Below are 72,089 nucleotides of genomic sequence, written 5' to 3' on the forward strand. Positions count from 1 at the left end.
CAAAATTTCCTTTGCAAAACAAGACAGTTGTTTGTATATTTTGCCTTCTTTTACGAATCGCTGCAATTGTTAAATAGGTAACACAGTTGTTAAGTGAATCTGGCGTCCCCATTGACTTTGCTCGTCGGAAGGTCACAAAAGGTGATGCCAGATCCCAGGACAGGACACTGAAACCGTCATAAATATGAACTAGATGTCAAGAATCCAAATATTGATCACATGTGGGGATGCGGCAACGATCATTAGTGTGAAAATTGGTCATAAGTCACTTTTTTCAGTGCTGTTGTAACTTAGAATGGTCACTAAATAAATAGTTGTAAATCAAGGACTATCTGTAATAGAATAGTCTCCCTTTAGACATCAGTTTAGCCTAACCATGGTGGTATCCTAAGAAGCAGTAAACACTGAATAATCTCAGAGGCTTTAGAGAGCAAAATATTATTTAGACATAGCAGTATAATGACATTTTTATTTTTATTGTTCATATTACTTATTTATTTGTTTGTTTGTCTGTTTATTTATCAAATTTATTTATCAGATTTATTTTCTTAATATAGGATAAAAGATACTACAACAGAGTATTTATTGTTTTATTAGGTGGTATTTACTGTGTATACGTCATATTAAGGATGTTTTATTGTTTATATTTTGGGATTATATTATTGTGTATTTCTTCACCAGATGGGTCAGTCACCATTTTTGGAGGGCAAGAATGAGCAAAAGCTTCACTCATCCAGGAATGTTTTCTTGCTGTGGTTTCAAAGTATTTTTCTCTCCTTACGTTACCTTGACTGCTTTTGTGAGTTTTAACTGTTCCACTTTATAGTTAGACATCACTTAATGTCCATTTGTTCATTGACCATTGAAAGTTATAATAGCTCTATGCAAATGGTAGTTAAATAGGCCATTACAGTACCCTCACAGTTACATGATCAGTTACAGCCATTACAGTACCCTCACAGTTACATGATCAAAATTCTGGAGCTTGGCAGCCCATCTACCTTTATGAGCACAGAGTGTGCTTCAACACCATCCCCATCTCTGTCCGAGTGGCCACCTTGCACTCTGCCTTGTGCTGCCCCTGCTGCCTCTAATCTTCATTGCCTTCTTACATAAGGTATGACCAATGAGGCAGTTTTAGGCACTCTTTATCAGCAGTGGGAGAAAGAAGATGGCAAAGGTCCATGGGGCAGCAGGAATCACCAGTGGATGCCTCGCAAAAGGCCAGCAGCTGCCTAGGCAAATGCACCTTGACAGCATCGGGGGGGGGAGATATGGCGAAAGCAGCTGAGGGTAGTGGGGCAGTAGGGATAGATGTGGTGTCAAAGTGTAGGCCAGCTGAGAGGCCAAAAATGGAGATAGGCAGTTATATCAGCTTGCCCAGTTAGATCTGGTAGTGAGGGCATGTTGCAAGTCCCACAAGCTAGAGACTTACATTTGGTGAATCCCAGGAGAGGTGGCCTTTCTACAGTGGAATCCACCTTATGGAGCATCCTTCCTCTCAAAATGAGATCAGCTCCAACCCTTTTGATATTCTAAGAGGCCCTGGTTGTGGTATCAGGTCTGGGTGTCCCACAGTCCTGCAATCTTGCTGAACAATGCCTTCGTTGTCAAGGTGGCCATTTTTATCCCTCTCATCTCCTATGGCTTATACTTCATGTTTTTATGTTCTTTATTAATATGGATTTTTACATTTTATATTTATGGCTTTTTAAATAGCTGTCTCATCTCTTTGTTGTACACTGCCCGGATTCACCTTTGAGATGGGCATCTGTATAAAGCTCAGTAATAACAAATAAATAATAAATGCATACTAAATGCATTCCCTGAATCTATGGAAAACCCACATGGAGATCATCATCATGTGTCTCATGCAAAAATATTAAAAGTTTCAAAATAAAGTTCTTACCAACTATGGATCTGTGTAGGACTTCTCAAACCTTCTGCGGTCATGGCCCACTAAATGAATGTTCAATGAAATGTGAACACAGACTTAATAACCACACACATTTTTATTTTTCAGAGCCCCGGAATTCACAATGGGGGGAGGGGGCAGATAAGAGTATTACTGTATAATTGCTTCTGCAAATGCCTTCCCAACTTTCTTATTTGTAAAGGCTTTTTAAAAGTAAAATTTGCACTTAAGTAATATCCAACATTAGGTGAATTATTTTAGGTACCCCGTGCCATGTGGACCCACAGATGGTAAATATATTTGAATATTGTTCACGGTTTCAGTTTTCTGAGCAATTGTATTTATTTTGCTATTCATATTTTAACTAACATACTTCAATGAACCAGTTTTCAACTATGGATGCAATTTCACATAGTAAATGTAATCAAGTTAGTCCTGCTTGTGACAGCTAATGGAGGCTACAGAGAACCCTGCAGACTACCAATGGTACATGGGCGATACAAGGGCTGAATAAAAACTAATAGTTCCACCTCCATGGCTTTAGTTTAATACAGATATTTTAATAAATATCAAAATAACGCCAAAATAATCTTTGAAATGAAAGCATTCATTACCTGAGGTCATTGACTTATGATCACAATTGGAACCAGAACTTCTGTTACTAATCAGGGCAGTTGTTAAGTGAGTCACACCCAATTTTACAATCTTTTTTTTTGCCAAGAGTGTTAAACAAATCTCAGCAAGTGTTAAGCGAGTCACATGATTGTTAAGGTTGTAAATGGCAATCCCATGATCCTAGATGCTGCAACCGTCATAAACACATCCCAGTTTCCAAACATCCAAATTTTGGTCATGTGACCATGGGGATGCTACAAAGGTTATAGATACGAGGACCGATCATAATTCACTTTTTTTCAGTGCTGTTGCAACTTTGAATGGTTGCGGTATAAATAAATTTATAAATTGAGGAGTACTATATTTACTTTTCCACATAATGATCACAGTTCATTACCCACTTTTTCCTGTAATGGACAAATGTCTTAAAGCTCTCACAAAAGAACTTCATTCCTTGTCCCTTCAACTAGATCTTGACAGTCTTTTTCATTTCTTCATTTGAGTTAATAGCAATAGCAATAGCAATAGCAGTTAGACTTATATACCGCTTCATAGGGCTTTCAGCCCTCTCTAAGCGGTTTACAGAGTCAGCATATTGCCCCCAACAATCAGGGTCCACATTTTACCCACCTCGGAAGGATGGAAGGCTGAGTCAACCTTGAGCCGGTGAGATTTGAACAGCCGAACTGCAGAACTGCAGTCAGCTGAAGTATCCTGCAGTGCTGCATTTAACCACTGCACCACCTTGGCGCTTTTAAATAAATGCCCATGAAGGTATTCCTTCAGTTTAGGGGAAATCGCATTCCACATGTAAAGTGAATGTGGTAAGACAATGAGATCCAACTTTGCCGTTGCTTCATAGATGATTGATGAAGTGTGAAGTCTAATACTGTTCTGTACCATCAACATTTCCTTCTTGTACTTCCAAACTCTTCTCAATAATTGTGTCAAAGTTTTGAGTATCCCAGTGTAGTCCTCTGAGTTGAAAGTGGTACGACATTCATAAGAATAATAGCAATAGCACTTAGACTTATATACCGCTTTACCATACTTTTACATCCCTCTCTAAGCAGTTTACAGAGTCAGCATATTGCCACCAACAATCTGGGTCCTCATTTTACCCACCTCTGAAGGATAGAAGGCTGAATCAACCTTCAGCCTGGTGAGATTCGATCTGCCAAATTGCAGGCAACTGGCAGTCAGAAGAAGTAGCCTGCAATACTGCTCTCTAATCACTGCGCCACCGCAGCTCATACCATCAATGTTCCAAAAAACTAACCATGACTTTGCCTGCCAAAGCCTACTTTTTGAATAAGCCTTGTGATGATATTCCATGGAGTGAGGCATAATGATGAGCTTATGTTTGGTCAGACAACAAACAAATTCCTTACCCTTGTTTTTGTAGCATAACAACCATTCTTGAAGCTTTCATTTCTGCCATTATCAGGCAGGAAACTGATCATGCACAAACCTTCCATTATTGAAGAACATCAATAACGTGATCCACTCATTTTTGTGAAATGCAATTGTCAACAATTTGTCTCCGAGTGATCCACCAATTGTGTTCATTGATTTATCAAGCTCTCTCTTGTGAAACCTTTTTACTGTCACAAGTTGTCCATTTCATTCTTGGACACATAAATAAACTATCCTGTTATTTAGATTTTTTGTGGCCCAGCAGCACACAGTACAAATGTTAACAAAACTGTCACTATACACTACCTGCTTTTGTCTATTAATTTAAATGGAAAGGATTCCTGGACTCAAAAATGCATGCACTTTGCTTAAAGTGCATTGATGAATATTTACTGAAGGTTTCCATTTTATGAAAAACAGCCACATAATATTTTCTGACAGGAAGATCTCACCAATTGAAGTGAAGGTTGGGAAAGAATGTATGTGAATTCTAGTGTGTCAGTACTGCCATCTGTAGGTGACTTGCAACATTGAAAGTATTACTTGTCATTCAATACTCACGGGGTAGTTTGAGAATCACTGTTTTGACTTATTGTAAGGCAGGACAATCTTAACCCTTAGCCCTAAAGTTAGCTTTGCGAATAATTAAAACAAATAGCTTAGAGTAAGTAACCATGAGCATCTACATTTTTGCTTAAGAGTTCTTATCTCATGAATATACTGTACAACACGTTTTACAAAAATCTGGAGAGTCATGAGGCAGTAAACCAGCCACCCCACTTGATGTCCTTTATATGAATTTGGACTAGAATGGATTATTGCAATGCGCTCTACATGGGGCTACCCCTGAAAAGCGTTCGGAGACTACAGCTAGTCCAGAATGCAGCCGCGTGAGCGATATTGGGTGTACCGAGATATACCCATATTACACCTATCCTCCACGAGCTGCACTGGCTGCCAATTAGTCTCCGAATGCAATTCAAGGTGTTGGTCATTACCTTTAAAGCCCTACATGGCTCAGGACCAGCATATTTGCGAGACCACCTACTGCCGCATACCTCCCAACAGCCGATAAGATCCCACAGGGTGACGGATCCTTAGGATGCCGTCAGCCGGACAGTGTCGGCTGGCGGGGCCTCGGAGGAGAGCCTTCTCTGTGGCTGCTCCGACACTGTGGAATCAGCTACCCCCAGAGGTCCGGACCTCACCCACCCTCATGGCCTTCAGGCTGTTCCGGCAGACCTGGGGCTGTTGACCTTACTATGTAGGGTCCAGCCCCAATCAGAACGTATGCATGTTGGAGTATTTTTAAATTTTTTATTTTTATTTTTATTTTGTTTGCCTTCTTTCTTGTTCTGTGTAAGCAGCCCGGAGTCCTCCGGGATTGGGCGGCCTATAAATCTAATAAATTAAATTAATTAAATTAAATTAAAATTCACAGGATTCCCCAGCTGGTTTGACCAGAGAGCTAGTAAATCTTAAGCCTATAGCCCAATACACTAGGGGAAAGGGGGAAGTAACATAGCACATGTATGGTAGATGTGGTAAGACAGTAAGATCCAACTTTAGTGCCAGATTAAGATAAGCTGATCAACAACAATAATAAAAAGCTTAATTTACTGCTCATATTGCTCCTACCAACATGTACTATATAACAAAAAGTCACTATACCAGTGTTGGCGAACCTTTTTGGTACTAAGTGCCAAAATGTGTGTGTGCGTGCGCGCATGCACGTGCGCCAGAAACAAGAAGAGCAGCCACCCAGTACACATGCGTGCACCGGGAAGATGATCTTCCAGTTTCTGGCAGGCGCATGCACACTGGCCACCTGGTCTTCCTGTTTCTGGCATGCATGTTTGTGCAAAGACCAGCTGTCAGTGCACATGTGCGGGCCGGAAACTGAAAGATCATCTTCCCGATGCCTGCATGTGCATTGGGAAGTTGGTCTTCCAGTTTCCAGCACTCCCGCGCCTGTGAAGACCCACTGGACAGTGCGCTGGAACCCGGAAGAGCAATGGGCGATGGTTTGTGTGCCCAGAGAGATGGCTCTGTGTGCCACTTCCAGCATATATGGCATAGGTTTGCCATCATGGGCCTATACAAATCAAATATATGAACAGACAAGTTGTTTAATAATAACTACTGAAATAAATCTCAAAATGTTTTTGGCAATAATATTCATACTAGCTTGCTGAAGGAGATCTGAAAAATGCTTGGCTGACATTGCCTGATATTGTGTGCCTTACACACAACTGGAGCTGCATGTAGGCAAATACTGATATAATCATTCTACAGAATAAAGAGAGGGAGAAACAAGCAATTGAATTGCTGGAACTGGAATTTCTTCTAATAACAAATTCACGGCCACCAATATTTCCTACTCCATGTTATGCTTTTCACAATAATGTCATACAGGCATAATCCTAGGTGTCAAGCTGTAGCATGGAAGTCCCCTATTTTCACTCCCAATATCCAAGTTCAAAATAAAGTGGGGGGAAATTAGCTTTTACTGGAGCGTCTGAATCTTTGGCAGACAGACACAGATCCTCCAGCCAGAAGCCTACAGAGATAATGTGGCTTCTCTCCACCTCTCAGTAAATAGCCAGTAATTAATTATAGAACAACAATGAATGCCAAGAACTTCGATTTCCCTAGTGTAAGTTTAAATGAAATCCAGTTTCACCCAATAGCCAAATGGGAACTATCAACAGAACAATGAACAAAATCCATAATGTGTATTTTCAGAAATGTCATTGTACCAAATAGCAGAAAAAGATGATATGAATTCTGATTTCTGTTTTGCAGTAAATGCATAAGGGTTCGATACAAAGACCTCATTGTTTCTATCAAATCTTCCTTTTTTAGTATTTAGTATTTTAGCATTCCTAAATACAATGAAGATAAAAGGAGTTGTATAATATTTACCTGTTTGGAGGCAATCATGTTCTACTGGGTCGACATCAGTAATAGCTCTTAGCAAGACCACCCGGAGGAGAGCCTTCTCAGTTGCTGCTCCGACGCTATGGAACAATCTCCCCGTGGAGATTCGTACCCTGACCACAGTCCAGGCCTTCCGTACAGCCCTCAAGATCTGGCTAGCCCGTCAGGCCTGGGGATAAATTTTCTTGCCCCTCCCGAATGCTGAGTGAATGTTGTGTTTTAGTACTTTTTAGTTATTTCACATTTTTTTCTGTATTTTGTCTTTCACTCCCCTTCCCTTACTATTGTAAGCCGCCCTGAGTCCCCTCAGGGAAAAGGGCGGCCTATAAATGCTAAATAAAATCTAAAAAATCTAAAATAGCACTTAGACTTATATACTGCTTCACAGTGCTTTTATATCCCTCTCTAAGCGGTTAACAAAGTCAGCCTATTGCCCCCAACAATCTGGATCCTCATTTTACCCAACCTCAGAAGGATGGAAGCTGAGTCAGCCTTAAGCCTGGTGAGACCCAAACTGCCAAACTGCTGGCAGCGGGTGATCAGCAAAAGTAGCCTGCAGTACTGCATTCTAACCACTGCGCCACCGCGGCTCATCCTGTGTTCAATGTGACAATTCTTTTAAATAATAGGATATGAATTCCTAAAGGAAATCGAAAAACTGTTCCACATCCATCTTGTTTCTTAGTTCTACTTTTTAATTAATACAATAGAAAAATGGATTTGTAAAGCAGCATAGTCCCTGTGCGTATATTCTGCATGGAGTGTCCTGGAAGGGACCTTGAAGGTCTTCCAATTCATCCCCCTGCTCAAGCAGGAGACTTTACACCATTCCGGACAGTCCATTTTCTTTTCCAGTGATGGAGCACCCACAACCTCCGGAGAAGTATGGCCGTACCATTAGCCGTACCATTAGCAGCCGGGAGCAGCGGCCACCATACCAGTATGGTGGTTCGTTTGGCCCACCCGCCCGCCCGCATTCCATACCTGTTTATAACATGACTGGCAAATTGCGCACACATGCACAGCGCACGTGCACAAATAGGACGCCTGGTCCCGTGTGCAGCGTACTGGGAGCAGCGGGAAGCGGAACCACCACTGTTCCAGAAGTTATCCATTCCACTGATCAATTATGCAATTTATTAATCAAAAAATTAATAATTTATTTATTAAGCAATTGATAAATAAATAATTGATTGTTTCTACTGATTTATTGCAAGAAATTTGTTTCACTGTCTTAGGGAGAAATATGCAAGACAAATGTAACAAATTCCTGACAAATTCCTCAAACCCAACCATTGATATATGATTTTGCTTCTTGGCAAACTGCCAACAGGTCCACTTGAATCCTGGGTGGCAGGAACAGAGGGTTCACACACATCAAGTACAGGACAGATGCTCATCCTTTGTAGCTTTCTATTCTCATATGTTGAAGCATGTCTGTTCTGTTAAGCCTCTTCTAGCTCAGCCAGAAGCTATTCAAAAACCTGCTAATTTCAGCTGTCCTCAAATGACTTACTGGTGTGGATTCTTCTTGTCAGCAGCTTGATTAGAGGTCCCAGCAGTTGCTGATTTCACTGATATAGGTATAATTTTTGTTTTGAAAATGGAGAGCTCCAAGCACTGTATTCCCCCCCCCCCCCAGTTCCTATTTTAAAACTAAGATGATGGAAAAGGAGGCAAGGGTAAAAGAATGGGGAAGAATATGTCTGCGTGAGGTTCTTTAAAAATCCCTCCTGGATAAACATTGTTAAGGCTGTTTTGAAGACTGTACAAAATGCTGGTTCTTCCTTTAGGTCTTGTAGATAAAGCTGGATGCGCTGGATGAAGGTATTAATGCTCCTAGAAATGTATGGATACACACTGATCTGAAATTGTACTCTGAACAGATTACATAAAGTACATCCTAGACAAGCTGAAGCATTTAAATTTAAGCTGCTCCAGGCCCCTTGACTCTAAAGGAATAAAAACAGACTTATCTTCAGACACTCCTTTATTGTGTATAAACTCCCAGGTCTCTCTACGGTTCATCCCATATTTATATTCAGCTCAGAGGGCTCCTAAAGAAAAACTGATTTACTGCCAAGGAAAAAAAAATAAAAAGCTGCAACTTTACTCACTGAAGAGATTTTGGCTAATACCATTGGCCCTCTCAGACAATTTATAGTTTCTTTCTTTACTCATAGGATTTCTAGGAAGCTGCTAACTTCAGGCTATTTCACACAGAAGCATTTTCCCTACACTTCCCATCTCGATCCCCAGCTGTTGCCCTCAGAACAAAGTGAGGACACTCCGATTGCCAGCAGTCAATCAGCTCTCTCCTCCACCCAATTCTTTTTCGGTTGTCTCATCTTCATCTTTTAGTTCTCCCACTACACTTCTGGGGGAAAAAATCATTTCTAGCTCTCCAGGTACCTTCCCTAATCCACATTTTAGTACATTTTCTTTGAGAAATTGTATATTGGTGAGTTATTGTCTTGGCATATTGCTGGGCTTGCCTTGGCAAGTCCAAGACAACTATGCAAGGCATAGTTTCGATCCTGCCTCCCATTTAATATATTGCTGTGATAGCGAACCAGTGGCATGCATGCCCAAAGTGGCACGCAGAGCCATGTCACTTAGCACATGCAGCATTGCCCATTCCTCTTTCAGGTTTCTGGCATGAATGCGCCCATGATGATCAGGTGGCCTTTGCACGTGTGACAGTGCTGGAAACCGAAGAGCTGGTCTTCTGTTTTCTTGCGTGCCAGGTAGCTGATCATCATGCATGCATGCACGCCAGAATCTGGAAGACCAGCTGGTTGGTGCACATGTACGTCCCGGAAACCGGAAGTGCACATGCTACAAACCGGAAGTTCATTTCCCGGCACGCACATGCCCCCTGGGCAGCTCCTCTTCTGGGTTGCATCCCCAATGAGGGCACATGTGCCCTTTTTGGCACAGTGATGCCAAAAAGGTTCACCATCACTGATATGTTGGCTTATTTCTCTGGTGGCTTTGTAGGAGGGGAAACTCCTTGAATGTCATGCCATTTCTCATTATTAGAGTAGCTGTGAATTGTCAACATGTGTCTGCTTTTGGAGCTGTGCTTTATTGGTCTCACTACCTTTCTTCTTCCATGATCAACCCAAAAAACCTCATTAAGAGAGAAGAGCAGCCTGAATTTTGCATTAAAGGATTGTGAGAACATAAAATGCACATATAGTAATCCAACAATTATTGAATATTTGAACCATTCTCTCCAGGGCCTACCAGAAGCTCATGTAGTTCTACATCCTACTTGTAGCTGTCATCCTTAGCAAAAAGTATTGCTGCCGTCAATGTCAGGCAGGAACAATTCTCTGACTATAAGTTAGTAGCCAATATAACTGCTTCTTCTGCAAGTCTTATGTCATGTGCCCGTGTCTTAGACAATGACTCTGAAGAAGAGCCTCCAAAAGGATCTATGGAATATCAGCCTCAGGAGACACAAAGCCAGGAATCACACTGAGGCTGATCAAACACAGGCATCCCCTGAACAGCTGGAGCAGTCAGATGATGATGATGCACACTACCCTGGGTGAGTAGTGTGAAGAGTAGAGCAAAGACCAGCCAGGAAGCGCACTAATATCTAATTAAAGGCAATAGGCTGCAGACTGATTTAAGAAGCACCCCTGACCCATGAGCCCTTGTTGGAATAAACCATCTGATCTCCAAGTCTTGCATGATGTTCATGTGGATTTTGCTCATGAAATTCTGACTTCTGGACTGGCTAACAGCATTGACCTTGAGTTGATTTTGACAATTCTTCTGCACATACTGTTAAAAACAAAACCACCCAGGCAAGTTTCTCTCAGAAATTCTGTTTTGGTTTGTATTACTTGTCTGCTGTTATCTTCTTGACTTTTAATAAAGTGCTAATTTCCATAGCAACTGTGAGAGTGAATGTGTATTGGAAACCAGAGGATATCTTGAGCCCTTCATCATTCATTCTGATTGGATAAGCCTGAGTTCAATTATTAGAGACCAGGTATACCTTACCGGTGATCATTTTATAGAGCTTTTATAATCCTCTATCATGTATACCTTTCTGGTTTCTTCTATGAAATAAAAAGTAGCAAATGTGACTTTTTCTTATTGCTCCAAACCCCTTATCCTTCTTTATCCTCTCCTATACCTTTGAGACCCTAGAACAACACATAATATTTCTTTAGGTCTGTAAAGAGTCCATAGAATAATAGCAGATTTATCTTTGATCTTTCTTGTAGCTCTTCTTTGGCTCTTTCATCAGCTCTTGCACACAAGATTGATATTTGAACTGAGACCTCCACTACAACTTCAAGGATTTTTCCCCCAGTTATTCATGACCAATCCATTCATCAAAATGTGATGTTAGAATTCAATGCCTTAGTATCTAAGTACAGTTTCTGTTATAAAAGAGTTGAAATGAAACCATAGTTTAAAAAGAAAATGATAGATTTATTCTATAAAATCATAAAGCTATAAATCAGTTACAGGTAATTCCATCCTAATTTGCCATCAATGCCTTGTTTCCCTCTATAAGCTTTTTTTTTTAATGGACTCTATCCTACTTGAGGTGTGATAGATGGTTCCTGTAGAGGACTTTGCCTTCATCCTTCTTTGACTCGCTGATTTATGGAATTTTATTGACAGCAGCTCTAGCGGAAACCATTTCTCCTCACCCTCTCCATCAAAGATAACATGTCATAGACACTGATACTGAACACAGACAGTTCAGAGGGGTTGATGGAGGAAATTAGGCATCAGTAAACCATGAAATACGTGTGACTGGCTTGTCTACGGTAGAGCAGCTTAGGAGGCGCTGCAGTGTCATTTTATAAGAATACAGATCACTGCTCACTTGAGAGACATAAGAGCATTTTCTGCTCTTAACTACCATTCATGGAGGATTAACATATTTTTGTCAGTCAGAATTACACTGGCTCCTTGTCCATGTAGCACATGGAGGCCGTTGACTGTTATGCATGAGATGTACAATCCATACCCATGTTAGAAAGAAGTGACTTTCAGCTCCACAGATCAAAATTGTATTATTCATGAAGCCCTCCATTGACTCTAGTAAAGGGAGTCAATCCCAGAGAATCAGACAAAATCTTATCATAATCTAGCCATGCAATCCATGAGATATTCTATAAAGTGACCAATCAAGAACCTTACCAGGAAACAAATGGCTTGATTTTGAAGCATTTAAGAGGAGCCGCCTGGCAAAATAGGCGGCAAATTTAATAATAATAATAATTAATAATAATTTCATCACTTAGCCTAACTTCCCAGCAATATCTCAAATATTTCCTTGTGTTGACCAAACTATTTGAGCCATACAGCATGATTTTGATTGCAGTATTTAAATCAAATTTAATTTAACCAAATCACATTTTATTGAAATTTTGATTCACTGCCTAAAGTTCCAACTCTGATATTTCTATTTTGTTTTATCTTTATAGCCTCACTTTTTTTTGGTTTGGACTTTATTTATTTATTTTGGGCACTTTTCTTTTTTAATCTGAGCACTACTGTGTTTGTAATATTATCTCAGTTCTGTGCCTGGCCTGGGAATTGCTTAATCTCCAAGGTCTTTCTCCTGATTCCTGGCTAGTTTTGTCCTGGAGCTTTACTCTGTTTTAAGTGACAAGGTCCTTTTTATTGCTTGCCTGAAGGAATCTCTTTATATCATAAAAAAACAACAATCCTACAATGCAAAAAGGTACATTCAGCAATATCATTTAGGGATTCTCTAGAATTTTGCTAGTTTTACATTTATAACCCAAAGGAAAGAGACATGTAACAGTGTCACATGATGTCCTTGTTTCTCTTATAAGAGATGCAGGGAAAAGTTATTAGGACTTCTTATCCTTTCATTCTCCCTCTCTAAACCCATTCATTCTACCCCTCTGGACTATCATTTGTGCCACCGAAACTTTCCTGTGACATATAACAACCTTTGCTTTACTATTTCCCCTGCAAATAGTTTCATAAGGGTGGGGGTGTCACTCTCTGTATTAGTACATTAAAATGGTCCTGACAATCTTGAAATATCCAGTGAGTGCATGTCTGTTTTTGACAATATACCTATATAATCCAAATACATTATAGCAGTAGATTGGAATGATACATAATTGTTCACCATTTCACTGAAGCTATTTTCAATTCTGTAGAAGTAGAGGTTATAAATCTGTGGCTTTATTTTGACTATGTTTCTATTTAAAATGTAGATTTTATAATACTGGAGAAAAAGTGAAGCCGACTGTCCTGTGATAGCTTTTTATTGACATCTCCTGGTTAGGATATGTGTTTGGAGAATGTGTCTATCTGCATGGATTTATTTGTCAGGTGTTCTTTAGTCATTATTTCTTTGGAAGATTGCCTAGGGAAGTTTCATGTAAAGGTTAGGTTAATTAAAATAAAAGCTTTTAAGTAAGAGAGCTTAGCTTTCTACCTTCTTCCTTTTGCAAAATTGTACCACTTATATCAGCCCGTTCACCGGACTTTCAGCTGTATTCCATCCATTTAGGCTAGTCTGAGTGACATGGACAGCAGAAAATGTTCAATATCTGGGTTAGAACATTACTCCTGTAGCTGGTGCTTGATACTTCTTATTCTTCCTCACCTAATAGAGTGTACGAAAGAAATGGTGTAAAAGAACTTAGAGCCCTGTCCATCCACAGGATAATTCTTTAAAAACAAAACAGAATTCGGCCACATTGATATGAGAGTAAAAGGTAAAGGTTTCCCTGTCCAGTCCTATACGGCGCGGTATTCATTTCTGTTTCTCAGCCAAGGCAGCCAGTGTTGTTTGAAGACATTTTCCATGGTCAGGTGGCCAGGTGGCCAGCATAGCTATACCCCAAAGGCACATGGAACTTTGTTACCTTCCCACCAAAGTGGTACCTATTAATCTGCTCGCGTTTGCATGCTTTCGAACTGTTAGGTAGACAGGCTCACTCTATTGCACCATGCTCAGATCTCAAACCCAGACACTCAGCTTTCCAGATGACAAGCTCAGCTGCTTTTTAACCACTGAGCCAGAGGTGGGTTGCTCCCGATTCAGCCCAGTTCAGCTGAGCCAGTAGTAGTATTTTTGCCTGGGTCGCAGAACCGGCAGCGGCTCAGGCTGGTCACATCCCTGAACTGGTTCTCTGGTGTCTTCTGCCATTGGCAACATGTTTCTGTGCATGCGCAGAACAAATTTTAATTTTAATCAAATGTGCATGTGCAAGGAATGCGCGGCCGGCGCATGTGTGTAAAGTTAGTACCAGTTCAGGAACGGACCCCTGCACTGAGCCATATGAGGCTCATATTATAGTCATATTAGGTGTGTGAGTAGACTTTAGCAAAAGAGTGAGGGGGGAGGGAAGAAAGGTGGGAGAGGGAGGGAGATCAAGTTACAAATGGGCCAGATCTGGATGTGGGCCTAAAGAGAAATGACTTCCTAAAAATGGAAAAGTCTATGCCTTTAGACGCAGCACAGAATGTTTCTCAACTACTTTATTCACATGAATGGCTATGGCTACTATTGAAAAAGATGTTTAAAAAATCAAATTCTTCATGTTTCCCTATATTGCTACTCTGGGTAATGTAATGGTTGGCCTCTAACCATTAAAAAAACCCTGCTCTACTAATCTATTTCAGTAACTTAGATGAGGAAAAAGTTAGACCCTGCCAGAACTGAAAAAGCTAAGAGATATGGTTGGTATGTAATTAGGAAAGTTCTAACAAAAAATGTAGAGTATAGGATGTTTTTAAAAAGTATAGTGAACAAGTCATTTCCATGTTGTTACCTGGAAATTTTATATTATTTTTATCCATGAAGCAACCAGACTTGTTAGTTAATATTTTGTAGGAGCCAAAAGTATTTTGAAGATTAACAAAAAATTAATGGAGTGCATCTCTATTCTGGTTTAGTTCTGGGTATTTACACATATTAAACACAGTTCCCAACCTCTACTCAAATTGGCTAGTTGCGTATTTCAAGCTGTATGAGATTTATATCATGTATAAGAGCCAAGGTGGCGCAGTGGTTAAATGCAGCACTGCAGGCTACTGCTAGATCAGCAGGTCAGCGGTTCAAATCTCACCGGCTCAGGGTTGACTCAGCCTTCCATCCTTCCGAGGTGGGTAAAATGAGGACCCAGATTGTTGGGGGCAATATGCTGACTCTCTGTAAACCGCTTAGAGAGGCCTGAAAGGCCTATGAAGCGGTATATAAGTCTACTGCTATTGCTATTGCTATTACTGCTATTTTTTTTTCACAGAACTTCATTCTTCATTAAACTGTCAAATTAGAAAATTAGGAAATCTGTCAGATTTAACTACAGTTAAGATTGATGGTGATATTTTAGATCAACATTCTGGATTCTTTCATTTCAATCTTTTCAATAATTCCTCCCTTCTGATCCTGAGAGAAATCATTACAAGTAGAAGATGAAGTATTTAACACAGAACACTGCTCATTAAACTTTTTCCCCCCAAGTAAAGTATAATCAGAAGAAATTTGACATGTTGGTAGACGTGAAAATGTTTGTACAGGTAATTCCGCTGTGTTAATTACTGTGGCGGGAGATCCCCTGCATTCAGAATTATTGGCAGTAAAACAAGTCTATTTCTGCACATACCTCTTCTCATTGCTTTTCAAATTGCTCTCATGGCAGGAGAAACATTTCCAGAATTTTCCTGTACATCTTCCAGTTGGCTTCCATTGACAAGGTCCCTGGAATGCTGTTGCTCCTTTGTACCTGCTGTGTCTGAAGTTAACAATTAATTAGCTGGCAATGGTAAAAGTGTACAGTATAATCTCTTTGGGGTTTTCCACTGAAGCAATTGGTAAGGTGCAGAATTTGGGGTACAAATGAAGGAAAACTTAGGCATTGATATACCATTTCTCAAGCTTTCTTCCCAGCGGCCTTTTTTGCCTTTCAAAAGATAGATCGCATTTCTCAAAAGTTGGGAAATTCCAGGACTTAATGTTATAGCTCCATCTGGTTGTTGTCAGGCTATTCGTTGCTTTTTAGCAATAAGGCATTCCAAAACCAGATGTTTTTAACAGGCAACATAAACCTGTGACATTATCAATTGTTGCTCCTGAAATGAGTTTGAAGTATATATAGGTAGCCTTCAGCTTACAACCATATTGGAGCCAACTCAATTTTAGGAATTTTTTGCAATGGTAAAAAAATAACAACACTGGGCCCTATCTACCAAAATGAAATTCAATGTAGAGAAAAGTAAACTCCTACTCTTAAAGAAGAAAAACCCAAAGTACACATACAAACTGGGTGAGACCAGGCTTAACAGCAGTCACCATGATAAGGATCTTGGAGTCTTAGTGGACAACCAGCTAAATATGAGCCAGTAGTGTGCAGCAGCAGCCAAAAAATCCAATGCAGTCCTAAATTGCATTAACAGGGGGATACAATAAAGATCAAATGAGGTACTAATACCACTCTATAAAGCCCTAGTACGGCCACACCTAGAGTACAGCATCCAGTTTTGTTCACCACATGTTGAGGCTCTAGAAAAAGTGCAGAGAAGAGCAACCAGGATGATTAGGGGACTGGAGACTAAAACATATGAAGAACAGTTACAGGAACTGGGCATGGCTAGTCTAGTGAAGAGAAGGACCAAGGGAGACATGATAGCAGTGTTCCAATATTTGAAGGGCTGGCACAGAGAGGAGGGGGGTCAAGCCATTTTCCAAAGGACCTGAAGGCCAGACAAGGAATAATGGCTGGAAACTGACCAAAGAGAAATTCAAGCCAGAAATAAGGAGGAACTTTCTGACAGTGAGAACAATCAACCTGTGGAGCAGAAGTTGCCTTTGGAAGTTGTGGGGGCTTCATCACTTGAGACTTTCAAGAAGAGATTGGACTGCCATTTGTCAGAAATGGTGTAGGGCAGCAATGGCGAAACTTTTTTGGCTCGCGTGCCATAAGGGGGGGAGCGCAGGGTGGTCGTGCGTGGGCATGCTGCATCCATAATGCAACATGCGATACCCCCCCAGTGCGCATGCACGCATGAGAGGCGCTCCCATTTTTTGCATGCTTTTTTCGCCCCCTCCCTAGGGGGCAGAGGCTTTATAGAAGCCTGTGGAGGACGAAAACAGCCCCCCCCGGAGGCCCTCCGGAGGCTTCAGGGACCTTCAGGTGGCTTCCCTGAAGCCTCTGGAGGACTAAAAAGGACCCTACGTGCAAACCATAAGTCACTTCCGGTTTGCCCTTAGGGGCGGTTTAAGCACTCCGGAGGCTTCAGGGAAACCTCCTGAAGGTTTCTGAAGCCTCCGGAGGGCTTAAACCGACCCTACGAGCAAACCGGAAGCCCTTTCCCAAACTTCCGGTTTGCCCATAGGGCCGTTTTTTTGTGCTCTGGAGGCTTCAGGGAAGCTTCTGAAGTCTCCGGAGGGCCTGGGGGTGTGGGGACCTCTTTTCGCCCTCCCCAGGCTCCTATAAAGCCTCTGGAGCCTGGGGAGGGTGAAAAATCACTTTTAAAAAGGCTGAACTCAGCTAGCCAGGGCAACGCCTCATGTGCCCTGACAAATGGCTCCGCGTGCCACCTGTGTCACGCATGCCATAGGTTCGCCATACCAGGTGTAGGGTCTCCTGATTGAGTGGGGGTTTGGACTAGATAACCTGTTGTGGCCCAGCAGGAGCCATTGGAGCTGCAAACAGACTCCAACAGCGAGTGGCCTTATGAGTCGGCTCTGGAAGAGGTGGAGGACCCTGGACAGGGTTCCGACTCCAAGCAGGGCACAGAGAGGCTGGTTGGCCACCAAGAGGCGCCTGAGACATGGAGCAGCGGTGAGAGCCGAAGGGAGTGTGCTCATGACATCAGGCCTTGGAGTAGTGACGAGGAGACAAGGGAGGTGGTTCTGGATGTCGGGCAACGCCGGGCAGATCAACGGAGAAAACAGCTACGCAGTTACAAAAGATAATTGGACTCAGCTGGTTGTAATTAGGCTCCTCTCAAGATTATGTTTAAGGAGGGACTCAGGGAGGAGTATGATTTGCAGGATTCAACTTCATTCATAACGCTGGAGATGCTGTTATCTGTCTATGTCGAAGTCTGCTGCCAAGGTTCTTATCTATTTGTTTATGCTTGGGCTTTCAGACACCAAAGTTTATGTTTCCTGTTAATTAAAGTGCTGTAAATTCCAGTTAAGCTTGTCTCGGCATTTGTTACTGGATGGAGGAGGGGGTCAGAACAATAACCTATAAGGCCCTTCCAACTCTGTTAATTTGAATTAATTAAGCAAACACGGCAGTTGTTAAATGAATGTGTGGTCATTAAGTGAATACATTGTCCACAATGGCCATTTTATTTCCTGAAAATTGATGTCAACATTGATTTTGGGGGGAAAAACCACTGTCATATAACTGTGGGACATCACAATATGCCAATACTGCCAATATACAATATGTGGTCGAGTTATTGGGTGTTCAAAATGTGGTTACATGCCTAAGGGGAGACTCTTGGAACGTTGAATCAAAGTTATAAGTACCATTTGGGAGGTCCATCATAACTTTGATGGAAGTTATAGGGCACTTCCCCATACAAAAAAATCCCCCAACAAACAAACGAGGGGATGACATGAAAACTATTAAAGGAGACCAAAAGAGGAACTTATAGGGAGCTACTGCCTTCTCAGGACCTCTGTAGAATATACACTTTGCATATCATGGAACTGGTTGATTGGAGAGTGTTAGTTTATCTCACCCCGTACTCTGCCAAACTAACAAGAACTGGCTTTGTTTGGGATTAAATCAAGTGTTTTCTGTGGAAGTTGATAATTCTGCACCAGATATGACCACGCAATTCACAACACACAATATAACAAGATCATTTTATACAAACAAGGCCCACCGATATGTGCGTGTGTGCATGTGTATACAGAGCCATGGGGGCAGTGGTTAAATGCAGTATTGCAGTCTAATTCTGCCCACTGCAAACAGTTTGATTCTCACTGGCTCCAGGTTGTCTTCCATCCTTCTGAGGTTGATAAAATGAAGACACAGATTGTTGGGGGCAATATACTGACTTCATAAACCATTTAGAGGGCTGTAAAGCACTGTGAGGTATAATTTAAGTCTAAGTAATATTGATATATACAAGTGTACAGTATACAGGGTAGAGGGGTGGTTGAACAGCATAATTTTCTATCTCAAGCATGAGACCAAATCTTTGTTTCAGATGAGTCTTTTCAAGAAAAGAAAAATAGAAATAACAGAAGTAGGAATAAAATAAGAAAGTAGGAAAACCAGGCAGTTGGGGAAGACTAGAACCTAAAATTAGAAAAGATATGGCTTTATTTCAGAATTATAACATCTACAAATTATTTCTTTAGACGAACTATGTAATTACTGCTGTAGCAGCTCTTTTAATCAGGATGCCTCAGGGACAGCCCTCCTTGTTAAGGGGAATTTACATTTAAAAAGGCATTGTGTTAAATATAACACTGTCCTCTGGGGATCTATACAACCCCGTTCAAATAACTGAAAAATCCTATCTCATTGAGAAGCACAAATAAGAGGAAAGCACAAACAGAAAGAAAGCCAGGGAAGAACAGCTACTGGCATGAAATCTTATGAGAACTCAAGTATTGTGGAATTAACAAAAGAGGAAGAATCCTAAGCATATTTGTTTAGATGTGAAAGTTGGCAAGATGTATTCCCAATGGCTCATTCCAGCTTATTTTCTGAATCAAATCCAACATGCCTCAAACTATTCGTTGCTGGGCAACCCAAAAGGGAAGAAGCTAACATGCTTCTGCTTCTGCGGTTTCCCATAAATATTGACCACTGTGGAACAGAGCATTGGACTAGACTGGCTTCTGGATTGATCTAACAGTCCATACAACATACACAATTTAAGGGCAGTTCAGATATGAATCCAGCCTACAATCAACCTAGGAGGAAACACAGTAGAAATGCCGATCCTTGCTATTATAAAAAAAAATACAGGTAGTCCTTGAGTTACAATCACAATTGAGCCCAGCATTTATGTTGCTAAGTGAAACATTTGTTAAGTGAGTTTTGCCCCATTTTACAACCTTCCTTGAAACAGTTAAGTGAATCATTGTAATTAGGTAACATGGTGAGGTAAATCTGGCTTCCCCATTGACTTTGCTTGTCATAAGGTTGCAAAAGCTGATCACATGATCCAGGACATTGCAACCATCATAAATATGAGTCAATGGCCAAGCATCTGAATTTTGATCACCTGACCATGGTCGTGTGAAAAATGGTCACAAATCACTTTTTTTCAGTGCCATTGTAACTCTGAACAGTCACTAAATGAACAGTTGTGAGTCAAGGACTACCTGTATATTAAGGCCAAGTGTACAAGATGCCAAACGGCAAAATAATCCTGTGGTTTAAGCTGTTGCAGATATCATTCTCTAGAAGGAATTCTATTTTTATCCAGTTAAGTAGCCCAGGAAGATACTTTGCCTGATGGTATTAGAAACCACTTAAGATGCTTCCTTCAAATGTACATGATACAATAACTTATCATTATTAGGGCAACTGTGATCGCTTTACTGTTAGGAAGATGGGCTGGTATGATTCTGCATAAAAATTGTTGGCACAACTAATATGAAGGTGCTATCGCTGCTGAAACACTTCATGCAGAGAAAAATTGAATGAGCCAAAATACGGAATGATTTTCAACATTGTCTTGAATCACCCTTCTCCCATGACTCAGCAGGAAAGCAAAACAGACATTAAATATGTGGGTCACCCCAGGGGCTCTGTGCATTCTGAATAGGATCAAGTTTCTGAAAGTTCCTTTACCTTGACAGTCGACAAAATAACTACTGGATCACTCTGCCACATGATGAGGAAGCGACCATTCTATATTTTCCTGAGCTAAATAACATAAAGAGGAAGCTGACAGTGGTATGTCTAAAAATACCTTGTGAATGTTCTAAATGAACTATATTTCAATCCATTTATCAACAGCTTTCTCAATGGGACAAATTATCACTAATGTTTTTTGCCATTCTATTTATACCTTCTTCAGCTCCAACTTTTATTAGTAGATGTAGATATACTATACAGCACTAAGTTCTTGAAAGAATCATGAATATGTATCTATGTACGTTGAGGTCTGGGAAGTGTAGATATAATGAAACGTAATAATTGACTATACACATGAATTTATAAAACTTTTAATAAGGTTCGGTAAATGCACAAGTTTAATTCATAAATACAGATGAACTAGTACAAAATTAAAAAGAAAAAACTTGATTCATAAATGTACTGAATTCCAACAGTCACCTTCTTATACGATTAAATGTGAGTTGATATCAGTGCAGTCAGAACAATTTTCAAAATACTAATACTAATCCAGTAATTCTGCTTAGATGGGAATGAACGTTCCCTCTAGCACATCGGCGTCCTCTGCTGAGGAACTAAATAAATCTTTGGTTTTGTAATAAAAAATAAAAATGTATTGCAACCTCCAATAAATTAGTATGGGGAGGAAATCACGCAAACTAATTTGAAAACTTCACATTCATGCTTTAAAACATAACTGACTTCTCTCTATGCTGAAAAGTGTACTTAAGGCGTTATAATTTATAACTAAACAAAATTGTACTGATTATGTTAACCATAAAGGTACTATTCAATTGATATTGACCTTAAAGGATAAAAAAAGTATCTGTTGTTATCATAATGAGGATGATGTGGGGGAGGTATATTATTATAAGTGTGTGAAGAAGAAGAAATGTGAAGATTTGTATTTTAAGTGAGAACGTAGTAGAAAGCATTATCTGTTTTTCAGAGATACATAAAATATATAGTGAGATAAGAAAAAAAAAATCAAACAACATAAGAAATAAAAGTTGTAGGGTTTCCGGACAAAAACTTATTCATTCTTTTATGTTAAGATTTTTGAAATAGCCATAAAACAGACATCAACTAACAATTGACTGCTTCACACTTGACTGTAGTCTCTGCACTAACAGCACAACTGTAGCAACTCAACTGCTGCTACTATCATAGAAATCACAGTAGATACATAATCACAAACAGTGCTTCTATCTAAGCATTGCCTGGCTTAGAATTTCAAGAATGGGGGTGTATGATTAAGGGGTGTGAATCAAGTCAATCTTTCTTAAGGGCTTTTCCCCCCAGACTTTGTCAAAATAGAACTGTATTCTCAGTTTATAGGCTTTGTTCAGTGATTATTAAAACATCTTTACAGCATCAGCATTAGCAAGTGCAAAGGCTGAGGGGTGCTAAGAAGCAAGCCGGATAGAAGAGGTGCAGTGAAAGCTCAATTTGTTTAATGGAGATTGGGTAGAATTGGCATGATTCAATTTGTCATTGTGGATTAGAACAGTGTACATTGGGTGGGTGGGGGGAAGAAAACTACAACTAGATGTGAACATGATAGGAATGTCTAAAAACAAATTCAGAAAACATGGTTCCCTAAGCTATGATTTATTTAGATTCAGATCTAAAGGGGGGGGGGGGAAGCAGCATATCATGCTTGTGCACATTTGCAGTTTAAGCAGATACTGAGAATTTGCTGTAGTCTTCTACCTTAAAAAGAAAGGAATACTAAAAGAAACTGATTTATTGAGCTGAGAAATCAAAATAGTATCAGCTACTGAGGCAGCAGTTCTTGCTTTTCAGTACCAGCGGCTCAAGAGGAATACGAAGGTCTAAAAAAATACACTAAGGGTTGTGGTGCTTTTGTAAATGTTTTGTCCATCTTTCTGTTGCGGTGTTCTTAGAAAAATCTTCCAAGTTCTGTCCTAGTTAATGTCTCCCACGTCTACCTTCAAAAGCATGATGTTCTTTATGGGCTGAAAGGCAAGACAGCTCGTGAGTCTTAAACAGATTTTGTTGATACAGTTTGTAAATACTGCGCTCGACTTACATCGCGTGCAGAGACCACTTACGTTTATAGAAAACTGCTTTAAAAGATGTCTGGGGAAGAAGCTCATGGATCTTTTCTAAAACTGAAGCTTCATTTGCTAATGATGCATTTACATTCCAGACTTGAACAACATCTTCCCGGTCACGAACACTGACACTAATGCCAATTACTTCATCATCTGTTGGGGAAAAAACACAATATTATTTTGCTTTTGAAAAGACTTTGCCCAGGCCTTTGGCAAGGATGACTGAAGCCTCCTTTGGGCTAAGGAGATCTGTTCTTTTTCATTCCTATCCAGTTTTGTCATCTTTGCCAACTTTGACTTTATTTTTATTTACTTTGGTACTGTTTTCAATGCTTTTGACCAGAGTTGTTGGGAGTCAGGTGATAGAAATATGTTCAACTTAATACAGAACTCTTACCCTACAAATAGACACACGAAATGAGCTTATTAAATAAAGTGTAACAATCACAATGAAAATACATGTTTACGTTGTTTGACATGCAATGCTAAAGATTCCACCTCGTTATTTCTATACTGAGCTTCAGAGGGTGCAGTATTGTGTAAGAGAATCAGTTATACCAGATGTAACACCAAGGGTGAAATCCAGCAGGTTCTGATAGGTTCTGGAGAGCCAATAGTGGAAATTTTGAGTAGTTCGGAGAAACCGGCAAATGCCACTTCTGGCTGGCCCCAGAGTGGGGTGGGAATGGAGATATTGCAGTATCCTTCCCCTGCCATACCCACCAAACTATGCCCACCAAACCACACCACGCCCACCAAGCTATGCCTACAGAACTGGTAGTAAAAAAAAAAAAGAATTTCACCACTGTGTAACACTAACTAGAAGGGAAGGGAGGACTTAGTCAAGGAACAGAAAGCAGCCATGAACGTTAGGAAAAAAGTAACTATAGCACATGAGGTCTTGATTTTAAGGAAAAGTAAAGTCCAAATAGTCAGCTGTGTATTTCGGATTCCAAGGAAGGATGAATCCATGGCAGGAGAAGGTAATAATAAAAGGCGCTGAAGACTGATGGAAGTTCCTAAAAAGATACTTAAAAGCAAAATGCCTAATGACAGGAAGAAAATGGATGGCAACAGAAGTTAATGTAGCTGCATAAATATATATAGAACATGGAAAGAGGCGCAGGTCATAAAAAAGTGCATACATATATCCTTCAGGTGTAGAAATTATCAGCAAAGCTAAAACTCAAAAATAATTGCATCTCATGGTACTGAAGGAACAAACAGAGGCATAGAATCAAGATCAATGAAGTACTAGTACCACTTTATAAAACCCTAGGAAGACCACACCTGGAATACTGCAACGAATTTTGGTCACCATATTATAAGAAAGATGTTGAGAGCTTAGAAAAAGTTCAGAGAAGAGCAACTGAGATGATCAAAGGTCTGGAGACTAAAACACATGAAGAACAGCTGCAGGAATTGGGTTTGGTTAGTCTAAAGAAAATAAGAATTAGGGGTGACATGATAGAGGTATTCCAGTATTTGAGGGGCTGCCACAAAGAAGAGGGGGCCAAATTATTCTCCAAACCAGAGGGCAGGACAAGAAACAGTGGTTGGAAACTAACCAAAGAGAGAAGCAGCCTGGAATTAAGGAGAAACTTCCTAACAGTGAGGACAATTAACTAGTGGAATAGCTTGCCTTCAGAAATTGTGGGTATCACTGGAGGCTTTTAAGAAGAAACTAGTCAGCCACTTATCTGAAATAATATAGATTCTCCTGCTTGAGCCAGGGGTCTGGACTAGAAGACCTCCAAGGTCCCTTCCAGCTTTATTTTATTTTTTTCCATTCTAAAGTATCTGGCCAAATCTTTTTGAAGAAATCATATGAACTAACATAGTGTAGATGACAACAGGATGTTGTCCTCATTTTCAAAAAGGGGAAAAAATAATCCAGTGAACTACAGACTTACAGTACCAGGTAAGATTCTATTACATATCATAAAGACATTAATCTGTAAACATCTTGCAAAAATGTATGACAATTACAAGACATCAACCCAGCTTTGTCAAGAACAAGCATTATCCTTATTCCACAAAATATGGAATGATGGAGAAGGAACATATATTGATTTTAGTAAAGTAATCTGATGAGGTCTCCCTGATTTACCTTTTAAATTTAGTATGGGATGGATGACAAGACATGACAATTAAACAGATACGTAACTGTCTCAAAAATTTACACAATACTAATCAAAATCTCCTTATTACAATAAAGGGAAATAACTGAGTGGCTACTTCAGGTATGTGTCCTGTACGCTGTATTTTTATTAACAATTTTTATAAAGAGGTATAGCGAACATTTATCAAATTTGCAGATGAATATGTGGGGTAAGGAATATATTAGAAGAAAAAAAAACCAAAAAGATCTTGATAACTTAGAGAAAATAACAGGATGGATTTTAATGAAGATACATGTAAATCTTTTCACTTTAGGAAACAAAAATCAAATGCTGGAAACAAAATAAACAAGCTGCAGACTTGATGGTACTTTGCAAAAAGGGCTCTAAGTACGAGTCAATTGCACACTGAATATTCTGTTTGATTGCAAGCAGAATATAAATCAGTGGTATACTGTGGCTGCAAAAGGGCAAATGTAATGTTACACTGTATCGTTTCCAAATCAAATAATTGTTCTGTGATATTCTGTGTTGGACAAACCCCATTTCAACACACTGTCCACTTTGGGCATTGCACATTAAGAAGGATTCAGAGAAACTGAAACAGATGAAAAGATTATTTCAGAGAGAATGGTTGTGGATAAAAACAAAGCCCCATACATTTAAACTGAAAGAACATGGTATGTTTAGTCAAGAGAACCCTGAGGGGATAACATACGAGGGTATAAAAATAGAGTAAAACGATAGATAAATAGTTGAAAGGATGTCACACAAGTGAAGGTTTTCCCAATGGTAAGAGCAGTTTGACAGTGGAATCAATGACCCAGTCAAGAAGGTGGGTTCCATTCACTGCCTATTTTCAGGCAGAGATGAGACAGTCCCATCTGTTGGGGATATTGTTAATTTAGATTCCTTCACTGATTATGTATTTGACTCTATGATCTAAAATTTCTCTTTCTTTGTTTTGACCTCGTCAAGAGGAACTGCTCTCTTTCTAAGCTACACACCAGGATGCAAGTCAACCTTTCCATTTTGCTTGGGAATAGTGCTAGCAGATAAAGCATAGCATTATCTTTTCTAAAATCCTATTTTGTTTTCTCTTCCTTTTGCGTAGGTGTGGGCGATAGCCTTGTTTCCACCTTGCACCCATAAAAACCAGGCAGATTTTGTAAGCTAATCCTTACAAAAAAGGATTACAAAAACCGCTATCAGGCATGTCAAACATATACACGTATAACTGAATGAAACTACGGTTTCTCTTGGCTTCACCCTTAGATAAAGTTTGAGAAAAATCAGTAGAGGTACCTTTTAGTACCAGCTGACTCAGGCCAAAAACCAATCCACTCTGAATGTGAAAGTCCTAGCAAATGTTGGCCAGCTAAATTAAAATGGTCAGCGAGCTTAGGAACGAGATGCTCACAAATTAAAGCAAACATCAAATAATAAAAACATATTCTTACTTGTCCCACAATGGTCTGTAAACTGTTCTCCAATTGTAGCTAACAGTAACTCTTTCCAAACTGCAGACTAGCAAAAAAAAAAAGAAAGAAAGAAATTAAGATGCTGATTCTGTCACAGTAACAATGACATTCCCAGTTTGACCCGCAAAGTATTTTTTGCAATAACCACCATATTATTTTAGCTGTGCATATTATTATAACTTTGCATTCGTAATTGTTCACAGAAAAAATATTCATGGATTGGGAGCTGATGAATTGAACAGGTAATGTAACAAATGTCCTTTTAATCGTTTTTTAATAAAAACACTGCACATTCCTAACTGAGGGCGCAAAGAAAGAGGATTCTTTCTTCTAGAAACTGATTTTGGTTAGATTATTGCTCCTGCGTCAGTTTTTCTGTTCATTCTGCATGGAATCTTATTAATTTGTCTACTTATAATAAACCCCATAAATGGCAAATGACGACTACACTTCCATTTACCATTAATACATCACCTTTTGTCTGTCCATTTAGTACAGTTCTGGTGACTGCTCACAGGGTTTGGAACAGGGGTAAAACCCTCCCGATTTGGCTGAACTGGTAGGGACGATTGTCGTTGGTTCCACGAACCGGTAGTATTAAAAAAAAAAAGCTTCTGAGGATCACACGGATTAGAAGTGAGCTGCGGGATCATCGGAAGCTTTTTTCCCGCTTTTTAAAGCATTTCCCCCCTGCTTATTCACCCAAACCAGCAGGGAAAAAGTGCTTTAAAAAGTGTGGATGTGGGGGGACGGGACTGTGTACCGCGCAATCGTCGGAAGCTTTCCCACCCGCTTTTAAAACATTTTTTTTTCCTCTGGTTTGGGTGAATAGGCAGAAAAAACTGCTTTAAAACAGAAAAGAAGTTGGCTATGCCCATCCGGTCACATGACACCCCCCCCCCCATCAAGCTACGCCACAGAACCAGTGGCAAAAAAAAAAAAAAAGATTTCACCACTGGTTTGGAATTCCTCTGCCCTAGAGGCTCAAAGTCTAAGTCTAGATATCTTGGCTATTAATGGCCAGACACACACACACAAAAAAGAGTAGCAGCATAGGTTATATCACTGAAAAACAAAACTTTTTAATTTAATAATAATTCCAGTTCTATGCACTGAACTAAGCCAAAACTAAGAGAATCTGATTGTGATATGCAAAGTTAAGTGTTACAACCCTTAAGATAAGGCAAGCAAATAAGTATTCTCTTGATCAGTGTTGGCTTGCTGAAAAATCTTCCTCCTAAACCTGTGATGGCAAACAGGTGGCATGCAGAGCCCTCTCTGTGGGCATGCGAGCTGTCGCCCCAGCTCAGCTGCATGCACATGCGTGCCGGCCAGCTGGTTTTCTGCTGCTCATGCACTGGGTGGGTGGGGTGCTTGCAGGAGACGTGCATGCATACACAGGGTCTCGCACATGCACAGGGTTGTGTACGCATGCACGGGGATGCATGCGGGGTTGTGGTCGTGCGCACATTGCATTATGAGCGCGCATATGTGCTTTTGGCACGCTATGACAAAGAGGTTAGCCATCACTGCCCTGCACAAAGCATATGGAAGATGTGCAAAAAAAGAGAAAAGGATGGGATTTCCTGCTTATGAACAGGGGTTTGTTTTTTACTTTTGTGACATTAAATAATGTATGTTCCAAGTTATATAACTCATACAACTGGAAATATGATATGAGTTTCCCTACATTAATATACCTCAACATAAAATTACATGCACACGGAAACAACATACCGTACTCTCTTTGGGGACCTTCATTTTCCATACTCCTCCTTTGGCATTGCTTTCCTCCTCCCTGATTTGTGAAAAAACACAAGATCCACTATACAATTTTACAATACTGTTGTGTTTAGTTTTTAATTTATTGTATTGTTATTGCACCTCATGCAACGAAATTAAATGCCATCTTCAATGTACATTATAACTATAAAAAAAAACCATGAAGACACATCCTTCATATTCTATACAACTGAATTGAAAACCTGATATTGCTTTAATATTGCACTATATCATAGAATTCAATATAGTTACTGCCCTGGGATACAAGCTGCTTTTCAGCCTATTTGCCCTTGTTTTCATTATCCTGTACTGTCTGCCAGAAGGTAAAAGTTCAAAAACAAGAGTGCCCAGGATGAGATGGATCTTTAAGAACATTTTGAACTTTCTTAAGGCAGCAGGACCTATAAAGCTCTTCCAAGGAGGTGAGAGGGCAACCAATGATCCTCTGGGCAATGATGTTAACCCTCTGGAGTGATGTCCTATCTGCCACTATGCAATTGGCAAACCATGCACAGGTGCAGTAAGTTAAAATACTCTTTATGATGCAGTGGTGGAATGTCATCAGCAGTTTTTCATTCAGTTGTTCTTTCCTGAGAAGTCTCAGGTAGTATAATCTCTACTGGGCCCTTTTGACCAGTGCTGCAGTGTGGATGCAGGGCTATGTTTATTCCATAGAAACATCATGAAGAAAAGAGAATTTAGTAACACATAGAAGTCGGGAACTTAGAATGTCATTTCATTTAAAATTTCTCTTTCTCCTGAGTTTTGTGGCACTGATTAAGAAGAAACACTTTCCTTTTCGGAAAAAGAGAAGGAGACCAAGTAGAATGAATGAATGATCATCAATAAACTTTAGGTTTAAAATTCCTGTCGAGTTCTTTATTTTGTCTCAAGACTAACAAACCAAATTAGCAAACTAATTTCCTCCACTACATATGTCTTATATAATTTGCTAATATGACCATTTACATGCAGAATCTTCTCAGTGGTGATTAATATGCTTACCAATACTGCCCTGCATAAAATAATCCTCAATATGAAATAATATGAAAGCTTGTAGTATCTCTAGATTTAAAATGTATTTCTCAATATTAGACTGAATGGATGAGTGGCAAACCAATTGGTGCAATAAGTGCCAAAGAAGTTAAAACTCTGCTTTACAATCAAGGTTTGGAACGTGATGTATACAGATTTCAACCAGTTATCGATAAGTGCAGTTGATTAATGTATTTACTATTTTCACTATCTTTTGTGCGTTGTCAAAGAGATTTATGAACTACTCAAGGCTATTTCCCCGGACCTTGTCAAAGAAAGAATGAATGGTAGGATTTATCAGCAGAAGAATTTGAATAGATGACCAGCACTGTGAGTATGTATCAAAATCCAACATTCCCCAACCTTTCAGATGCACTAAGATTGTAAATCCAAAACACTTTAGTGGCTGCCAATTTGTTTCCAGGCAAAATATGAAATTCTCTTCGTGATCTTAGGTGGCCTAACTAAACAATCTGAAATAACCAGCAACATTTCTACATTCAAATAGCTATACAATTTGAGATGAACACTTTTTGAATGGTGTGGGAGTAGGAATAGATTTCCAGAGAAAGAAAGAAAAAATGCAGACTACAGGAACCAGGAGCACTACTCAGGTCACCCTGAGGACACAGATAAAGCTACAAGTGCTTCAACTACCCTCTAAAAGGATTCAAATGACCAGATGTCTGCAAGGAATATAAATCCTTTCATTCCCCACTATCTTGTCAGAGCTGAAGAAGCTTCTTGGATGAGAAGCAAAACATCTTCAAAAGGAAAAAAAAACAAGAAAGTCCAGTTGCTTCCTGAAAAAAAGCACCTTTGGAACAACTATGACCTGAATGACTGAGAATCTCTACAGCCTTTCACCAACATTTCTATTTACAATCGGGGAACACTTTGGGGAAGGTTGTTTTTAAAATAAAACAGTGTACAACAGGATAAAATTTTACTATTTTACTTGTTTTACTATAACTCAGTAAATGTCACTATTACTCTGCCTGCTTGCTGCCAAAATTTAAAATGATGGGAGGGGGCTGAGATGAGGGGCACTATATCAAAGCTATACAAGCTACTCATCTCTGATTTAGAATGCAGATGACATAGAAATACATTTGTAAATGAAAGCTGCTGATACAAGGTGGACTTCAGGGAAGAACAGTAAACTATTACATGAAAAAATGGGTCAACTAGTTCATCACTGCAAATTCAAAAGTCTCTCTGAGTAAGTAAACTAATATTTTAGTTTAGTAGACCTTGGGCTTTTCAACAGCATTGTTGCAAGCATTAATTAGTAAAGTTCTACCCAAATTTTTGCAAAGTGTGTTTTAGTTCAAATATATGCAATAGACAAACATTGTATTGCATAACATGAACTTTTAACTAGAACAATCCATGACGTTTTGAAAGACAAACACAAATCATCTTAATGCAATGTACCATATTAGACATAGTAAAAAAAAGTCTCTAATATTCTTCTGTTCTTTTGCTTCCCAATAATTTTTATCTTGCTTCCCTCCCCCCAACTATGAAATACAACAGATTCTCAAAACACAGCAATCATTTGAATACGTACCACAGTGGTCGTCTCTCTCCACGCATTAAATGATAACTACATCTCATAGGCAGGTTTGTCACAGGAGGAATATTATTATAAACGCTCCAGAAGATCTAGATGGATAATAATTTTTATTAATTTATGAATACCAGCAAACAATATGAAATTACCATTTGTTTAGGAAAATTCAGCTGCATTGAATAGTATTTTCAGCTAAAATAGAAACTGCCTGAAATTTTCTTCAATCACTGGCAGTTAATGCAGTGACAACAAGTAAAAGGGTCACAGTCTCCTTTGGGTTTAAGAAATCTTCCTTCCTAAAATCTAAGACCATCGTCATAATTTTGTATTCCACTATATAATTCTCATGCTTAACACATGTTTTTTTACCTGTACAGTTTCTACCGTGTAGATCTTCTTCAAATTTGATGCACATTCAGCTGCTGTGGTACCGGGAAGGGACCTTAAATGTAAAAGAAAACAATTGTATAACAAAATGTACTCAAAACACATCAGAGAATTAAAAACAGTGATCATAAAATCGACGTTACACACATAACAGCAGTTTATCCTAGATGCTAATGCTATAAACATGTAATCCTTTTAAAAATCTTCAATGGTACTTAATATTATAACTTGATGCAGTCATTGGACGATTTGTAGCAACGTGGAAGCATCGGTGTGACATTCAAAATAACATGCATTTCTTCTTTTCTATTGCATACTGAACATGAATGTTCATGGCCAATGTTTGTTTGCAGTAACAGACCATAAAAGGGTAATTAGGTAAAGCTAGTTCCTACTAAGATTTAGGTTCTGTGAATGTTTCCCATATTGAGTTTAGTTTTATGCACTGTGGTTATTGCAGGAGGAAGGTTTGTAGTTGGGTGTGACCCGCGAAATTATCAGTAGCTAAAAACATGTTACTGGGTTTAGTTGGAGTGATACATGCAGTCTTTCCTGGATAGGGTAGATCAGGAATTAATGGTTATTGCACTAATGCAGTGTTTCTCAACCTCAGCAACTTTAAGATGTCTGGACTTCAACTCCCAGAATTCCCCAGCTGGCATCTTAAAGTTGAAAAACAATGCACTAATGCATTAATAAATTGAGGACTGAATTATTTTAACATATTTTACATGGGGGTTACATCTAAGAAGCCATTGCAAAACGCCATTACTAAGTTGCTCAAGGAGCTTTTATCAAACACAATGTTTCTATGTTGAAGAGTGAACATCAATCAGATACCAAGCCAGGTGCAAGGCTTTGGGTCATGTTATTGGAGAATTTACATATATACCTATATGCTCTTTGCATTCTAGAAATGTCTTGCTGGCAAAACCATGATTACCTATGATGTGGAAATTGGTTTATTGATAATCCACCCACATGAAACAAATTTCTTGTGAAGATTAGATGGGTACATATTGCAAAATATTTCTACTTTAAAATGAAAATTTGATTGATGAGCCAAGCACTTTTAAGTTTTTCTATATCTAGCTTTTTGCTCTCTGCTCTAATTATTACTTGATAATGGTATTGCTTTATCATATTATATGTTTATATTCTATTGTATAGGACAGTCACAGTTTTTCATAGACAATAATTTCATTGTTTTCATAATGAAAAACAATGTATAACTTCTATAAATAAATTCACAGATACATACAACCATAATGATGATGAAAATCACACAGTGGAAAAACAGGGATATTCACATGCTTTGTGTAATAAAGATGTGCAAAGTCACAATCTTTCACTCTATTAGCCTATTTAAATCACAAATTATTCCAAGCTACTTAAGCAGTTTAAGCTGCAATTGTACACCCACCTAACGTGGATTAAATTCCAAAAATACAATTGCATTTATAAGTAAGAATGCATAAATCCATATTATAACTATATACAACCCCATTCAGATATTAAATAACGACAAGTTGGGAAAAACATTTCACTGTTACAGTAATAATATACCTTCTCCATAATTTAATTTTAATTCTAATATTTAGTTTCAGTTTTTATTTTAACACGGTGATGTATTTCTATATCCTGCATTTTCACAGGGATTAAATGGATATTAAATTCATCACACTCATGTTTTGACAAATCCTTTTATTCAACTCCTATTTTTACCACTAGATGGCAATCCACTATGAATTTACTGTTACAAGTTAAATAATGATCACTTAAATCTTACTTCAACAAAAACCTAATTTCACTGGAATTACTTCAGTACATGCAAGTACTGTAAAGCATCAAAACCTGGCACAGGTATAACAGAGAATGAATGCTTAACCATAAATGTAAGTATTATACATTATGCTGTATTCCACAATTAATCTACCAGCAGCCATTAATTCTAATGCCAATGTAGGTACCCAATATGCACTAGCAATTTGGTTCGGTGAAAATGTAACTGACAAATATTATAATAAAGTGGAGAAACATGCCAAGCATGAAGCCAGGGCAATAAAGTGACAGAATGTTGGATTTGATTTAGGAGTATCTGCAGTCATACTTTTATTATTTGTTCTATCAATGATAATGTTGTTTTATTATGCATTTTGTTGTGTGAATAAAGGAGCCACATATCAATGTTACCCTACACCGTATTCTAAATATTCTATATTAATGGGGAATGACAACAACTCATCCTTGCAGCTTTGAAAATATACACATTGTTAAACTAAAGGAGATTTAATCTAAAGCAGAAAAACAAACTGAATGTATGTTTAGAACTATTGACTGATAACAGTTGCACAAACCTTACAAAACAGATAATGGCTAAGCATACTGAACAAGTAGAAGGATTCCATGCACCCCTTCTTCACTGTTTGCTGTTACAAGGTTTAATCACTGCAGTTCCATTTGTTTTAAAAAAGCAAACCTTAATGTTGAAAGGTTTGTGTTTATTTTACTAAGCCAAGGTGGCGCAGTGGTTAAATGCAGCACTGCAGGCTACTGCTAGATCAGCAGGTCAGCGGTTCAAATCTCACCGGCTCAGGGTTGACTCAGCCTTCCATCCTTCCGAGGTGGGTAAAATGAGGACCCAGATTGTTGGGGGCAATATGCTGACTCTCTGTAAACCGCTTAGAGAGGCCTGAAAGGCCTATGAAGCGGTATATAAGTCTACTGCTATTGCTATTGCTATTACTATATAGAGAATAGACAATATTAAACCCACTGCCCAGCTGTCAGTGTGACAGTTGCATTCCTTAAAGCAGCAACATTTTTTCTAAACTTATGCAATAGCCCAAGATCTCAAATACTTGTAATGTGCACACTCTTAATACAGACATAATAGCAAAGAAAAGCATCAAATTGTTTCTTTTAATTACTATTTTCAAAGCGTCAGATCTATCAATGTTGGTTTAATGAAGTTAGGGTTGTTTTTATACCTACTTAAACTGAAATAGCTTTTTGATTCTTGGTTGGTTATTTTTTTCCAATTTAAAGATAGTCTTCTGAAAAATTTCAATCTCTTTTGTGTTTATTATTTTGAACATTTTGTACTATCCACAAATAAGGCCACCTCAGTGCTTACTTCACCTATCAATCAAGATAACTGATAAATAAGTTACACCACCCACAAAAAGATCATTGAGACTCCACTTCTTACTACCATTTATTCATTTCTATTTTTAACCAATGTATGTGCTATTAATAACAGAATAACAGAGTTTCAAGGTACCTTGGAGGTCTTCTAGTCCAACCCGCTGCTCAGAGATTGGTCGTCCAATCTCTTTTTAAAAACTTCCAGTGTTGGATCATTCACAACTTGTGGAGGCAAGTTGTTCCACTGATTAAATTGTTCTGTCATGAAATTTCTCCTTAGTTCTAGGTTGCGTCTCTCCTTGATTAATTTTCACCCATTGCTTCTTGTCTTGCCTTCAGGTGCTTTGGAGAATAGCCTGACCTCCTCTTCTCAATAGCCCTGAGATATTGGAACACTGCTATCACATCTCCCCTAGTCCTTCTTTTCATTAAACTAGACATACCCAGTTCCTGCAACTGTTGTTCATATGTTTTAGCCACCAGTCCCCTAATCATTTATTGCTCTTCTCTGCACTCTTTCTAGAGTCTCCACATCTTTTTTACATCATGGCGACCAAAAATGGATGCAGTATTCCAAGTGTGATCTTACCAAGGTGGTACCAAGGTGATATGGTGGTATTAAGTGGTATTAACATTTCATGTGATCTTGATTCTATATCTCTGTTAATGCAGCCTAGAACTGTGTTGGCTTTTTTGTCAGCTGCAGCACACTGCTGGGTTCATATTTAAGTGATTATCCACTAGGACTCCAAGATCCCTCTCAGTTACTGCTATTGAGTCAGGTACCACCTGTTCTATACCTATACATTTGGGTTTTCTTGCCTAAATGTAGAACCTTACTTTTTTCACCATTGGATTTCATTTTGTTATGACAATCTGCCTCCAACCTGGTCCTTCAGATCTTACAATGGTATCCATTGCTGCTAATAATTCTATCCAGGCTTTTCCAAAGGATGAGGTCTTTCACTAATGTATCCAAAACATGATAATTTCAACCTGGCCACTGTCTCAAATGATAACTGTGGATTGATTTGTTCGATCATCTATTTATTTATTTTCTTGGGTATGTGTGGCAGTCCCAGGATTTCCAAAACTAAAAATTCAACAGTATCAATATGGTGGTTTTTTAAAAATAACTTTCGCTTCAATAAAGATTCAGAAAAAATACCATGGCTTGCATAAGTATGATCTTTGTAGATATAGTATAGTCCCACATCTCAATGTTTTTTCCAAGATCTTCAATGCTATTTTACGACTGCTAATTCCCTTGCTGTTGATAGGCAACTCTAAAAGGCAAAAGCTTTTTAACTAGTTATATATATGGACAGGCTTTTTACTCCATAGCTGTTATTTGCTCCAGAGTTTTGAACTTTGCCAAAGGTTTTGTTTTTAGTTTGTTTGTTTGTCCATTCATTCATTCATTCATTCATTCGGCTGTCTATTTAATATATGACATTGGGTGGTCGACAATAATAAAGATAAACAAAACAAAAATAAATCAGATTTTAAAAAGCCAGAATGATTGTGCCTAAATAATAACAATTTGACATAAAAGGCACAAGATGGTCTTACCCAACATCCTGATCCAATACCCAGAGGAAGAGTTAAGCCTTTAATGGTCTATGCAAAGTCAAGAGGATAGATACTATACAAAATATACTGCAGTATATAATATACTACTGTATTATTCAATATTAGTTTACAGGCTTATTTCCATTTCTATTGGCATTTTCAGAAACTCAGGAAGATGAATATGGTACATATTTGCTTTGCTAATTTGCTACATTCCCTTCCATAAGTTTTACTCATCAAAATCCCTTTTTCCTCTTTATTATTTTTTCCATTAATTTGTCCAGAACCAAAGTTACACTGATGGACCTAAATTTCCAGATCTTCCTGAGGCCTCTTTTTGAAAACTAGGCCTCAGGTTGATTTGAAAAACTAATTACCTACTTTTGCCGAGATCTTCATTTTCATATTTATTTATTTTTAAGGAATTCTGCAGAACTGCCACCAGAACCTTGTGGTTTGTTCTCGTCTCTCAAGGTGTCTTAAAATTTGTTGCCGCAACTTCTCCTTGACGAAGTAAATACAGGAAATCCTCGACTTACAACCATTCATTCAGTGACTGTTCAAAGCTACAATGTCACTGAAAAATAGTTCCTTGACCGTTTTTTATACTTACAATCTTTGCAGCATCCCAATGATCACGTGATCAAAATTTGGATGCTTCGCAATTGGCATGTATTTATGCACTGTGCCGGGTCATGTGATCACCGTTTGCAATCTTCCCTGCTGGCTTCCGACAGGTAAAGTCAATGGGAGAAGTCATATTTGCTAACAATCATGATTCACTTAACTGTCTGAGTAATGCACCCATTGAAAGCATAACTCCGAGGCAGGTAGATTCCTGATAGGATATGTCATATTGGCACAGCCGGTGAAAACCAACTCTGACAATTCCCTCATTTTTCACCTAATTAAAATAATCAAACTCCCTTCTCCCAGGTGTCCCCTGTCACATTGTCCAATAAAGATGGTAGGCAGGCTCTTGTCCTTCTTCAAGGGCCACTTGTTTCAATGACCTTGGTTCCTAAAGGAAAGCATTTTGTTTTGACTCGAACCAGGTTATCTACTTCCCCCCTCCCTTCCCCCTCTTAGGTCTTCATGGCAACCATGAACAGCACAAAATGGCTTTAGCCAGGTTGGCTTCAGAGCTGAAAAACTGTGGCAAAAAATTGTAAAATGGGGTGCACCTCACTTAACAACTGCCTTGTTTAGCAACGGGAATTTTTGGTTCAGTTATAGTCATAAATCAAGGATTAATCTATACTTTCAGGTATGTGTTCTATGTTTTCTAAAGTTAAAGTAGCGAAAGACACAATGCATTTTCTCTGTAATCTCCATAACCTTCTTGGATATCCCCTTCATACAGCCCAACTGCTTCTCTTATCAGTTTTCGTCTTTGAATTTATTTAAATAATTTATTTATTTTATTTTTCATGTATTTTTTCCTTAATAAAGTTACTAATTTATATTTCTTATTATGATTTTATAATTTTTTGGTCAAAGTAGGTGCTACTCTTTCTTTCGATTTAAGAGCAGATTCCTATTGTCCTGAAAGTTTTGTACTTTTAATAGCTTCTTGGACATTGCTAGAGAGCCATGCTGGCCACTTCCTGGACTTGGTTGATCCTTTCTGATGTTGTGGAATACATTCTGTGTTTTTTGTGATTTTTAGATGCTGTCCAAACATTGTAAATATTTTTACAATTTATTTGGTTATTTCCTTTTAGTCTCTTTTGTTAATCCTGTCAAATTAGAGAAATTTCCTCTTTTGTAACTAAATATGATTGTGTGGATCTAAACAATAATTTCCCACTTGCATTATGCCATAGACAAGGGTTTCAAATTGGTGGCCCATGGGCCGGATGAGTCACACACAAGCCATGTCCACCCTGGCACCACAAAGTCAAAAAACATGATACGTCGCAATACATCATTTGACATGATCGAGTTTGACACTCATTCCATAAACAATAGTGAATCATTTTTAAAGCAAGGGGTTAAACAATAATTCTCTAGTATTTTCCATTGTAGTGGACTGTCATTTAACAGGAATTTCCTGTTAAATACACCTGGCATGTATTACTGAAACCTGGCTGGGCCCGGAGGGAGGAGTCCCCCTCACTGAGATGTGCCCAGAGGGTTTTCAGGTGCTTCATCAGCTGCGACCCCAGAGAAGAGGTGGGGGAGTGGCCATTGTTATCCGAAGGTCTCTAGTTCCTCGTAGGATCCCTGCTCCGGAGCTTGTCGGGTGTGAGTCCTTACTGGTGAAGTTGGACCTTGAGGGTCAAGTGGGCTTGTTGTTAATGTACCTGCCTCCCAACAGTGTTGCAACAGCTCTCCCCTCGCTCCTCAAGTCAGTAGCCGAACTGGCAGTTGAGTTCCCCAGGCTTATGGTGCTGGGGGATTTCAATTTGCCTTCGCTCAGCGAGCACTCTGATGGAGCGCAGGAGTTCATGGCTTCCATGACAGCCATGGGCTTGACCCAAGTAATCCGGGGCCCGACTCATTCAGCAGGTCACCACGCTCGACCTCGTATTTCTCTCGGAGCAGTGGAGTTGTGATCTTGGTTTGAGGGGCATTGAGATCTTGCCCCTTTCATGGTCGGACCACTTCCTGCTGAGGCCTGACTTTCGGAGACCAATCCCCCACTGTAGGGAGGAGGAACCGATTAGGTGGTTCCACCCCAGGCGCCTTATGGACCCTCCGGGCTTTCAGACAGTGCTTGGTGTTATACCTGATACTCTCGTCCACAGTCCGGTGGAGGCCTTGGTCGCTGCTTGGAACTCAGCGGCGTCGGAGGCTCTTAACTGGATTGCGCCTTTATGGCCTGTCCGAGGTAGCGGATCCAGGAGGGCTCCTTGGTTCACTGAGGAACTCCAGGAGATGAAACGCCAAGAGACTCCTAGAGCGCCGCTGGAGGTCCAGTAAGTCCGAATCAGACCGAGCACTGTTGAAAACCTGCATCAGAGCCTACCTCCTGGCAATTCGGACAACAAAAAACACATACTTTGGCGCTCTGATTGCTTCCACTGAGTCGCGCCTTGTTCAGAATAACCCGCTCCCTCTTGACAAGGTAGAGCTGAGGAATTTGTCCAATTTCTCGTGGATAAAGTTGCTCAGCTTCAGACAGACCTGGACTCCAATTGCTCAGAGCCAGCCGAGGTACTGGGGGAGGATCTTGAGCGGAATTTATGGATTGATTTTCAACTTGTCACACCTGAGGAAGTGGACAAGGCCATGGGAGCTGTGAGTGCCTCCACTTGCGTGCTGGACCCGTGCCCCTCCTGGCTGGTTGCTAACAGCAGGGAGGTGACATGGGGTTGGATCCAGACGATAGTTACCGCCTCTCTTCGGGAGGGTACCTTCCCGCCCCTCCTAAAGGCGGCGGTGGTGAGACCCCTCCTGAAGAAGCCGTCTTTGGATCCAGCCATTCTAAGTAACTACCGTCCAGTCTCCAACCTCCCCTTTGTTGGGAAGTTTGTTGAGAAAGTGGTGGCCTCTCAGCTCCGGCAGTCCTTGGATGAAACCGATTATCTAGATTCCTTTCAGTCGGGATTCAGGCCTGGCTACAGCACGGAAACTGCTTTGGTCGCGCTGATCGATGATCTTTGGAGAGCCAGGGACAGGGGTCATGCCTCCGTCCTGGTGCTCCTTGACCTCTCAGCGGCCTTCGATACCATCGACCATGGTATCCTTCTGCGGCGGTTGCGGGAGGTGGGAGTGGGAGGCACTGTTCTTCGGTGGTTCTCCTCCTACCTCTCGGAAAGGGCGCAGTCGGTGTTGGTTGGAGAACAGAGGTCGACCCCAGGCCCCTTAAGTATGGGGTGCCGCAGGGTTCGGTCCTGTCCCCCCTCCTGTTTAACATCTACATGAAGCCACTGGGTGAGATCATTCGGCAGCACAGGATAAAATACCACCAATATGCAGACGATACTCAGTTGTATCTGTCCGCCCCGTGCCAACTCAGTGAAGTGGTTGACGTGATGTGTCAGTGCCTGGAGGCTGTTAGGGTCTGGATGGGTGTGAACAAGCTTGCACTCAATCCCGACAACACCGAGTGGCTTGTGTTTTTCCCTCCCAATAATTGGCCTTGTACTCCAACTCTCAGGCTGGGGGGTGAAATTATACACCCCTCAGACAGGGTTCGCAATTTGGGAATCCTCCTGGATCCACAGCTGACTTTAGAACACCATTTGTCAGCTGTGACCAGGGGGACATTTGCCCAGGTTCACCTGGTGCACCAATTGCGTCCCTACCTGAACCGGGAGGCACTCAGAACAGTCACTCACGCCCTTGTGACCTCAAGACTGGACTACTGTAATGCGCTCTACATGGGGCAGCCCTTGAAGAGCATTTGGAGACTTCAGCTTGTCCAGAATGCAGCCGCGCGAGCGATTGTGGATGCACCTTGGTACACCTACGTTACACCTATCCTCCACGAGCTGCACTGGCTGCCTATTGGACTCCGGACGCACTTCAAAGTGCTAGTCGTTACTTTTAAAGCCCTACATGGTATTGGACCTGGGTACTTGAGAGACCGCCTTCTGCCAATTACCTCCCTACGACCAATTAGATCCCACAGATTAGGCCTCCTCCGGATTCCATCAACTAGCCAGTGTCAACTGTCGACCCCTCGGGGGAGGGCCTTCTCTGTGGCTGCTCCGGCCCTCTGGAACGATCTCCCCATGGAGATTCGGACCCTTCAGGTTTTCTGCAAAGCCGTTAAAACCTGGCTGTTCCAGCAGGCCTGGGGCTGATGAGTTCCCAGCCCCACTCGAATGGTTGTGGCTGTTGATGAGTTTTTAATTTGTTGTTTGTATTTGTTTTGTCTTGTTTTTTGTACTCCCCCTTTCCCTATTTGGTTTTGTTACTCGTCCTGAGTCCCCTTGGGGAATAGGGCGGCATACAAGTTTAATAAAACTAAACTAAACTAAAAACTAATTTCATAAATGTGATTCTCTTTAAATACTCTGAAGATAGAAGCACTGAATCACAGGTTGAGAACAAGGACAATTACGTATTAGTAAAATTAGTAATTTTGTTCATTTATGATTTTAAAAATATGTTAAAATAAGTATCTGTTTGAATCTAGAAAATGCAGGAAGATTATAGTGTTATTATAGTATTATTGTATTCCCATAATACAAAAAAGGTTAAAGGTTCTAATCCACAGGAAAAGAACATGTATATTATTAAAGTAGTTTCAATTTATAGTTTTTCCTTGAGTGTGACCAAGGAAAATCCCACAGCACTTGAATCTTCCTTCTCTTTTCCATCTACTGCTTTATGTACCATTTAGCTCAACAAGGATGCTGGGAAATGCAAAAGTTTGTGGCATTATGGAGTACTACTGTAAGACTGTGTTTTCCACTCCCTGCTTAAATAAGCATTTTGAATCCTGCAAAATATGAACAGAAACTTATAGTTTAGGCAAGAATGGCAGAATAATTTTATAAAACCAAGGTTATTGTAAAAGCAAGGTTATTGTACGTATGTATGTGTTATGTACGTACAAGGTATGTAATCCAATACAGTATTCCAGATCCAAGAGATCTCTGTTTTGGGATGCTCAAGAGAGTACACTAATTATGAAACTTGGCAACAGTAACATCTGGGTTGCCTATTAATTGCTGTAACACTTGGGCAAATCATAGTTGTGGGAAAACTACAAGAGGAAGTAAACATACATAGCAGCAGAATCTTATAAGCTCACAGTCTGATTTATAGAACTTCAGACTGAAACAGAAACAAACTGTTAAGGACAGGAGATCCAAGAACGCTGATTTCAGCGAGTAGATTTGGAAGAAGTCCAACAGCTGTCTAGTTCAAGAAATAGGCCAGGGAAAATATTGCAGTATTCCTAACATCTGCTTAGAAGACCTTGGCACACTCTCAATGCACCAGCTTAAGTAGACAGCATTAATTGGTAATGAACCCAAAGTAATCAGCTCACTATTTTAATCTGCTGCCTGCAGCTTTTAAGACTGTAAGACAGCAATCACAAACCTATACACAGGTAGTCCTCAACTTGTGACAATCATTCAGTGACCATTCAAAATTATGACAGCAGTCAGGAAAGGGAATTTACTATTGGTTCATGAAGCTGTGGCCATCACAACTTCATGATCTGGGAGCTCAGGAGCCCAGTCAAAATTATGACTTTGCAGCAATTATGACAGCGCAGAAATTATGATGTCACAATCTTCCTTGCTGACTTCTCATAAGCAAAATCAATGGGGAAGTCAGCAGGAAAGGTCAGTCCCCCCCACTGTTTGTACTCTGTAGCATTCGCCCCCTGCCAATACTCATCATGCCCACTCCCACTCTGTAGCACACACATCCACATGGCACCCCCCACCAACCCACATTCTCCAGTGCCTCCCTGCAGCACCCTCCATCTCCCATGGCATCCCTAAGCTCACTACCGTTTGTTTATAGCAACCCTATTCCATGGCTCCTGCACACTGACCCACAATTTCCTCCCACTTAACAACCTGGGATTGCAACAACAACAAGGACTGTCTGGATTACCATCATTAAACAAACATGGTCATATGGTGTCACACCTTACAACTATACCACTTATGATGGAAATTCCAATTCCAATTGCCATCCAAGGACTATTTGAATACGGAGATTGTTTTAGAATATCCTGTTCTTAATTTCAATATTATTATGACTATCTTCTCTGATCTTATTTGTAAGAATATATTCCATCAATTTTCTATAATTTGTGAATCCAATTTATATAAGATACGAACAATATCAATATATAGTTCATATAAAACAATACAAAAGGGATTATTTACTACAAGCCATATTATTAATAGTCTTAGCTACTATGGTTATTCTCAGGAAATGTACATGTACTCCAATTTTAGAAAGTACTATCTGATAACCCGGCATAGCCCGGGTATGTATTTATCTCAATCCTATATTAGAGGGAGCCCCCTTGTGAAGTACTGCGAAGCCGTTACCATGGCAACTCCACTATGCTGTATAGTAGAAGCCATTTTAAGGCACAACAGGGTGTATCTTAACACAACCTGAATCCAAAATGCACACTATCACTGTCAAAAGTACTGTGACTTGACACTATAGGTATAATTCAGTCCTTTTCATTTCAGCGGTCTAGGCGTTCTATAGTCATGCCGGAACACACACGGACACAGACACAGACACACACACAGATACCGAGGGTTGTTAGAGGTGTCTTACCCTCACAGTATTTGTTTCCAGAGAGTAAGTCACTGTGTACAAGTTTGGTTGAAACCGCTCAAGGCGTTCCAGAATTATGATGGAACACACACACAGCCCGTTTATTTATTTTTACACACACACACACACACACACACACTCAACTATCTCTCTATTACAGAATTATAGTCCGAAACTGGGATTATACTATAACTTTGGAAACTGATGTATATTTGCATGTTGTTCTACTTAATTAAAAACCTTGAAAAATAAATGTACAGCAGAGTTCTCTGCAGTGGCTTATTTGCTTTCATTCCACCTCTCATGTAGAAGAACCACACTCATCATTTTAACAAGGTCTTTTAAACATTTCACACTTTTCTACTTTTTTGATGTTTTACTCTTTCTTTTACTACAGGTTTAACCACTTCCTTGTTTAAAAACTGACCTAAGACCTGTGTTAATTCATAGACTGCAAGAAATAAGCGTCAATCTAGGCATCATCACAATGATTTTGATTACGTGCCATCAAATCAGTGTTGCCTCTTAATGACAGCATGAAGAGAAGTTCTCCAGGGTGAGATTATAATAGTTTGTCCTTAACTGCATAATAAAGAAGCCGGAATCTAACTAAAAAAAACAAAGGAAAACTGGGAGTACAGAGTGCTATCCCCTCATATCACACTTCCCTGTACACTTACATTCCAAGCATTTTTAACTCTTTGTGATACTTCAAAATATCCACTGAGGAACAAATCAATATTTATGGGAAAATAAGTGTCATAAATCAGCATTCTGGATTTATATGACCCTATGCTGAAGTCAGATTGAACTCCTTTTTAAATTTCAAATGGGAAACAAATCATCTGGCCTTGTTCTTTTCTTTTGACAAGCTTTTCAGCACACAAAAGACTGTTAATAAAATACAATTGGTCCTAAACTTTTTAGGCCAGAGTGCCTTGCCTCAGAGGAAGCTGTTTATTCCTTAAGGACTCCTGTCTTTCTCAAGTTACAACTCCAGTTTTGTAAAGAAGCTCAACTACCTTTTATATGATCTGACTGGGCAGGGAGTGAAACAAGTGCTGGACTATCAGGGAATTAGAAAAACAACAACAAATCATCAATTGATTCAGTACAAACAAGCATATCTGCCTAATTTTGGAATAACTGACATTATTTTTGATGCAGTTTTGATCTGGGAAAAGGTCAACATGGTTTATAAATGTGCCAGAAAAATACTTTGTTATTTTTAGAAATGATTATGTTTACAGCAAAATGGAGAGGGGTCACCAGGGGTGTGTTTCTTCTGTGTTTAATAACATGGATGTAGGGAGTATAGATTCTCAGGCAGCCCAATTTTAAAATATTGAATGAGAAAGAATGCAGAAAGAGATCAAGATACGAAGTATGGGACAGTTAACAATTTATACAAAGTTCTGCTTGAACGAAAGTGATCAGGTTTATAGGCAGAAGCATAGCAATATAAAGCTTAAACAGGGAGGAGTAAGATTCAAAATGTATATTCCTTCAAAACGGCCCAGGCCTGTGCAAGCAACATTTTTTTTTTATTCTGGAAGCCTTGCCTATTAGTCTTTTATTTTTATTTTTTTAAAAAAGAGAATACTATAATGAATTAGGAGTGGCAGAGGATGAGCAGCATAAGGCTCCTTAGGGTATAGGCTTCTTCTTAAAGATAATTATGATTCAACTTTTATATTTAGAAAAAGCAACTATTACAAATATCCTGGAGGTCTCCCATGTGTTGTCAACTAAACCAATCAAATCATTTAACATTCCCCTTAAATTATCATCATTATCTGGGTGAGATACAGACAAAACTTTCACATCAAAGCACTCTAAAATACTTTTTTCCAGCTAGGGAATCCCTACCTTAAGGCAGTTTTTACTACTATTAAACTCTCCAAAATACTGCCATCAGTAAACTTTTATTTATTTAAATATGCAAATAGTCACCCATCTTATGCCAAACTCTGGGTGGCTCACAACCCCAAAATAAAACAATATCTATCCACAATAATAATAATAAAACCTAGAATCTTCCATCATACATATCCTGGTAAGGATGATAGAATTTGCAGCCCAGAACTTCAGCTATTTAGGATAAAGTTGGTAGGTCATGGATCTGTCTGAAGTGCAACCAATTAAAAAGAAACACTTCTAGAAAAGATGAATTAAATCTCTAAAATAGCATTAGTGTGATGCCTAATATTCAGAATTCAGAGATAGGCACTCAAAAGTTCAGTGAAATTGCGTAAGTATCAAAAGTCAACCCTTTTCTCTGATTTTGTTAACCAGAATCAAGCCTCTTAGCCAGGGGCTTGTTTGAATCAGAGTTTCTAAGAAGAGATTGAACAACCATTTGTCTGAAATGGTACACAGGGCTTCCTGCCTGAGCATGGGGTTGGACTAGAAGACCTCCAAGGTCCCCTTCTAACTGTTATCCTGGGGGAATGGGACGGTAACCCAATTCATATTTAAAGCTAAGCCATAAAAGATGAATTAGATAATGTACAACTTCACACCTTCTCTAAACTGTACACATTTTTTTTTAATTTAGAGCGAGGCACTAACTCAGCCAGCCTTGTTGCCATTTCTATGTGCTTTTCCAAAACTCTTGTGGGCATCCGAGGGAGGTGCACTTGTTGAATGTCTGCCCACTTTAAAAGCCTGCGGGGGAGGGGAAAAGAATGACCACCGCAGACTCCCTCCCCCACCCACCCCCGTTTTGCTTAAGAGCCCCCATTTATGACTTATTCTCCCATCATCACGATAGCGGCTTTCGACGTTGCCAAATATAGCAAGGAAAACGTCAGTAGACTTATAGCCCGAGGGCATTTTACAGGTAAGGCAGACGCGGGTCCCAGGCGAAGCGGGCTGAGGTTCCAGCGATGCAACCATGCGTGGGTGGCCGAAATGTCAAAGTGGAGCGAGGCGAGACTCCGGTTTCCCGGGCTTGGGCAATTCGCGCTCCTCGCCCTTGAAAAGCGGAGACCTGCCGGCGCAGTGGGGGGAAGGGCCGAGGAGAAAGCCAACAAAGGCCAACTCTCTCCCCAGCAGCCGCTCGGCGTCTCCGGCGGGCCGGGGCTAGCGGCGGCGCGGGGAGCCCGGGAAGGACGCCCTCGCGCTCCCCTGCCGAGCCGAGCCGAGCCGGGCTCAGGCGGCGCTCTCCCTCTTTCTCTCCCGCTTCCCCATCCGGTCTCCCAGCCTGCACTCACTTGTCGAGCCAAAAGGTCCAAGGCGAGTGGAGCGGGATCCCGCCGGCCTCGGCTTCCAGGCCTCGCAGGTGCTGAGGGTCGAGGGCGACGTCGGCGTCCGCCTCGTCTTCCTGCTGCTGGGGCGCCGGGCACGGGGGTTCAGGCGGGCCCGGCTGCCGCTCGGGGGGGCTGAGCGCCATTGCCCTGCGCTTCCTTCGGCCCTGGCTGAGTCAGCGCCGCCTCGCTCGGCGAAAGCCCGCCTCGCTGCATCACCGGCCGGCGGGCACCAGGGGGCCCTCTTTATCTTACCAAAAGTGCCGGTGCTTGGATCAGCCGGTGCTTGGATCAGCCCGCCGGCATTTGCGCATATGCGTGCGGCTCGCCTCCCTCTTCGACGCTGTGCAAGGCTTCGCTTGGCATGCTGGTGTCTTGCAATGCGGACGCCCTGAAATGCAACCCAAGCAAGAAGAGATGGGGGGGGGGGAGAGTGACGATGGATAGGTTAAGAGGTTCTCAGTCATCCAGGTCATGGTTGTCCCAAAGGTATTTTTCTTCAAGAGGCAACTGGGCTATCTGGTTTTTCTTTGAAGACGTTTCACTTCCCACCCATGAGAACTGAAACGTCTTCAAAGAAAAACCAGAAAGTCCAGTTGCCTCTTGGGAAAAAAAGCACCTTTGGGATATATAAGGGTTGCACGTGAATTTGCTAAGGTGCAATTAGGTTCGCCTGTTTATTTCCGTGTGTGGGAAGTTATCATCCAGCCGTCTCCCAGAAAAATGAAATATCCTAGGAAATATTGAAGAGGTAGAATATTTCTCTGGATGTGAAAAGAAAGAAACATGCTTTAGACAGAATAGTTGCCTGTAGCTTCCTGTCCATCCCCACTTTGTCAATAGGCCATTGAGAAGGCCAGGCTAGCCCACTTTACATAATAAAGACTTCTCCACTGCAGCTGCAGGGGGAAGGGCTAATGTTGGAACTTTACTCAACTAACCACAAGTCATCTGAGAACTCATCACAGCCTAGAGAGTAGCCCCTGCACGGCCCCATGGGAGTCTGACAACCAATCAGAATACATTTCTTACACAGGAAAGGAAACAGAGGTGGGACTAAACAGGGTATATAAAGCCTAGCAAGCCCCTTCCTCAGGCCTTCTCTCCTTCTTCACCAACATTGAAGCACGTGATCACCTTTTCTGTTCAGAGCTCAAGCCATGTGGCCCTGTCCAACAATAACTCTTTCCAAGCAGCCTCCATGTCTCCAGTGTCTTCTTCCCCACTTGGAGCTGAACCCAGAAGGACATTTCTTTCAACACGTGAATGCAGGGTTGTCGATCAAGGGAGCATAAATCCGAACCATCACTAGGTGGCAGCAGCTTTCAATTGTTTTTTTAAATATCTGGTGGCCCTAGTAAATTCGACTAAGGCCCCTCTTCAAGACGAGACCTTCCAAATGGTGTCGTAGTGGTGAGTCCCCAAATGGAGGCCAGTGTTTTGGAGTTGCAATTGGAATACGACTGGAGGTCATTAGATTGGGAAGGCAAACATTGGATTTATCTTTAAGTTAAAAAAAAGGTAGCTTAGTATTTGTTTCAGTTCAGTGAGAATTATGAAACATAATTACTATACTTTAACTGTATCTAAAAAAACTCAAATACAAGGATAAATTCAAACCTATGTATGCTTAACCTTTTGGTTCAGCCTCTCTTCATCTTACTTCAGTTTTTATTCCTCTGAATCGCCAGCATGGTACAAGGATTCACTAATGCTTTAAATACTGGAATCTTCAAATTTTAAGGTACTCCCAAGTATCCTGGTGTAGGCATTCTTATGACAGAAATAACAATGATTGATTGACACTGGCTAACAACTGGAACTGAACAGGTCTTAACAGTCCCTGTTAAATCCCCCTGGCCTGCCCAGAAATACTCCCTAAAGCAGCTCACTCTGCCTCTGAAGATGCCATCCACAACTGCCAGCAATACACATAAGACACCAGAAAAATAAACCATGATCATTCAGTTCATAAACATATTTGAATATTCCCGATTACGCAACACATCTTGCTGAATTCACCAATTACACCATATTAGTATTCCTGTGTTCTGTAACAATGAAAGATGCTGTTATCTGCAATAAAGCTTTCGTATCAAAAAGTATGAGGTCAGGCAAAGCTCAAGCAGTTTAATATTTAGGAATTCTCCCTAGGGAGCTATGATTTGGACATAATCTGCTGGAAGGTTTTTTTGCAGTTCTTTTCTCACTCACATAGGGTTGTGCTACAGGGATGGTTGTTTACAGATAAACTCCCATACTGTTCAGGTATAGGAAAATGAGCGTAGTTATTGGTATATGACACCAGATAAATTGTCTGAAATATATAAAGGCACTTCAAACGTTTTGGAAATGTGAACAACAAGAAGGATCATTTTATCATGCTTGGCAGATGTGCAAAAAAGCTAGAAGAATTTTGGATTCGGATGCATACACTGATGATTCAAAGGATTTGAAAGAATCTTCCTCTTGAGACTAATGAGACAAGCAGTTGGAAAAATGTCATGGAACATTGTTTTTGTGTAAAATAACCACAGCAAGATTGTAGTATGCACAAAGATGGAAAGATATGGCAATACTTACAAGAGCAAAATGACTGATGAAAATGATAGAAATTGCTGAGATGGCCAAATTGACTTGTTTGATTAGGCAAAAGTCAATATCTACATTTATTACTGCCTGGTAACCCCTTATTGATTTTTTTTGTACAAAACAGAAAAAAAAAGTTATGATTTATGATTTTGACAATTAGATAGGATTGATTAGAAAAAGAAAAGAGTCGATCTAATTTTAGAAGAAGAGATAAATTTATACTTATACAATAGGAAGCCTCTTTGTATCTTTTTTCTTTTTCTTTTTTCTTTCTTGGGCTCTTAGCTTTTCCTTCGATTTCTTTTTCTTTCTTTCTTGTTCTATATTCATTTTTATTAGTTTTTAATCTTTGTTTTTAAAACATGTATATTTTTGAGTTAAAACTTAAATGCAGGTTGTTCTCAACTTATGATCGGTTTCTTATTGACCTTTTGAAGTTATGAATTACCTCTCTGGCGGTATTTATGACTGGATTCGAAGTTCCAATCCCCCATTGTTGCATGACTGCCCTTCGGGCTCTCAGCAAGCAAGCCACTTTTCTGGCTGTATGCAGCACAATAGCTGTGGTGGAGCAGTGGTTAGAATGCAGTATTGCAGGCTAATTCTGCTGACTGTCAGGAGTTCAATCCTCACCGACTCAGTGTTGACTCAGCCTTCCATCCTTCCAAGGTTGGGTAAAATGAGGACCCAGATTGTTGGGGGCAATATGCTGACTGTGTAAACCATTTAGAGAGGGCTGTAAAGTACTATGAAGCAGTATATAAGTCTAAGTGCTATTGCTAGAACCGCGGTAGAGTGCAGCAACTACAGGCTACTTCTGCTGATCACCAGGCTGTCAGCAGTTTGGCAGATCAAATCTCAACAGGCTCAAGGTTGACTCAGACTTCCATCCTTCCAAGGTCGGGGGCAATAGGCTGACTCTGTGAACCACTTAGAGAGGGCTGTAAAGCACTGTGAAGTGGCATATAAGTCTAAGTGCTATTGCTATATATGTCTAAGTGCTATTGCTATCCTACAGTGCATTTTACAATGGTTTTGCTGAAAACTGGCATTTACTTCCAGGTTTTGGCAATACTTGACCATAAACCATTGGTTTGCTTAACAACTGCAGTAGCTGCTTTATGACTACTGTATTTGCTTAATGACTGCTGCAAAAAAAAGTTGTAAAATCAGGTTGATCATGGGTGACCTGTTTTACGACCATTGTAAAACACAAATGTGGGATGGGGAGATTCCATTACTGTCATAACCCGAGGACTATGTTTTTCCGTGGGTGTATGTGCATTATGAGGTTCGTTCTCTGATCCTGTTGGTTGGTTTCTGAACATTTCATTACCAGGCTAGGTAACATCTTCAGCAGAATTTAGGGAATGTTAATGTCTGCTTATAAGGGCTTTGTGGTCAGTAGGTCTCATGATGGGAAAGTCACGTCAGATAAGAGTCTTGGTGCATATTATATTTACAACAAACTGGGAGCAATTCAAAGCTTATGGAAGGATGAGAAGAACAATGAACAATAGTACTGTTGCTATGAAAACATCCTAAAAGGGGCGGCAGATGGTGGAATGGATTGAAGCATCTGCAACCTTCCAGATGTGCTCCCACATTGGCTGGGGATCTGCAGCATCACTACCTATTTTGGGAATACATTATGATATTGTTATCTGATGGCTATGAAATTAGCATAATTAACTGCGAATGTAGCATATTAGAATAGCTATTAGCTTGCATCTATTAGAAGCAAGTTTATTCTTCGGTAATTGGAATTTGATTTTATAATTGATTTCAGAATGGAAACATAGCTATTCTGTCTTATATTGATTTGCCCTTGCATTCTATACCTCCCCCTTAAACAGAAATACAGAAAACATTTTACATGTTTTGAATACTGAAATTAACTAAGGAATTTTAAGGCATAGCTCTGTCTATCTGTCTGCCTGCGTACCTACCTACCTACCTACCTACCTACCTACCTACCTACCTACCTACCCACCCACCCACCCACCCACCCACCCACCCACCTACCTACCTACCTACCTACCAGGGGTGGGTTTCTTGCCCCGTTCCAACCGGTTCGGTTGGAACGAGGCCGGCGACGTCCTCGCGCGTGCACGCAGCGTGCGTGTGGCACGCGCATGCGTACTAGCGTCTGCGCGATGCTCCAGCTGCTCCTGGAGGATCGCGCAGGCACTGTATGCGTTCTGCGCATGCGTAGAAGCGCAGAATTCGTAAAAACCGGGTAAGGAGCGGGCGCGGGTGTGCGGGCGCGGGGGGGGCTTCGCCATTCCCGGAAGTTACTTACTTCCGGGTTCGGCGACCAACCGGATCGCAGGGACTGGTGCGAACCGGTCGAAACCCACCCCTGCTACCTACCTACCTACCTACCTACCTATTTTCCAGATTGTCACTGGTCTGTGTTCTGGCTTTGAATTAAGATCTGGTAACTTTGTCACATTTGCCTTATCACTGTGAAGAGGGTTTACATTCAATCTCTCTGCATTCATTATTTATGTTCATATGATGCAACAAAGCTCTACGCATACATGTTTTAGCTTGGTTTAATGTATTATCCATATCTTATGTAAATGCAGAGAACTGGACTAATTCTATAAAACAGTAAGTATAGCCAGCAAAAGCTAACGATAGTATCTTCATCAGTCAGGGAAAAAGAATTATATAATGGAGAAACAGTAGGAGAGGACAAATATTTGGTAAGTCCTGAGTTACTTTCTTATCAATTTGACATTTGTTTGAAGATTTATTACAATACTTGGTAAATGGCAGTATTTAGCCAATACTGGATGAGGCTTCATTATACTTAGATGAGTGACAACATGGAAATACTAGGGTTAATAGATCTTTTTAAAAAAACTGCAGAAGACAATGGCAAACCAAAAATATTTGTGCATGCCCATGAAGTGATCAGAACTTGGTTCAGACTGGAAGGAAGCCTTATCTTTACCTAGCTAAATTTGGCTGATCTTGGAAAAGTAACTATATAAACATGTCCATGAAGTCACCAGGAATCAAATTCAATTGAGTTTTTTCAATTTACAATACAACATTGGGAGGAAAATAAGATAAAATTTAACAATGTAATAGTAAATTTAAAACAATTAAAATGAATAATACAGCTTAATAATTGTATCTTTCTAACTCTTGCCATCCAGAGTCACAATGTTTGTGTTAAGTTATAAATCCAGTTAATTAATAAATAAATGTAGCAGAACTTAAAATATATGAGACCACCAAAATTTATGCTTGTGTTTTTCAGATTTTGCAATAATCAGATTGAAGAATGTTCCTTAAGGATTTTAATCTGTACTAAAAATGTAATATGTAATATTACAAGCATAATATGTAAAGAATCACTGATATTTATATTTAGCTAGTATTTTGAGAAAGATTTTTTTCACTCCTTGTGCTTTTCAAAGCAGAATGTATTCTAATAATTAAAATTTTGCTACAAGGAATGCTCTTCAAATTGGTTGTGATCTTTTCTTGATTCAATCTTCAGCCTAACTTCTTTTTTTGAGTTTCTCTGGTAAGTGATTGCTATATTGCCAGATTCGTTTCTACTCTTTTGCTATCTTCAGAGAGGCTTTAGAATCAGTCACAGGGGACTCTGCACATTTTTTGAGAAATACAGGATAATTGGAAGATGAGATGAGCAACTTCAGCTTAGTTGTTAAGGCAGAGATGGATTCGTCTCTTTCTGCTTTGTGGCCTGGGATTGCATTTGGCAGGAAAGAACAGAGAGCGTGTGGCTGAAAAAGAACATTCAGCTCTGCTTTTCAGCTTTTGGGGTTTTAAAAAAAACATGTCTGAAACTTCATCGAATTCTGTTTTATTTTTAATGAGAATCTGACCTAGGAGGATGTGAAAACCTTAAAAAGGGAGGTGGGAGTGGGGATTGCCCAGGATTAAGAGGTTATGCTTTAGTCCATGGGTCCTCAAACTATGGTAGTCTAGGTCCGCCTAGGACCACAAAGTTGCCCCACCCACATTGCTCTGCCCACCCTTCAGTTAAGCACGGGACTTACCTTCAGGAGCCCCACAACCTGGAACTGAAAAGTAAGGCCAACAATTTTGATCTGCAGAATGCTTCTGGAGGTGGGGGTGAAAAACGGGGCGTACAGACATCCCAGGAGGCAAAAAACCTGGGCAAAACTGGCCCATTTTTTGGCCAAAAAATAAGCCATTTTTGCCTGTTTTTGGCCTGCAGAATGCTTCTGGAGGTGGTGGTGATGGTGGTGGTGGTGGTGGTGGTCTGTGTGTGTGTGTGTGTGTGTGAGAGAGAGAGAGAGAGAGAGAAATGGGATGCACAGATGCCCCAGGAGGTCAAAAAATGGCCCGTTTTTTGTCCAAAAAATAAGCCATTTTTGCCTGTTTTTGGCCTGCAGATGCTTCTGGAGGTGGTGGTGGTGGTGGTGGTGGTGGTGGTGGTGGTGGTGGTGGTGGTGTGTGTGTGTGTGTGTGTGTGTGTGTGTGAAAAATGGGATGCACAGATGCCCCAGGAGATTAAAAAATGGCCCGTTTTTCACCTCCCCTCCCTCCAGAAGATAGAGAGACAGACACAGGGAGAGAGGGACAGAAAGAGAGAGATGAGAGAAAGAGAGAGAAAGAAATAGAGACAGAAAAATTGAGACTGTCCTCTTAACAATCTCTTATTTGGGCTGACGATTTAAGGTGAGTATTTCCCAAAAACAAACAAGTACATCTGAATCACAGATCATACGCCGGCACGGGGTTAAATACCACCAATACGCGGACGATACACAACTGTATCTGTCCGCCCCGTGCCAACTCAGCGAAGCAGTAGAAATGATGTGCCAGTGCCTGGAGGCTGTCAGGGTCTGGATGGGAGCGAACAAGCTTGCACTCAATCCCGACAAGACTGAGTGGCTATTGATGCTCCCTCCCAAGGATGGTCCAGCTATTCCATCTCTTAGCCTGGGGGGTGAAACTATACGCCCCTCAGAGAGGGTTCACAATTTGGGGCTCCTCCTGGATCCACAGCTGACGTTAGAACATCACTTGTCGGCTGTGACCAGGGGGACCTTTGCCCAGGTTCACCTGGTGCACCGGTTGCGACCCTATCTGGACCGGGAGGCCCTTCAGATGGTCACTCACGCCCTCGTCACCTCAAGACTGGATTACTGTAATGCGCTCTACATTGGTCTGCCCTTGAAGAGTGTTCGAAGACTCCAGTTAGTCCAGAATGTAGCCGCGCGAGCGATTGTGGGCGTACCTAGGTACACCCACGTTACACCTATCCTCCGCGAGCTGCACTGGCTTCCTATTGGTCTCCGGACTCGTTTCAAGGTGCTAGTCATTACTTTTAAAGCCCTTCATGGTTTAGGACCTGGCTACCTGAGAGACTGCCTCCTTCCATTTACCTCCCAGAGACCTATAAGATCGCACAGATTAGGCCTCCTCCAGATTCCATCTGCCAGACAATGTTGGCTGGCGACCCCCCGGGGAAGGGCCTTCTCTGTAGCTGCTCCGGCCTTATGGAAAGATCTCCCCGTGGAGATCCGGACCCTTACTACTCTCCCGGCCTTCCGCAAAGCAATTAAGACCTGGCTCTTCCAGCAGGCTTGGGGCTGCTGATTTATCCAGCCCCACTTTATGTTATGAATGTTGTGTGATTTTAATGTTTGTGCTTTTTAATTTTTATATGTTCCCCTCCCTTCTTTTTTCTGTAAGCCACCCTTAGTCTTTCGAGAGTGGGCGGCATACAAGTCCTAATAAACTCAAACTCAAACTCAATCAGGAATTTTTCATTCAAAGGAACTGCTACTTGGGTAAATATAGATTAATATCCAATGAGCCAAGGTTGTTTTTTTTATTTTCTATGCGCTGGTCAAGGTCTTGCTTTTACATGTGACTACTTAAAACAACTTAAGAATGTTTACTTTCTCTTTCTCCCTTTTTTAGAATTATGTTATTTATTCCTCTGGGGTTGTTCTCTTGCCAAAGGAGGAGAGGGGGCTAAATTCCCTAGACACAAATCTCATGCTATACAGCCAGGAAGTGGATACAGAGACTATACAGTATTTCATTTTGATCAGTTGCATTTTTCTTGTTAATTGCTGCAAGGCATGGGCTCTTTACCTCACGGGCCAGGGTTATGCAGGAGAATCCCAAATAAAGGCACAACTGCAATTGTTTATTTTCCAGGAGGATGTTTATTTCTGGAAAATAAGTAATCACAGCGTATTGCTAAGCAGCTACATAAGATTGTGTTAGACCGTGGCAGGAGTCTGCAACCTTAAACACTCAAAGAGCCATTTGGATCCATTTCCCACAGAAAAGAAAACACCGGGAGCCACAAAACATTGAGTTGGCCACCCTCACCCAGTCACATGACACCCCCAAGCCACACCTACCCAGGTTTTGTGGGTGTTTTATTTTCTGTGGGAAACCTCTCCCTCCCGCCCTCTCCCTCTCTCTCCCCTGGGGGAGGGAAGAAACCCCTGAACTGGTGGGAATCTAATGTGTGGCGAGAGAGAAAGAGAGAGAGAACAGATGTGAAAGATCTGAGCCAGCAAATGTCACATACTGCAATAAGCCTTTTCAGTTCAATGGGATGTATTTCTGAATAAAATTGCACCATAGATCAATATCTTTGTACCGCTTAGATGTCGGAAGGAGGCAATCAATACTTCTGCCCACTTCTGTGAATTCAGTTTTACTATTTCTGATTGAATCATCACATTCACAGCTTCAATTCCGAAAGTGTCTAGGAGATTGTGTGGAAGCTAAAAAAAAGAAAAAGTCCTTAAACACAAACAATCGGGTGATGAAAGGACCCCATTTCAGGCCAATCTAATAAATGGAGTCTCATTCCTTCATGGAAGCATTTAGGGAAAAAGATTTAAGATCTTCAGTGAAAATGGACTCACTAATAACAGAAGGCTGAAAGGTTTCTGCCCCAGTTTTCAAGATTTTGAATCTCTTAACTCCTAATTCTTGGCATTGAAGCTTGTGTAGGAAATTAGCACTCACCCCTTGTCTAGGAAAATGAAATATTCTAGGAAATATTAAAAAGGTAGAATATTATATTTCTCTAAAGAAGAAACATGTTTCTAAAGACATAAACTCAAAGCCTCAGCTCCCTGCCTCCCCTCCCCAGCAGATATTTTGGTTTCTATAAGACAAAGGCTGGGCCACCTTATCCACAAAATAAAAGACGTGGCCCTCAGGACATCATAGGTTAGCCCTCACTCAAGATCCAAACCAGGTCAAAGCCATTAAGCCATAATAGGAATTGCCCAAAGCCCCTTCCTTGCATCATCACCCAGCAAGATTCAACCAGGCCTAGGACTCAAGACAACTTACAAAGTTACCCCTGCATCTCCCCATGGGAGTCTGACAACCAATCAGTGTACATTTCTGACACAGGAATAGGAAGCTCCAAGGCGGGGCCCAAAGAGGGTATAAATCTCTCCCTCTCTCACCTTTTTGCCCAGGACCTCAAACTATGTGATCCTGTCTGCCATTAAACCACCTTTCCAAGCAGTCTCCCATGTTTCCAGTGTCTTTCTTCCCACTTGGAACTGAACCCAGATGGGCATTTCTTCCAACACTAGTTAAAGAAACTTTGTGTGAATCTTGCTTTCTTGATCATTTGTGTCAATCTTGCTAGACTAAGGACTTCACTGTAAGCTACAACAATTCCACATAGTTAGTACTCCTGAAACATCAGAATCATTTTCATCAGGGGTGAGGAACTGTGGCCCTTTTATGATTTGAGGACTTCCAACTCCGAGAATTCTTGAGCCACCTCAGTAATTCTGGAAGTTGAAGTCCACGAGTCATTGAAGGGCCAAAGTTCCCCGCCTCTGATTTACAAATAGCCCTTGACTGTTGTCACAGTCTCACTGAGAACTCTGAATAGCAGAATGGGACAAGTTGCCACAATCAACTCACTAAAATCAATTTGCCATGGCCAACTTGCTGTGGCTAATTCACCTTGGCCAACTCTCTGTGGGACAATTCACCACGGATAACTTGCCATGGGACAACTGACTGCAGGACAATTTAACAATTCAATTTAAGTATTTAAAATAAATAAAAAAATATTTTAATTATTGTCATTCCCATTTCATTCTGTCCCTCCTTTTGCACTCTTTCTTTAATGATTTTATTCCGTTTCCTTTAATGTAATTCTTGTCCCACAGTGAGTTGTCCCATGGTGAATTGGCCATGGAAAGTTGTCCCATGGAGAGTTAGCAATAGCAACAGCAGTTAGACTTATATACAGCTTCATAGGGCTTTCAGCCCTCTCTAAGCAGTTTACAGAGTCAGCATATTGCCCACAACAACAATCCGGGTCCTCATTTTACCCACCTCGGAAGGATGGAAGGCTGAGTCAACCCTGAGCCGGTGAGATTTGAACAGCCGAACTGCAGAACTGCAGTCAGCTGAAGTAGCCTGCAGCGCTGCATTTAACCACTGCGCCACCTCGGCTGGTCATGTAACATAGGGGCTAAAACTACGAGGCTAGAAGGTTCGCTGGGTGTGTGTGTGTGTGTTTTTGTTTGGCAAAACCTTGGCAAGGTCCACGACTACAACTCCCAGAATCCCCCCTCGCCCTGCTAGCAATTGTGGACTTCAACTCCCAGAATTCCTCCTCTTCAAAGTGTGGAATTCTGGGAGTTGGCTATGGCGAGTTGGCCAGGGCAAATTGCCATAGATCCCTGGATAAATGAATCACAGAAGTTAATGCCCTGGATCCCCATGTTTTCTACTTCCTTTATTATGGGTAGAAAAGGGGGGGGGGCTTGGTTTCCACCTCCAGCTGCGATTGCATTGCCTCTGAGACTCTTTTGGTAATGCTAGTTGTCCAAGGAAGATAAAAGCCTTTAAATTGTCTTCTGTCAAAATTCTTTTCTTGATATTATATTACTTAAAAGGGTAAAAGTGATGAATAGCAATCTGATTGGCAAACAAAAAAAAATATGGAAAAACCACACTTATTTTTCTTTTTAATCTCTCTTTTAAGTATGTAGCCCTAGAAGCTGTTTCCTCTTGTAATGCAATATTTGCTCCCTTTGTAGCACTTTGTGGTTTGGATCATACAGAAGGGTAATAAACAGGGAACAGAGGCAAAGTTTGGGGGAAGACTTTTCTAGTTACTGTAGCGGTTCCTATTCTGGTAACTGCTTACATTCTTTTCTGTCTTGTTACCTGCCCTCCAGATATATTGGACTTCAACTTTTGTTGTTTTTAGCTAGAGGATGTATGTGGAGGCCAACTAATGGCTGTATTATTTATTATTTCTGTTTTCACTTTAATGTATAAAACATCAGCAAGAGAGTACAATATAAAAAGCACTAAGGGTCAGGTAAGAACCACAGTCTTAGCTCACTAAGATATTTGACTCACGGCAGCTACTATTGAACTGTACCAGAATGGAAGCTTTTGCATGTGGGAATCATAGTCAGGTAGACACATGGTTTCTATATACGGCAGATTTACTTGGTGTCAATTCACTTAAGGGAGCAATACCATTCCTCCAGCAGGAAGAATCATTGGGTTGATAAAAGTAGTCTACACAATTTTCTGTTTTATGGAATGAGTTGGGAATACAGAAAATACATGGCATTTCCTTATATAAAATTCATAAAACATGTCTGGAAGCTACAAATTTGTGATCTGAATCAAATAGAATAGAATCAGAGCTGGAATGGACCTTGGAAGTCTTCTAGTCCAACCTTCTGCTCAAGCAGGAGACATTATACTACTTTCAACTGTCCAGTCTCTTCTTAAAAACTTCCAGTTCTGAAGGCAAAGCATTTCACTGACTCCACTGTCAGGAAATTTCTCCTTATTTCTAGGTTGAATGTTTCATAAATTTCCATCCATAGAACGAAATTTAAATATAAAAGTTTTCACCACAGTTATGAAGGCAGAATTCATAAGCTTAAGAAAATTCATAAGCTTAAGTATCACTCATTCACATGTACAAGTATGTGTGTCAGTGCATGCACATGCACATGTGTTCTACAAAAGAATGTTTTAGGCTTCCCATTTAAGAAAGATCAGCTAAGCTTCTTAATGCTTGTTGCTATGGAAACAGTGAGTTTTACTGATAATATACATAAATGGGGTGCAGTATGCTACCATGTGATAGATTATTTCTATTGCATAAGTTAATGATAAAAAGATTTGCATGCAGTATTTCCCATATATTGGCAAAAGATAAAACCAATTTTCTCAGTCCTAGTGGACTACATCAGATTTCAAGAATGGGAGGAAAAAGATCTTACCTCTTGCCGTGCTGCTGGTGTTGGGATGCCCTGCCTCCCGCCGGCCAGCTGGTCTTCGGGGCTGTGCTGTGCATGTGCGCATGTCCACATGTGCATTCGTGCATTTCCATCCATGCATGCATTCACGCATGTCCATGCATGTGTGCATTCATGCATGTCCACACGTTCACACACACCTTTGAGCATGCACGTGCGCAGTTTGGGAATGTGGTATCTAAAAGGTTCACCATCACTGCTATAATGGATTTCTCAGAGAAACCAGGGATGATGATCTCTCTCTGCCTTGATGAGGTGTAATTTTCCAGATTTGTAGCTGAATATAATATGTTATATGGAACTAGTTACCTATTAGCATTGTAGTGTTTCAGAAACTCTGGTCTAAGAATATATTGTGGTCTATTTATAATATTAATTACATGTATATCTGCTTTTCCTCCTAGAGCAAAAGAAGGTGATTGTGTTAGTCCTGGACTTGCAACCATTGATTTGATGACCAAAGTTACAGCAACACTGAGCTATGACCATTTTTCACACTTAAACAATTGGTGCAGCATAGTCAGATGATCAAAATTCAGACATTTGACAATTGGCTCATAATTATTCTACTGCACTGAAAAAAAGGAAGTCATTTTTTTTCTTTTTTACTTCTTCATTTTTCTCCTTTCTTTTAAATTGTCTAAACTTTTGTATTTATTATTTGCATTTATAATAAACTTTAATAAGAACATTTTTTTAAAAAAAACCTGAAGTTATCAAGATGGTTTCCCTTCAATAGTTTTAATTTTTAGTAAATTTCCTGGAATGTAATCTTTTCCATGGATTTTACTGGAAAATAGTGCCAAAATTCTTTCTTGCTTCACCCCTAACCATACAACATGCTACTTTGCATTCTCCATCAAAACAGTAACTATGCTTTGGATCAGCTAGTTATGTTATGCTATATGTTGATAGTAACTCAAAACATCTGGAGAACCTGTGTCAGCATTAATCAACTTTTGGTAAATACTGCCAGATGACCTGAACGTAAAATGACAGTGGTTTTCTGTGCCAAACTTATGGATCATTTCATTTTTTTTAAATTCAATATATCTACTTCAAGTAAAATGTTCATTGTAAACTTTAAACTTCCTATTGGCTACAAGCCAATATATTGGAAGGAAACTGATTAGCATTACAGCCTCTCAAAATGATCTCAGCATTTGAATTTTTCCTGTCTTGGCAGAAGAGATAAATTACTGTATACTCATCGCATATGTTGATATATATGTATGTGTGTGTGTAATTGCTGAACAAAACCCTGGGATGAAAGCCATTCTAGTTTTGATACTTTAATTTATAAAGTAAATCCAAGAATTTATATCCTGCTGGTTTTATTTTATAATCCTCAAGATTTTAAAGAAAGGTAACAGAGTTCATCAGGATCACGTTTCAAACATTTTGCTATTTTGTATTAATCACCCCCTGTTCTTGCATTAAAATATCATAGTAATTTAATAGTTTGCTAGAAAATTATGTTCCAATATATCTATTGTATTTCTACTGTAGCCTGCTGGTCCTGTTTTTGATATTTGCACAAATAGGGGGCATACAAAGATTTATATAATTAGGGCATTTTTATTCATTGTTATGAATGTAATTATCAGTAGGCAGCGATCACAATCCATTTAATCAGAACTATCTCCAGATTTTACTTGCTATTTAACAAAATACCTAAACCCTTAAAAGGTGGTGTATGAAATGTATCTTCCATGCTGCAATAACCCACGATCAGAATCCTGCTAAACAGATTATACCACTCTGCCTTTATGGGAACCATGTTTTCTTTGCTGGATCCAATCTGGGTCGGTCACTGGGACCAGAGGTTTATTCTTCTGAGCTTTTGGACTTGTGCTGGAGCCTATTCTCAGGGAAATTCTCTCTACTGGAATGAGAATGATGCAGACTGGATCCTGCCACATTCTGAGATACGTATATTTGTCTTCATGTTTCATATCCTTAACTGGAATTAGCCAGTGGGCCAGGGCATAATGTCATCTGAAATGCTTAATCCAACGAAGTTGGCTTGTTTGCTAAAACCAGAAGGTGTGGCCTTAGGTCTCCTGCCAACTGAATTGAATTGTGGTTAAATTTTAAGAAGGTAAATTCAGGTAGTTGAGGGAACCCTATATCTGAAAGACATGAGGCTCTATGCAGAGTAGGGACATAATGAATTATTTTCATATTGAGGTTTAATCTCTGCTACTATCTGAAACACTTCCCTACCAAGACTGAAAGTACTACGTTCTTGTCCCCTGCCCCCCGAGATGATTAATATACACTTGGCTCCTCTCCTCAATACTGCCAAATTTGTCTTTGCAGGCCCAATTTTTGGATTCTCCTTTTCTCCTCAAGCATGCCAATATGCACAGCTCCACCAAGAAAAGAAAAACTTAGAACATGGACGAGAGTATCAACTGACCATTAGAGGGAGCTTTAACATTTTATGAATGTGAGCTTGCTTGCTTGCTATGGCTTCCATCAAAAATACACATTGCTTGAAACAATTGTAAATCAGATTTCAGAATAGTAGACCACAAGCCCTAAAATTGCTATCTACTTTATTTGATGATTAAATAGCATAAAAACAACTGTTATTACATGTATGCTTATTTCACCCCAATACATTTTGCAAATGGTGAAACTGAATTTTGAGAAATTTCCAAGAAAGGACTTGGCCAAACTCTTAACATCTTTTATGCAGGAATCCCGATTTGACTCCCACCCAGACCATGCCTTTTTTCTTCCTTGCTTGCCAAAAAGGCTAACCAATTCCATTCTTCTTCACCTGTCTTATTTATAAGTACCGTTGTCTAGCAGTTAGATGCTGCCAGAGCTGATGTATCAAATAGTCCTTGAATGTAATCTGTACTGCAGTGAAGGAACTTTTAAGTGTTTTGATATACAAAGGTCCTGTCTTATCAGTCTAGGAATGTTTTGTCTACTATTTAACCTTTTTAACTCAATATGCTAAGGACATATTGAGTTACATATGCAAAGTAAGTGCTTCATCTTGCCTTCAAACTAGGGCGATTACCGGTTTACTTTTCTGTCAAATTACAATGTCTCTTTTTTAAAAAAAAAAACCAAGGGAAAGAAAAATAAAATCTACACTTTTGTGAAAAAAGTACTTTTTATCTGACTTTCTGAACACATCCAGCTCTGTGAATGAATGAAATGAAGACTCATTTCAGCTCTACTTATCTCCTTGCTCATTCCCTTTTATGTATAACACTAATTTTGAAGGTTTTCATTTATTTCATAAAGAGTAATCAAATATGTTTTCCAATGTGAGAAATACACATTTCCCCCCTCATTTAAAGGGATAACTAGAGAAAAATATGCTTTATTTAAGCCTCACAAACTTTGACTTCCACATCTCAGTAATCACCTTGTAGATTTCACAGATTGATCAATTATGCTGTTCTATCAAAAAGCCCATGATGCTATTTGCCTGGAAAAGGTTACAGCACCATTTCTAATATTTTAGAGCTTTATCAATCCATAATCAGAGTCATAATTTGCAATTACAAATTTTTGTAATAATATGCATCTCCCCAATAGTAGCTTTCTTGTCAAAATTGTCCCACAAAAGCATTATCAAATTGTACAAGATGTTACAAAGAATCTAAGTGCAACATCCAGAAATCTGGAGAGGGCATTCTTTCTTAAAATTAGTGTTCATGATTGTGTCATCAAAAAAGCATTGGATAGATAAAATTGGGATTCATGGGAGAAAAAGCAAGAACACTCACATTTGTGGTAAATTTTCTGAAAAGCACATAGATAAAGATCCAGACTGGTAGAAGAATATTATAAAGGCAGATGAGTCAAAAGTAGCACATTTCAGGGGACATGATGGGTATTATTACATTTGGCAGAAACAGTGCTTTGAATACTTCAAGAACCTTGTATCAATTGTCAAGCACGAAGGTGATAATGTCATGGTTTGGGAATATTTCGCTGCTTCAAGACTCTGTTAACTTGCAATCATTGAAGGAATCATAAATTCTGCCTTGTATCAGAGAATGTCACAGGAAAATATCAGTCTACTTGTACATCACCTGAAGCTGAATCCGAAGCAGCTCAGACAGTGGACAGTGATCCCAATCATCTAAGAGAATGAAGAGCAATAAATTTGAAGTTTTCCAACAATTAACCTGAAATCCAGACCTAAATCCCACTGAAATATTATGGCAGGACCTGAAGCAAATAGTTCATGCTAGATAAAAACCTCACACCTGTTGCAAAACTGAAGCAGTTGGCCATGAAGGAATGGGCCAACATTTGTTTACAGCAATTTCAGAAACCAATGACCCATTTAGAGGAAGCACTTGGTTACAGTTATTGCAGCCAAAGATGGTACAGACAGTTATGGAATCGAAGAGGTCAATTACTTTTTCACAGTGTGATATGTATTTATTGATGTATTTGTTAAACAGATTTCTACGGGCACAGAACTCAAATTAGTGACTCCAATGTTGCATGTTGAATCACACTGTTCATGAAATGAATTTTTTTTCCATGTTTATTTATATTCTTTTTATATATCAGGAGGACCTGCAGTATATAAAATAGAACAGTAAAATTGCAGAAATGCAGAAACTTTGAAAGAGGACACATTTTATTTTCATCAAATGATAAGTAGATCTATATTTTAAGAGTGCTGGTCATCCTTTATTTATTTAGATGGAGACTCACCATACCTTAATAGTATATCAGATAGACCTAGGGCAGAGGTGTCAAAGTAGTGGCCCACTGGTTGGATGCATCATGCACAGGCCACACTCATACCAGCTCCGCAAATGGGGGAAAAAAATCATGAAATGTCACGTGATGGCAACATGACACGGCAAGTTTGACATCTGTGACCTAGTGGAAAGAATGGAAAAATCTATTTCTCTACTATATACTTAAATACAGCTGTAAGATGTTTCCAGTCTGGTGTTCTACATATGTATAAGGTAATGAAGCACTTACTTAATTACAAGATATAAAATGCTCACCTCTGGAGGGGATTATTTTTTTTAAAAAAACAACTTGAGTCAAATAATAGCCTTAGAGCAAAGAATGGTGATCTTCGGAATGCTAATTACAACTGGATTGAGAAGTTTACAGTGTCTTAGTATCTCCCCAACCTCATTAGCTTCACTATGTTGCTTTTAGAAACACAGGCCAGTGGTTTTTAAAGCTGTTTAAATAAGCATGTAGAAAGTGCCTGTGGCTTATTCACAATTTAAGAAAATTGTTGAAGGAGAGTAGCAATGAATGAACAGGATTCAAGAGCAGGTTATTAAATAACCAGGTTTTTTAGATATACAAACTAAGATGCAATAACCTGAAAAAATGATGATCCAAATACATTCAAAGGTAAAATTGGTTGTATAGTGAATTAATATGCGGCTCCTGCGTTGTTACCTAAGGACAAACCATTTAAATGATCCATCCATAAACACAATTTAGTGAAATAATCTCTATCTTAAACTACAATAGGAGAGTTGATTTGGAAATGAAAGAGTTTACCAGTACAATTCAACATTATTCAAATTACTTAGCTTCTTCTAATAGTTCAGCATATGGATTGGAAGTGACACAGGTTGAAATCTTAATAGCAACCACAGTGTCCAATTAATGTTTTGAGTTGCAAACAGAATTTTGCTTAATCTTAATTGATGATGTTCTGAGATAAACTAATTCTGAATTGAAAAAATCTAGAATTTATCCTGGTTTTGGAACACGACTTCCCTAACATTAAACAAATATAATTAATCACCAGCTAAATATTAGTTGTGTGATTGAAATACTGAAAATGGCTTATTCAACAGATCATTTGTAATGGAATAGTACTTTGAAACTGGAAGAATATTCCTCTCCTATTCTTTTTAAAGTTGCCCAATTACTATGCACTTTTTTTTAAATAGAATGCTGATTTTTGTGAACCCACTTCTTGGTCGTAATAAATCTAAAATAAATAAAAACAGAAGACCTTTGAAACAAAAGCTAAAATGATCTTTCAATACTCATCTCCATTAATTTATTTATTTAAAGCATTTATATAGCTGCCATCTTATAAAGGTGGTCCTTGACTTACAACCACAATTGAGCCTAAAAATTCTGTTGCTAAGCAAGACAGTTATTACGTGAATTTCATCCCATTTTACAACCTTTCTTGCCACAGTTGTTAAGTGAATCACTGCAGTTGATAATAACATGGCTGTCCTTAAGGAAACGCTGCTATGTATGTACAAGATAAGCTATAAACAGGAAAGTTCAGACTTAGAAGATGGTCAAGCATGAATAATTATTTTAGTCACTAATGTAGCATGATTTTCATTCTATGTGCGAAATGACTACAAAACCTTGCTGGTACAGTGACTGGGATCTTGCCCGACATAAACATTATGTATCATTTCCAACTCTTAATAAAGGTAATTTGGACATTCAAAGTGTGTCCTGACTGAGTGGAAACAGTGACCGAGAAGGGAGAAGGCTGCTAGAGGGTTAGCAACAAAAGAGGCTTCTTCTAACAACCCCCATGTTATACTATACACATTAATAAATAGGTGTTGCAGGGCAAAAAACCCCAAAGTAATTATGAACTTGTAAAACAATTTTCATTTACGAGAATGTTCCTGGTTCACACATATCAGTGGTGGGTTGCAGGCGATACGCCCAGGTATGGGCGTACTGCAGTCTGCCCGGAGCACCGGGTACCATTCTGGTACTGTGCTCTGGAGGGCCCACCCGCCTGTCCACAATCCTTACCTGCCTTTAAACTCTTTGGCACTTCTGTGCATGCGCACGGCACGTACAGCACCTGCGCAATGCTCCGCCAAGCTGGATGGTAAGACATATGCGTGAGCTGTGCACCCGCTGCACACGTTCATGTGGTGGACTCCGGGCTCCATAGCAACCGTACCAGTTGCAACGGGATCCGGAACCCACCACTGACACATACTGTATTTTTTGGAGCATAAGATGCACTTTTCCCCTCCACTAAAAGAGCATGGAAATGTTGGTGGGTCTTATACACCGAATACAGCCATTTTTGGACTCCTGAAGCCCCGCCCCTGTATCCCATTTTTGCGAAAAATAGATCTTTTTTTGCAAAAATGGGGGTGTTTTTGCCTTCCCCCAGCCCCCAGCAGCACTCTGCAGGCTTCAGCAGGACTGGGGAAAGGCAAAAACGGCTCCATTTTTGCAAGAAATAGCCCATTTTCCACAAAAATTGGGGCTTTTTTGCCTTCGTCCAGCCCTGCTGAAACCTGCAGACTGCTCCTGGGGGCCGGGGAGGACAAAAAATTTTTTTCTTACTTACTACTTCAAAATCTTGGTATGTCTTATACATCGCTGCGTCTTACAGTCAGAAAAATATGGTAAGTCTAATAAGCATTCTTCGAAATAGAAATAGGAAGGATAATTGGGATACATGCTTTCTGGCCCAGGTCTATACTGACTTGTATCTGGATTGGTTAAAAAAAACAAAAACATTGAATTACTGCAATTATTTTTTTAAACCAACTTAAAGTATTCAGGCTAATCTATTATATAACATCAATCTATAATATATGCAACAAAAAGGGAGCCATAAATATGTTATCAACTCTGTCATGATTTATGGTGGTCAAAATGTCAAGGTATTTATGTGGGTATTAATGATCTTGAGATGTGGTAGTGGTAAAGATGATGAGACTTTTTGTATTAAGGGCCTGTTTCAGAGGTGGGTTCCTACCGGTTTGGACCGATTCAGCCGAACTGGTAGTCATTTGGTGGCCTGGGTCACTGGAACTGACAGCAACCCAGACCTGCCATGCCCCCAAACCGGTTCTCCTATGGGGCCACCATCTTTCTTTTGGGTTCTTCACATGTGCAGAACACTTGTAATTGCACAAATTTATTTTTCTTTTTTAAATGTTTTGTGCATGTCGAACCGGCAGTAATGCTGGGAGCAACCCACCCCTGGCCTGTTTTTACCTCTGACCCCACCCCCAATACAGTGAATGAATCCTGTCTCTTCAACACAAACACTCTAAAGCACGAAATGTGTTTGTATAAGTGTGTATTCCAATGTACTTTGAAAAATTACTAACATTTTTAAAATCTTTTTCTCACTTGGCTTTTCCAAAGGTTAGAATACTGTTCTATGGAAGTGTCCTATTAAACAGATAAATGTTCTTATGTTTCTGTACTAGATAGCACTTCTTAGGCCTTGAGTCCTGCCTTAAAGATTGAAAGATATATTGAGAAACTCCTTTTATATTCCATGTAATTCAGTATTTGTTATTGGGAAAGGGAAATGGTTCGCCAAGATTTTAGGTAAAGAATCCTTCAGCCCAACTTATAAGTATGAGGAACTTGGATCTTTGTTATACAAGGATGTGTGCTGTCAATGAACTGTGGCCTTTCTTTTGCAATGATATTTATAACATAAGGAGCCATGGTAAAATCTGCTTCAAGTCTAGCTCAACTCTTAAGAGACTTTCTCTCACCCTAATAAACCATAGGAACCAGCTCTTCAACCATATTTCAAAAGGATTGCTGAAATTCTGCCTCTGTACAGCTTTGAAGCAATACAATTTGTGCAGTGGTGGGATTCAACCAGTGTAACAACTGGTTTGCGGCGCGCGCACGCATTCTGTTTGAAATCGGCACTACATTTTACCTTTTCCCGCAGCTCCGGTGAGTAAAACAACTGAGACGTGCCGATCAGCTGGGCTTCAAACAAAGAAAATATAGGACGGAATAGAGCAGGGGCAGGTGGGCGGGGCTAACTGATCACCGGAACTACCGGTTTGCCCGAACCGGTCCGAACAGGCTGAATCCCATGTCTGAATTTGTGGTACTAGTTAAGAGAGTAAATTTTCTATATAGGTAGCCCTTAACCACAACTGAGCCCAACATTTCTGTTGGGCAGAAATCTAAACCGGACATTTGTTAAGTGAATTTTACCCTATTTTATGTTCTTCCTTGACACAGTTGTTAAGTGAATCACTGCAGTTGTTAAACTAGTAATATGGTTTTTAAGTGAATCTTGCTTCCCCATTGACATTACTTGCCAGAAGGTTGAAAAATGTGATCACATGAACCCGGGACTACAACCGGGACTGCAACCATCATAAATATGAATCAATTGCCAAGTGTATGAATTTTGATCATGTGACCTCAGGCATGCTGCAATGGCCATAAATGTGAAAAATAGCAATAGCACTTAGACCTATATATTGCTTCACAGTTCTTTACAGCCCTAAGCGGTTTACAGAGTCATATGTCACCTTTTCAGTGCCATTGTAACTTTGAGACTACCTGTAGTTTGGTCTGTCATAGATTAAAAGACCTTAATTTTGTGTTAATCTTGCCCATTTTAATTAAGTTAAAGCAGTTTTATTAATTACACAGTATAAGATTTGATAACTCAAGCCTGAAGTCTTTCAGTAAATAAAACAAAAGATATAGGAACAGCAAAATATGCTTTGGCTCCTTATTATTGTTTATTTTTTGCACAAGCCTCTTTTAATGTATGTGACACTTCATGCAAATTTAAGAAAATAATAAATGTATTAGCCTTCAAGGTGTTACCTGTTTGTTGATTTCGGCTTGTAGGAAGTTAGCATCCATCCCTCTCCTAGAAAAACTAAATTAAAAGGACAGAATATTTCCCCCAAAAGGGAGGCAGAAACTCACCCCCCCAACCTTTGTCAATGGACCATTAAGGCATGAGCCAGTATATTCTACATAACAAAGATCTACCTCCTTCAGGCAGAGCCATAATAGGAATCCCAAAGCCCATTCATTACATCATCACCCAGCTCAGGACTCAGGGCAGCCTACAGAGTTGCCCCTGCATGGCCCCATGGGAATCTGATAACAAATCAGAATACAAGCTCAAATTCAAAAGCCCAGAGAGGGCATAAAACCAGAGCACTCTCAGCATCTCTCCCCCCACCCCCGCAGGACCTCAAACCATGTGGTCCTATCCTTCAATAAACCTTCTTTCCAAGCAACTTCCATGAATCCAGTGTCTTTTTCCCCACTTGGAACTGAACCCAGATGGACATTTCTTTCAACAGGCTGCAAAACACCAAATGCGACCACTTTTCTGGAACCTTTTAAAAAAGGGGAGCAGAAGTAGCTCAGACTCTAAGCTGATGATAAAAGCATTGCAGTCCACTACATTTGGAGGGCACCAGAAATTTTATGTATAAAATTAACTCCACCTCTTAAGCATATTTTGGGAGCACCCACGTACTACAAGTAGTCTTTGACTTACAACCATTCGTTTAGTGGCCGTTCAGAGTTACAATGGCACTGACTTTCATGCTTATGACCATTGCAGCATCCCCATGTACATGATCTAAATTCGGATGCTTGGCAACTGGCATGTATTTATGACATTTGCACTGTCCTGGAGTCATGGGATCACACATTTGTAACCTTCCCAGCCAGCTTCCAACAAGCAAAGTCAATGGGGGAAGCCAGATTCGCTTAATGACCGCATAATTCATTTAACAACTACAGTGATTCGCTTAACAACTGTGGCAGGGAAGATAATAAAATGGGACAAAACTCACTTTTAACAATTGTCTTGCTTAGCAACAGAAATTTTGGGCTCAATTGCAGTGGTAAGTTGAAGACTACCTCTGTCAGCCTCTATTTTGCTTGCTTGCTATCGGCTGCCATAGTAACGGGGAGGATGGGGGCTCATGATATTTGGGGGGGAATTACTAGGTACTGGAGGAGTTATCATGAAGGGAGTTTTGTTCTCACCATCTTCTGTGCATGCTGATGGCTTGTGTTTGGGCTTGGTCAAGGTCAACTGTCTCTGCATACCAGCTGAATGAGGCTACTTGAAGATGCCCCACACAACACCTTTGGGAGTTGCAGATTGGACATTGGGTTGGGGTAACTGGGGAGAGGCTCCTGGGCAAACGTTTGATATGTACACGTTCACTCTTTTTTGTTTCAGATCTTTCTTCACTTTAGCTGTTTTCATTTCATGTCCAGTAAAAGTACCTTTACTTAAATGGAGTTGGGTTTTTTTCTTTCTTGGGTACTGAATGAGGCATGCCTGTATCTGTATCATGAGAAGTAAATTGACCAGCAAGCAGCCAGCCTGGAGTCAGGCAGTGAATTCTCCAATTAAGTGAGAGATATTAACCAGGAGAGATGGATTTGCGGCCCTTCAAATGTGGCCTGAACCATGAACCCAGCATTTTACTTGTTTGTTTACTGCATTTACCGCTCATCTTTTCTCCAGCAGCTCAAGGCAGCTGAGAGTGGGAACTCAGCGAACTGCAAAGTGAGAGGAGGAGCCAACCAACCAGCTTAAAGAGAGCAGTTGTCCCGCCCCTTACTTTCTGCAGCACACTGATTGGCAAGTCATTTTTCATTCCCGTTGATGTTTGAGGGAAAGGGGGAACATGGCCAAGTCAGAGGAGGCTGTTTGATGCAGAATGAAGGATGAGCGAATAGCACTTTTTAAAAGGGCAAGTTGCCCGGAAACGAAAGGGCTCCCTGGGACCAACTGACCCAGGACCTTGGTGGTTTGGGGAAGGGAGGGAGGGTGGAACTGATCCAGCCGCGACATTTTAATGCAAACTCACACGCGGTGGCATCCTTTGTGCAATGAAATCATCCCAATGACATCATGTTGGCATTGTTGTGGCTTCCTATGTGTGCGTTATTGTCAGGAACCTTGGTTTGTTTTTGAAGAGCAGCTGCGTCTTGCCACCCGCTGCACTGCCCTGATCTGTGGGGATGCTGATAGAATAGAATAGAATTCTTTAGTAGCCAGTGTGATTGGACACACAAGGAATTTGTCTTTGGTGCATATGCTCTCAGTACAATTGTACAATGTACATACACATATACATCTTAGTGTACAGTGTGCACCCAGTGATGGCTGGGTGGATGGATTTGGAGAAGCAGGCAGGCAGAGCCTCCCATGAGTATCAACGGGGTAACGCGTTGTCTGACCGAAATCCGCAATGAAAGAAGCTTGCCGCTGACCGACACCCCCCCCCGCCCCACATCCCACGGTCCCTTTTTGCGCAGGCTCAGCCTCCCCCTCCCTCCATCATCCCCGGAGAAGCATGCCCACCGGAAGTGCAGCTGCAGCCACTAAGACAAGGTGGCTGCGCTCGAGGCTGAACCTGGGCTCCTTGCGCGCGAGACCTGCCGGGGCGTGCTCGTCCTTCGCCGGGGCGCCGTCCGGGCAGACAGCGTCCAGCAGCGGGAGGAGGAGGAGGAGGCCACCCCTTCCACAGAATCCGTCCCGGTCAAGGACGAGGCACACGGTACCGACAAGAGGAAGGCGCAATGCTGGAGGAGCGGCGGAGGGGGCTGCAACCGCGCGCCCCTGCCTGGAGAAGGGAGACGCGCGAGAGTTGCTCCCTTTCCTCCAGCCTTGCCGGCCCGCTCCCGTCTCCGTTTTAAAGTTTCGGGATGGCCGCTCCTCGGATTAAACGGGAGTCTCGCGTTCCAGCCGGGCTGCCGAGGAGAAGGGGAAACTCGCGCCGCGGAGGGTGCCGGAGAAGGCGGCTCCGCTGAAGCCAGCCTACCATGCCGGAATGGGGGGCGCCGGGCTTGCGCACAGCTTGAGCTCGCCGCTGCTGCTGGGCGGGAGGACGGCGCTGCGGTTTGGGAGCGAGGCCGAGGAGGGGAAAGCGAGACGGGAAGGGGGTGGGGATGTCGCTGAGGGGGACATGGGTGCCAGCAATGGGGGCTCCAGAGTGAGAGCCTGTCTCCTGGGCGGGAGAAGCCTGAAGAGGAGCCCGGCAAGGCGAGACAGCGGCCGCGGCCGTTGAAGAAGAAGAA

General features: G+C 40.5%; 2 protein-coding genes across 2 annotated transcripts in view; one reads left to right on the top strand and one right to left on the bottom strand.

The window, feature by feature from the left end:
* Positions 1 to 21,046: 21,046 nt before the first annotated feature.
* On the bottom strand, positions 21,047 to 46,566 carry EIF4E3 (eukaryotic translation initiation factor 4E family member 3). The gene is made up of 7 exons (XM_087708884.1): positions 46,339 to 46,566; positions 31,172 to 31,244; positions 30,800 to 30,894; positions 28,147 to 28,207; positions 26,389 to 26,455; positions 22,806 to 22,961; positions 21,047 to 22,709 (listed from the first exon to the last, which is right to left on the bottom strand). Exons 1-7 carry the CDS (start codon positions 46,515 to 46,517, stop codon positions 22,663 to 22,665), a joined length of 678 nt encoding a protein of 225 aa, XP_087565010.1. The 5' UTR covers positions 46,518 to 46,566; the 3' UTR covers positions 21,047 to 22,662.
* A 25,376-nt stretch (positions 46,567 to 71,942) lies between these two features.
* Positions 71,943 to 72,089, top strand: part of GPR27 (G protein-coupled receptor 27) — a 2,239-nt gene continuing 2,092 nt past the window's right edge. Inside the window, exon 1 of the mRNA XM_014059790.2 lies at positions 71,943 to 72,089. This exon is cut by the window's right edge and continues 2,092 nt beyond it. The gene's annotated coding sequence lies outside the window, so the exon portion shown is untranslated.

This window comes from Thamnophis sirtalis, unplaced genomic scaffold, assembly GCF_051295495.1.
Source record: "Thamnophis sirtalis isolate CommonGarterSnake01/CBP01778 unplaced genomic scaffold, rThaSir2_p1.2 scaffold_3, whole genome shotgun sequence".
NCBI classification, from domain to species: domain Eukaryota; kingdom Metazoa; phylum Chordata; class Lepidosauria; order Squamata; family Natricidae; genus Thamnophis; species Thamnophis sirtalis.

What these genes read in the sequence shown, in the direction of transcription:
- EIF4E3 (XM_087708884.1), bottom strand. Translation starts at nt 46,517, where the DNA reads ATGGCGCTCAGCCCCCCCGAGCGGCAGCCGGGCCCGCCTGAACCCCCG. An exon ending in GGAGAGAGACGACCACTGTG is followed by an intron (nt 28,208 to 30,799) that starts GTACGTATTCAA and finishes TTCACAAATCAG; the next exon opens with GGAGGAGGAAAGCAATGCCA. An exon ending in TAAAGCAGTTTTCTATAAAC is followed by an intron (nt 22,710 to 22,805) that starts GTAAGTGGTCTC and finishes CTTGCCTTTCAG; the next exon opens with CCCATAAAGAACATCATGCT.